A 72,089-nucleotide genomic window follows, 5' to 3' on the forward strand; every position below is an offset into this window, starting at 1 on the left:
CAAATGGCCGACGGGAAAGAAAGAAAGAGGCTGGACGACCCGGAAGTAAAAAGACTGAACTGTAATATGAGTTTAGGAATACGTTTTGCGCCGTCTGCTGTTGTTTATAGTTATTACATCCTTTAGTTTAAAGTTTAGACTGTACATTCTTAAATAAATACTAACAACAAATACAATAAAATATAAATAAATTAATAATAAAGAAACAAATAGCAGGTCAGGCCATTAAGATTTCCTTCTCAGATTGAGTTTTTTTAAGGGCTAAATGGACCCAAACCATGCCAGGAAATGCCCACACAGCTATAGACCCATGGGCTAGACCCTTAGGCTAGACCGGACCCCCTCACTGAAGAGGTCAAACATTCGGACCTGTACAGCTCTCGTCCTGTAGACAGTCTACATCTACATTTAACCTGTAGCCTACCTCTTTCTGATGAATTGGATATGAAGGACCCCAATGGAAACAATTAAGTCATAGGATTTCTTGAGTTGAGTAAATCCTCCTAGCAGACCTTGTATTGAACTGTACTGTATTGAGCTCCTGTTAATAAAGTATACAGCAATCAATCAAACCTATGCCACACATGCCACTACTAGACCAAACTCTGTAGACCAGTGCCTATACTAAAAAACATCTACAGTATGTGTTTGAGGGTTTATACACTGCAACTCTAGTACTCTACTAAACACTAAACAGTAGGAGAATGCACAGCACATGCAGCTGGTATTTATGGATAGTGTGCTAAAGAACATTAATTAACGGTTTCAAATATAATAATCAATGTGTTTTGATTCTTTTATTTATTTGTGACAATACTAAAACGACTGCTGCACAGCAAAACAAGAAGAACAAGAAAGCATACAGCATATATGCTTTTGAGACAGAGAGAAAGAGAGAGAGAGAGAGAGAGAGAGAGAGAGAGAGAGAGAGAGAGAGAGAGAGAGAGAGAGAGAGAGAGAGAGAGAGAGAGAGAGAAAGAGGAAGATTTGCAGGAAGGAAGGAAGGAAGTAACTTCAGAAAGACTCTGAGACTTGATCTTATCTGTACACAGACGATCAAATATAGGCTACAATATGAATATTAGCCATGCTATGTTTCTTGGCCTTTTTGTTGGTGGTGAGTCTGTGTCTATCTCTAAATGCATAGAAGTGTCTATAATTCTATATCTGTCTACATATTCATCTCTCAGTGTTTTTAGTCAAAACCTTTCCTGTGTACAATTCTGTGGTATTTTGCAGTGCATTAAGTATTTATAATAACTACTAATTAGTTCACCATTGCTTTCCAACAGCACTGTGTGATATCACCATTGGTTTGTGGAATAATCCCAAAGAACACAAAGGAGTGGTGGGAGGACACATCAAAGTTGGATGCTTATATTCGTGGGCCGGTACCAACAAGAAGTTCTTCTGCAGGGGGGAAAAATGCCAACTTCTTATTGAAACGACCGAGGACATTCATATGACAGAAGATAGATACAAAATTGAAGATACAAGGAATGGCGTATTCTATGTGACCATTACTGGACTGGAGAAGTCTGACTCAGACACGTACTGGTGTGGTGTGGAAAGATCTGTGAAGAATACACATCAGAAAGTCATCATCGTTGTTGAGGAAGGTAAGGATGTCTTCGGAGTCCTAAATATATGTTTGCTGGTGCAAGATAGAGCTAATACACACACACACATGCGGAAATGTGTGAATACTTATGCAACCCTGTACAGTTCCCTGTGTGTGAATGTGAGCGTGTACTGTAACTGTACAATCAGAACATGATGATCATGGCTCCATACCATCCAGTAGGCCTATGGTAAAATCATCAGTAGGGAAATCAGTGATTCAACTGAACTGATAAACGGAAAAAAGAAGAGATCTAATATAGATTGATAGAAGACACAGTGAGATAAAGAGAGAGGATCACAATAAACACAAATACTGATATGTAATTTTTGTAACTTACAGCGTCAACAACGACTGTCTCTTCTATGAAGGTGACCTCTTCTTCTGGACAAATAACGAATGACGGCAGGTCAACAGAACCAGTTCATGTTTCTGGAACATTCGTTTCCATCTCCACATCCCGTGCAAAGACATCATCTGAAGATACTTCATCACAATCATCAGGTATGAGTTACACATGTGTTCCTATATTGGGGTCACCCATAGATTGTCACCAAATACTGTAGCTATTATGTTAAAAATGTGTTTTGTTCAAAATACATATTTTAATAATCGAAAGCGTTTTTATTTCAAAAACCTATTAATGAAGTTAGGGTTTGGCCATCTAAAAATAATTATTTAGATATCCCCCAAATTAGAAAATACATAGTTTTGTATAGCTTTTAATGAAGGGAAAATGCAACACAGTAGGTATACTCTACTGATACTGTTGACGCTACTGACACTGTTTGCGAACATGACTTAATTATATTCATACACGTATGGAGTGGGATGTTTTATTCCTTTTGTCATCATCCAAGGCAAAAGGAAGGGATTTGGATAAGTAGTAGTTCTAAGTTCTAAATAACTTAGAAAGGAAGTAGGAAATATAAGTGACTTAAGTCATGTCAAATAAACAGGGTCAACATGTTACATGTGTTCAGTTTGGAGTCTGTATATGCCCTCCAACCTGCTTCCATTTAACCTCACTGCATAGTTCTAAAACTGCTGTTGCAGGTGCTGATTATATATAGTTAGTTCCTCAAAACATCATTTTGTTTCTCAACCTATAGGTACCATGCTGTTTGTGGGTGTGGGGTTGGTTGTCATGGTCACCTTATTGGGACTGGCAACGTTGATCTTTTGCAGGAAAAGGATTGGCACCCCACCAGGTAACACTTGAACACACGCATGTATTGTATATGTAATGCATTATATATACTTGTACACTGCACAAAGACACAGCACACATTCATGCACACATGTGCATATACAAACACAAATAAATACTCTAGGCACACACTGTTTGTTTTCCAGAACAGTCCAACAATCCTGTGGATACAGCTGCTGTTGTGAATGAGGTGAGTTGAAGTATTAAACTTGTGGAGGGTTTTATGTGTGTAGCAAGGTGATATTCTTTTAAACTAAGCAAATTTATGTAAAGCTAAACTTCTAGATAGACTATCACTATATTAGTTAATCAGTTAAACTAAATGTAAAAAAGGAAAGCCATAACAAATACGTTTTTTAGCTTCAACAATAGACATACTTGTTAAGTAAGGTGCGTGCTCTCAAAACAATTCATAGAACACAGCCTTTGAAACACAATAATGTTGCTAAACAGCAGTTTTGTGTGAAAGCAATGAAAATGTATTGAGTTCTGCTAAATATCAAGGTTCAGATGGCTACATGTGTGTTAATTGGTTTGAGAACATGGACCGTTGTTTAGAGAAATGTACTGTATCTGTATCATATAAATTAACGAAAATTATTATGTCAAATTGACGTAAACTAATTATTTCCTCTTCTCCCAGGCTGTGTATGAGGAGATCAGAGAAGAGAACAGACAGTCAAGCGTAACTCCTGTGAATGTCTGTACCGTCTACTCCTGTGTCTCATCCACCAGTCCAGCCATCATTCATGTAAGAAACTTTTCACAACCAGTTCATCTGTTGAGAAACATTTAGTTTGTTATGACACTGATTGAACCTTCTGTTTTACTGTTTTTCTCTTAGCCGGTAAATGAATCACGCAACATCAACTCTGAAGCATTTTCTTTGGGAGAGACAAATGCCCTCATAGACCCTCCTACTGTAGAGTTGATCAACACTGCTGCTGTCGCCTCTGCGGATGAAGATTTCTACTCTTTGGCCCAGCTTCCCTCTGGTACTGGAGGTGGTGCCAATGCAACCCAGTCCAAAGACACTTCAGTGCCTCTGTAACCAAGTAGTTGTGTCACACTCAATGTGGTCCGCTCTGGTCCACTCTGTAACCTTTATGTATGACTTATATTTTCCCCAATTCATAAATTGTAATTTATTTTCAACAGTGTCAGTGATGTTATTAAATGCATTTAACTATGGAATCGAACATTCCATAGTTAAATGCCCATCAGTGGGTTGGTCGGGCACCATATATGGTGCCCAGGTCTCGTGACATAATGTGACATCATCAGGGATGGAGATGTGGAGACCCTGATGTCATAGTAAATGCGACCCGCTGTCGCAGTTAAGCCCATATATACCTGTCCATTCAAATTTCTAACTCTAGACGGGCCTGCCCCAAAGTTATTAGTGCAGCTGTGCCCGGCAGCCGGCGAAAACTAGAGTTCTCAACAGGCCCGAAAGTTATAAGGCCCGGCCCTACCTTTGTGTGTGTGTGTGTGTGTGTGTGTGTGTGTGTGTGTGTGTGTGTGTGTGTGTGTGTGTGCGTGTGTGTGTGTGTGTGTGTGTGTGTGTGTGTGAGACGCTGTGTGTGCCATCCAGTGGTATTATTGATTCAGCTTTTCGTGCTCAGACGGACAGACACAGGGACACACGGACACACATACCTACCTACGCAATGGAGTGGCTGCACCACTCCAAAAATACTCACATGCTCTAATTGTGAGCATACTCAAATGCCCCATACCCAGCTACATCAGTATTCAGTGAAATCAATGATTTAGTAAATTCATTGATAAATAATGATAGAAACATAGACAGTGCGAAAGACAGGATAGCAATAGACAACCTCAGTAATAGTGATATGATTCAACTCTTGGAATTTACAGCCTCAACCTTGCAAAACAAAACTGTCCCTGCTGTGACGACACCATTATTGACCTCATCAGGAAAAATAACGACATCTCGTCAACAAAACCAGTTTCTGTTTCTGGTTTGAACATTATCTCACATCTCCACATCCTACAGTCTAGCCTAGTCTACACCAGGGATACTCAAATAGATTTACCTGTGGGCCACATTACAAAAATGGCAAGTGGCCAGGGGCCAGTAGATAAAATTACGACATTAATGATACTTGATAACTTCTCTCTTTCAATTGCTTTATTTTCGCAAAATGTATCAAAGTACAATGTGCATGCACACAATATGTAAATAAATAAATGTGTTACATTTTCTTGCATAAACACAAAGAGCTGTTTCCATAACTGCACAAATTATTGCACATAACATGAGTAGCTGTTATAATAACATAACATGAGTAGCTCTTTGCAGGCAGGCAGGCAGGCAGGCCTGCCTGCCTGCCTGTCTGTCTGTCCATGAGTAGTTATTTGTCTGTCTGTCAATGAGTAGCTGTCTTACTGTCTGCCTGTCTATGAGTAGCTGTCTGCCTGCCTGTCTATGAGTAGCTGTCTGTCTGCCTGCCTGTCCAATTGTCCATGAGTAGCTGTCTGTCTGCCTGTCTGAGTAGCTGTCTGCCTGCCTGCCTAATTGTCCATGAGTAGCTGTCTGTCTGCCTGTCTATGAGTAGCTGTCTGCCTGCCTGCCTAATTGTCCATGAGTAGCTGTCTGTCTGCCTGTCTATGAGTAGCTGTCTGCCTTCCTGCCTGTCCAATTGTCCATGAGTAGCTGTCTGTCTGTCTATGAGTAGCTGTCTGCCTTCCTGCCTGTCCAATTGTCCATGAGTAGCTGTCTGCCTGCCTGTCCAATTCTCCATGAGTATAGCTGTCTGTCTGCCTGTCTATGAGTAGCTGTCTGACTGCCTGCCTGTCCAATTCTCCATGAGTAGCTGTCTGTCTGTCTGCCTGTCTATGAGTAGCTGTCTGGTTAACTTGGTTAAGTTGGTAAAATAAAATACAATAAACACAATTTGCCTGAAAATAGATTACCCAGCTATGACCTTTTTCATGAAAAAAAATGAGTAGTGATATGGCTGACTGAGTAAAATAAAACAATCTACCTGAAAATAGATAGCTATAAGTGAAGAGCAATTTCCGCTATTTCCATTTCCGCAATTTCCATTTCCGCAATTTCCTCAATTTCCATTTCCGCAATTTCCATTTCCACCATTTCCGCAATTACCATTTCCGCAATTTCCATTTCCGCATTTCCGCAATTTCCGCAATTTCCATCATTTCCGCAATTTCCATTTCCGCAATTTCCGCCATTTCCATTTCCATTTCCAACTATTAATGGCAGCTGGGTTTCATCATTCAAATAAAATAGAATTCTGTCCGTTTAGCTATAAAATGATGTCAGGGAATAGGGATACACAGTATATGTCTTTAATTTGCATTGCATCTCCCCCCCCCCCCCCCCCAAGCTTTTATTTTCGTTCGAGTAATAGTACAACTCTAATAGTAGGCTATTACTTATAATAATGTAATTAAAGATAACTTCATTCAGATTTATTTATTTTTATTTCATTTTCCAGATTTTTTTTTCTTCTTTTTTTTAGATTTTCATTGGTGGGCCAGTCATAATGGTCCCGCGGGCCTGATGTGGCCCGCGGGCCTGAGGTTGAGTATCACTGGTCTACACCATCTGAAGGTTCTACTGCTTTTCCATCAGGTAGCCTATGAGTAACAAATATCACCAAATGATGAAGGTTTCCAATGATATTATCAAACTTTATGTTCAAGTGTTCTTTGATATCTGTGTTTGTCAGAATGTTTTGTCTATATAAAAGTTAAAAGGAAAAATAAGATAGGGTCAAAGTGATTGTATCATCATCTGCGATACAAAAAAGGTATAAAAAACATCAACTTCATGTTGATGATCAAATATATATATATTTTATGATGAAACTGTCATGATCGAAAATAGGCATGAAACTTGCAGTCATTCACCTCCTAAAAATCTGACTTTGAATCACTTGTTTCTCAATCTGCCATTGTCATTTTATTAGGAATGTTAATATTGATCTTTTTCAGGAAAAGGTTTACCAATTCCCTAGGTAACACGCTCGCACGCACGCACATGTTCACATAAGCCTGAGTAGATGATAAAATTAGTGTTTTAGTGTTTGTGTTTTGAAAACATGAACATTGGCAGGGAGAGTTTTGTTGGACCTTGGAGAAATGTAGGCTACTAAACTAAATACTATACTGAAGTCAAATTAAGCTAAGCTCACCATTTCCTCTTCTCCAAGGCTGTGTATGAAGAGGTCAGAGAAGAGAACAGGCATTCAAATGTTCCACCTGTGAATGTACACACCGTGACCATTAACTCCTGTGCCTCAACCATCAACATGGTTAACAGCTGTCCTGGAAAGATGAAGACGTAAGCCACTTTATCTGGGTGAGAAACATTTGTACTGTTATGACATTGATTGACTCTTATTTTCCCGCACTCCTAGTCGGAAAATGAATCACACAACATCAACTCTGAAATGGGTTTTCTGAGAGAGAAATGTCTTTAACAGATCCTACTACTGAGTCAATCAGCATGCTGGTGAAGATTTCTACTCTTTGTCACAGCTGCCATCTGGTACTGGAGGTGGCTTTAAGACAAGCCAGTACACTTCAGTCCCTCTGTAACCAGAGTTGTCAGCTGAATTTGCTGTACTTTTCAACAGAAGGCTCATAAAACGAACATTTACACATTGGGCTGAGTTTGATGGAATTTGAATCCAGTTAACCAGTCAATGGAATCTAGTTCACACTTTTGGGCAGACTTCACATCCTCATATTTCACAGAAACACTGAGGAAATGTGCCCGTTTCCTTCTGCTCTGTTTGTCTTTGCATTCTATTTTTCGAGAAAGAGTAAACTTCTGCGATAGGCAAACACTTTCCCAGATACTTTGCACACTCTGATTCACTTAGTAGTTAGTATCAAAGTAGACTACCGGTATTTCATACATGTGTGCGTTCATTATTGTGTTTACCCAGATATATACCCCACCCCCACCCAGATATTATGCATACCCCACCCAGATATATACCCCATTAAAACACTGTTTAGTGTTTTAATGTTATTTTTGCACCTGGAGGAACATGTGTGAGATGAGGAAAGGCCAAACTAGAGCCACACATATTATTCAAGCTTTTTATTTCCTGCCAATTTCTTGGATTTACGCACAAGAGAAGCTTTTCACAGCACAAGGTATACTGAAAGAGGTAAGAAGAAAAATAATAACTCAAAACAAGGGTGACCAAGGAAAGAAAAGATAAGAAAAATGTTTGGTTCGTGTTTTTTCCTCACAGTGGAAAAACAAACTAAATCAATCTAAAATTCCTGATTAACACAGAATTACAATATAGAAACACTACACCACCTCTTCTTGTATTCATATTTTGTACAGTATATACGATTATCCCCACTACTTCCTCCCACTAGCCTACACCCTATAGAAATCGTCCCAAAGCAGAGGTTAATGGTACGAACACAGTTGAACAAATATCAAATACTGTACACAGGCACTATCAAGTTGCGTCTTCATAGAAACCAGGCCACTCTTAGGCGAGAGCCAGCAAACCACAATTTTGAGAAGTGGGACCCGTAATCAAGATGGAGAACGGAAGAAGTCCCTCCATCTCAATTCTCCAACCTATATTTCATCATCGGCATGTGAACATATATTGTTTCAACAGTACATTATAGTTTAAAAAATATATACGTTTAAAAAAGTAATGTACATTTTGCTGTTCCATGCTGCCAACTTCCATCCTATTTCAATTACTCAGTTTGAGAAAGTGAAAATATCTTTGATCCAAATAAATATATAGTATGAGGTACAGTGACAGTGGTGTTGAAAATGTGTGTTTATTTCAGAACTGTCTAACACTGAAGGCTTGACACTGAAATGTTTGTTTTGTTCCTCATGCTGAATAAAGTTATATTTTTTGTACTGGAAAGACAAATGGTCGTCTTTTAGCACCATGCAGTGCACACTCAAAACGTGTGTGTTCATGTGTGCATGTGTTCTTGGGGTATATCAATATCCAACAGGATTAAATATAGGCCACAACATCGTTGTGAAGAGAAACTACTTTCAAAGGTTTTCTCTCTGTGCCCTGAAAGTGCACATTCGTTGATTCAAGTCAACTTTATTCCTGTCAACAGGAGGGCAAGTTGTATAGGTTATTTATGATGGAGGGTGGATGTACTGTAGATGCAAACCAAACCTCAAATTACGATGCCATAGCACCCCTTTGTGGTCTATTTAAAGCAACCATTCTGCGACCCTCTCAAGTGTCATAATGTCAGTGTTTGATAAGCAGTCTGTGGCAACTGATTGTTGTTGGCCGAGATCTCTTGTGTGAAGTTAAAGTGATACGAAAGTGCCAGGCTCCTCGGCATCAAGGGCAACACAACAGGTAGAGATAAAGCCTGCATAATTAATCCTCTCTTTATCTAATCCCATCATGTACAGTACGTTTTGATCTGAATCGTCTGAATGGTTGTTTTAAAAAGGTGTATTATAAACGTTACCAGCTGTTGGGAGTACAGGTACTAGGTAGGCTTTACTTGCAGTGGCCATTAAGGTTGCAAAAACTGTGCAATAGTAAACAAACCATACATTTCTTTCTCTCCAAACACAGCAGTAAAAATCATTCAACAGGAGCGTGAAATATGCTCAAATGTTCGAGGAATGTTGGTTCCCTGTTTCCCTGCCAATCAATTCGCATGTCGAGAACAGATGTTGATTAAAGAAAGTACTGAGACATTGAGAGAAGTGGCAGCCATCCCTCAAACTCCTGTTTTTGTGTTTTTGACCAAAACTGATTTAGAAACTAGCAATTTCGGTATTTTCAACATTAGAGAATGCTTTGCATTAAACTTTGAAAATGCCCAAAGTAAAAAAAAAAAGTTAAATAAAATAACGACAATAAAAACGACAACCTCTTCAGGGGTTGGTCACCTGGATTTAGCTAGCAAATCCGTTGGTGGTGAACTAGTCTCGCCGCCCAGACAACTCTCCCATAATCTCCGAATGCTATTTAGAGTCTGGAAATACACCTCCAGAAATCCGAGCGAAGGAAGCTGCCATTTCCGTTCACGAAAATATATTATAAAATATCTTTACATAATCTTTTTAATATTTCCATTTCTGCTAAGCAGCAAGCTATATACTGTATGCTTAGATGATTTATATTTATATTAGGATAAATTTGAGCGACTGTAAAGACGAAATGGAAGTGGGGAGGAGGCTGCACTTCTGAGCTTCTGTGCTCCACTCACTGTATGACGGAAGCATTTGAACATTGCGAGAGGCAACAGTCTGGCCACACGAGACTAGTGCTCAACCAACAAAAATCTGTACAAAAGCCATTTTTTGTTTTGTTTTTTACAAAACTTCATTTAAGTAGGTTGTAAGAAAATCATGATGGAAATATTCAAGAGAATGTCTTAAACAACAAAACAAACAACATTTTCCTGCTTCCTTGAGGCGGAACATAGTTTGGTCAGTAAAATACTGTATGTAATTCTTTGGAAAGATACACAAAAAACTGTATTGATTGTTTTTGAGGACATGACATTTTAGCTATATGAGATTTTTGTAAGCACATTACAAAAATCTAAAGCGAGAGATTTGACATTTTCTAGAGGTCATTCTAGGTAAAACGTTTACTGGCTACGGATATAAGCCAACTCAGTCTATTCGCAAGTGTTCTTTTGACTATACCAAGAAGACAAGCGCACATACAATATAAAAAAATATATTATGTATAAATCATAGGTTTCTTATGTTCCTATTAATGGACCTTAAGAAGTGGCAACAGTGGCACATTCTCCGTATCTTGGTGATATATTAATTCATCAAGTTGTCGTGGTGGTAAGAGTTAAGAGTCCATTGACACACATTAATTTACAATGGCTTGGCATTCTGCACAAATAAATATCCTGTTACTGGTACAATATCTTTCAGTGTTGATTTGCTGTACGTACTGTATGAACTCAGCTTTACTTTATTACAGTACATAGGGTATGGATTGGTGTACTAAAGATACAAGTACATGTCTTCTATAAGCACTGATATGACTCACAAAGCTCAATTAGCAATGTGTATGTGCTTTTTGTGGAGCTGGTGTAGAGGCCAGTTTATTGCGTTATTGCATTTGGTTACCGTATTTTATTGTTCAAGCACTATTGCTAGTGCTATTTCCCTTTATTTTTTCTCATGTTCCCTGTGTGGCTCCAGCACCTCTCTTAAGTTTTTTCAGCGGATGAACGGTGGTTCTTTTCTATTTAAAAGAAAGTGCTATACAAATGACGTTGTATTATTATTAGTATAATAACAAAAAGGACTGGACCAATGGACTGGACCATGGGAAATGTCATGTGCTTTTGCGAATGTATATGCATTATTACAACACATACTGTATACTGTTAATGTGGCTACAAATACGTTTGCAAAAAACTGATTGACAAAGCAGTTGTTAACAGTCAGGACCATTTTAGGCCAGAAAAACAAATCAAAATCGCATTTTCACCTTTGTCTTCTGTTGGAGTTTCTGAACAAGATAAAAAAAACAAACATGATGGTACGTTGTGCAGCTGATGGGAGACAGAGGAGAAGAGGTTGATTTCAGTTGTGTTTCTCTCTGTGCTGGCCAGGTTGTGACTTCAGTGTGGACTTCAGTAAGACAAGTCTCATGTCAGCTGCTCTAGATAGTCTGTAAGGAAAATAACAAACAGTCAATGATACAATACAACTGTTATGTGGTGATTTGAGAGCATTTTTGTGCTAATGCAGAACCTTTTGAGGGTTTCTGGATATTTCTTTGTGATTGTTTAGGGTTAACTTATTTCCAATTTATAAATAAACATACATCTCCATAAAGCAAATATACATCTGCATAAAGCAAAGATATTTGTCTACTCCTATGTTGATAAGAGTATTATACACAAAAATATGCCTTTAAAAAGGTACATTTGAACATATACAAATTTGATTTTGATTAATGGTGATGAACTATATAAAATCGTACCTCTGCACTGAGCCGCTGCATCTTGTAGACAGAGCAGAACGTGGCATCTTCTCCCCCGTGTCCCGACTCACGCGCCCGCTTCCCCGTTATGCTGCCTCCGGTGTGCAGGAGGCGTCCTGCATGTCAGAATAAAGGAGCTGAATTAAAACCATGATTTCTTTAAGGCTTATTATAGCGCCACCAGGAGGCCACAACCTGACCTAGCCCTGGTGGAGACCTGTGGCCCGAGGGGCACTTTATTGTTGCTGCTATAACATACTCTCTCCACATGCCTTCGGCCTGGTGGACAGTATGTTTTGCACTCCGTCTGTGTGTGTGTCCGTGTGTCATGTACCTGGAAGTTGAGGCACAGCAAACTCATGGTAGAGTGTGGTGCTGGTGGCAGCCTGGTTTGGCACCGATGGGTACCCTGCAAAACACACGTGCACACACACACACACACACACACACACACACACACACACACACACACACACACACACACACACACACACACACAGTTAACATCCTCTGCACAGCTTGGATAATTGTAACATATTTAAATTCCCTTTAAGAGCATTTCCCCCTCCCCCCAAAAGAAAAACCCCAAACATGTCTGCTGCCAACCTACCGTGAGGCTGTTGTTGTAACTGTTGGTGAGCAACACGGCATGACGCTGGCTGATTCTCACTGTCGAGGTTCAGCAGGACCCTGCCGTTGCCCCCCAAAACTCCAGGCACTGATGAGAACAGGGATTACAATGAGTATCGTTTACAACCACTGTTACTGTTATTTTCTTACAGTGACAATGTATGGTTCCAAGGAGTGTTATTTTTCACTCAACAGTGAGTGTAATTGTTGTGGATTTATCGCAAATAGGCTTTAATTCCAGGGACTGAGCTACATTGTCAAATGAGTTGTTGCTCTTACAGTACTTACAGTGAACGTTGTTGTTATTGGTCCCCGACTGCTTCTCCCCGGGAGAATACGGCATCATCCCTCCATTCCCATTGCTATTGGTGGATGGCACTGATGCCAGCAGGCCTGAAACAAACACGAATGGACGATAGGGCTGTTTTAGTCTAAAATGTTGTTATTTGTGCAACTGTATCAATTACCAATATTTAGCTGGTTTCTACCTTACTAGCATGGTAAGTATTGGCTTAGTTATAAGATCTGCTTTTGCTTACACAACTACTCGTCTATACTCCAGTGCTTTGTATCGTCTGCCAATATATCAATATCAATACAGTACAATACTTCTACTGTATTGCTCAAATACTACAGTCTAATCTATGTCTCTCCCTGTATCATCCTATTGTATTCTAGTACATACACGCTATAGCAAACCCTTACCTAGTCCGCGGTATCGGCTGAGTTGCTGGTAGATCTGTTTCATCCTCTCTATGTTGACACGACTGGCCTCTGCATGGTTCACCATGGGTTTGGGGTAATGGATGCCAATCACACACTTGGCGGCTTTCTGTACGGACTCCGGTGCATTCCACGGGTCATAGATGTACTTAGCGGGGAAACCTCGGAGGACAGGCAAGTATCGCCTGGAAGCACAGTGGCAGAAATGAGAAAACCGCTGGCTTCAGTCAGCCAAATGTGGTCGCTTCCACAATGCACACGCAATGATGGGGGAGCACATATTACATTGCATACAATACGGCACATACAGTACTAGTACTGTATTACAATATTAGAAGCACTAAGCAGAGAAAATGACAAAGCAAATGCATTTAATTTTCTTTCTTCTTTTACAATATTTTAATAATATATTGGAAATATTCATTTCAAAACTGTTCAAATCTTAATAATAGATTAGATGAATCTCAACAACATCTCAACATACATATAATTTAACCCAAGGACGCTTTACAAAATGTACCAACAACAATCAACAACTATATGCCATAAGCCTGAGAGAATAAGTGTCTTTTCAAGGCAGCCTTAAAAGAAAGAAATGTCAAGCGAACTCAATGCAGGCAGAGTGCTGGATTCTGAATAATGTCAGTATTTTTGTGCTGCTACTTTGTGGGAATCAACCCTAATAGTTTATTTTAGCATGGAAGGAAAGTCTCTTTATGTGTGTGTGTGTGTGTGTGTGTGTGTGTACCAATGTGTGAACTAACCTGATGAAATCCCCATTGGGATCGGTTCTTCGTCCGAAGTTCACGGGGCAGTAGCAGTGGAAGAACTGCTGGAAGAAGGAACTGCAGGAGAGCCACATCCAGCTTCCTGCGTTCACGCTCCAGTCTGCGTCCAACAGCATCTCCTCAAAAACCTGATGAAGAGAGGAATGTTTCGGTTATTGGCGTTTCCAGAGATGGTGTGTTTGGTCTTCTCCTGGATTAACACAATCTGCCTCACCGACAACCTTCATTGTCTCTCCAACCCTCCTGCCAACCCTCCCCCCCCCCCCCTCCCCCATGTCCATCCTTTCTTTCCCTTCATCCTTCATTCATTCTCTCTGGCTCTCGCCTCCCCCTCACCTTCATTCCTTCCTCCCAGCTGATCCAGAGGTCTCCTCTGGTGAGGAAGCAGGCCACGGCGTGCCGTGCCAGGTGGTGGATCCAGCCCTCCTGCCTGAGCTGGGTCATGATGGCGTCGATCCAGGGGAAGCCCGTCTTGGCCTCGGCCCACTTGGCCAGGGCCTCGGCGTTGCGGTCCCAGGGGATGCGGACGCAGATGGGGTTGCCCTCCATCTTGTCGAAACGCGGGTTGTTGGTCGCGGCGGTGTAGAAGAACTCCCGCCACAGGAGCTGACCGTACAGCGAGAGAGGCGGAGAGCTGTTCTTCTTCACCTGGATTGGAAAACAGAACTAGTTAAATAAACTCTTTGGAAGGCAGGTCTCCACCAGACCAGGGTTGCATCTCTAAACTGTGGTTCTACATACAGCAACCACACACACACACACACACACACACACACACACACACACACACACACACACACACACACACACACACACACACACACACACACACACACACACACACACACACACACACACACACACACACACACACACACACACACTCTCTCTCTCTCTAGACTGACCTTGCGGTAGAGGTCAGTGAGTTTGAAGTAAAAGCGACGGCATGAGAGACATCCGAAGCGCAGGTAGGGGCTCAGACCTGTGGGGCTGGCCAGCAGGGAGTTAGCGTTCATCCTGGGGCGCTCAAAGTTAGCTACCCAAGCCTGGCAAGAGGGAGAGATAGAGAGACAGAGAGTGATAAGAGAGAGAGAGAGAGAGAATATATTTAATAATTTACTACTCCTCAACAACTTCAGCAACAACACCACTACTATCACAACTAGAACTGCCACTAATTATTAACACTGACCTTTCTCTCCAAGTGGCGTTCTATCCTGGTCAGTGCCTCAGTCTCCCCTCCTGGCCACACAGCTGTAGGCAGACCTTCAGTGTCAAAGCCTGGCCACACACACACACACACACACGCACGCAAGTTAGTTGGTCACATGATTTTTATTTAATTGTTTTATTCATGTTATAAACAGTAGACAGACAGACAGACAGACAGACAGACAGAGACAGACAGACAGACATACAGACAAGACAGCTTGCTGTAGACGGCATGACCAAAGGCCAAGCAGTAAAAACACTAGTTCAGAATACTAGATTGACATCTAGATTGACAGTGTACTACTACTACTACTACTATACTATACTACTACTATGCTGATATGACTGCCTGTTTGTATTTTAAAGGCATCCAATGTAGTTTGTTGAACCACTAGTTGAGGAAGTGGAGCTGTCGATCACCGTAGGCCGTTACGCGTCCTTGCAATGTTTGTATTTCGTGTTCTTCCAGAACGCACATGAGAACGTATAAGCGTGACACATTTTTGTTTAAGCGACGGTGAGCATCTTGTCACATCTTTTTGGTTATTGGACCAAATGTCTACCCAGGCCAACATTAACACACTCACCGCCATTGATATGAATTTACACCAAGTCTAATCCAACGGTTAAAGACTCAGTTTGTTTGTGGCCCAATGCTATATTGAGTAAATTCCTTTTCTGAGCATCAGCTTAGATCAAACAATAATGTTGGCTACAATGTAGAGATATTCAGACTATATGTATAATATGCTTTCACCGCAAGCCAAATTTAAACAAGAAAGCTTTCGAAACATTCCTGAAGAACACTTCCTCAAGAAAGAATCATTATGTTTAGTATGCCTCAAGCATAGAAAATATTAACGCAATCAAAAACTGGCATTGGATACCTTTAAATACCTATTTTGAAGGAATGTTCAATTCCTTATCCTCACTTATCCTGTCTTACCTCACGTTTTCTCATCTTATTTACTTATGTTTGCATTGAATGCTACTGGTGGGTGTGCCACGTGTTATCACCTAGCTCTTCCAGTGAGGGGACGCTGTACTTGTCCCCGTGGTCTTCGGAGATTGGCGTGACGCAGCGCCCCATCAGAGCTTCGGACAGCGTCTCCACCGGCAGCTCTGGGGGGTCCAGACGAGATATCAACGTCTGGAAACGCTTGTACGTCAGAGGAGGCTGGCCGGCATTCAGCTCTATGATCCTGAGGGAGAGCGAAGGAGGGGTTATTAGAAGCATTGGTGGGTCACCATTCAGCTGTACTGTATGATCCCGCTGAGATAGGGAGAGGAGAAAAGACTGAAGCCTTCAAGCAAGCTTGTTAGCTCGCTTGTTTCGTCCTCATTTTTGTGAGTCTGCGTGTGCGTGCGTTCCTTACTTGTCCAGGTCATACAGCGTGTGGGAGATCTTGACGTTGACTTCCACTCCGGCCTCCATGGCCAGTTTCTTGATGGCTGCGTCTCTCTCCTTGCCAAATGGCTCAGAGTCATATTCAAAAGTCAACCGTGAGATCTTCCACTCCTGGCAGGACAGAGAGAGAAAGAGAGTAGAGAGAATCATTAAAATTACAGCACAAATTGCACTTACTTAATTTTTTACTTTTCTGTACCTGACTTTACCATACATTTATGTACAGTACAGATGTCATGGTTAGGTAATGTCTAGTCATTAATGCATACGTAATTAATGTCAGATAATTCAAGGAGATACCGCGTAAGTAATGCACCCACCTTGAAGAGGCGAGGGAACACGTTGGCTGGCTGACCTCTGACGACAAAGAGGCGCGAGTTCAGCTTCCGGAGGTTAGCGTCCAGATCCTCCAAACATTGCAGGAGAAACCTGAGGAGGTGGAGGGCAGTGAGGGAGTGGGAAGAAGGGAAGAAGGAGGAGGAAGAAAGTTGATTGATTGATTGATTAATATATTTTATTTGGTGAGAATAAAAAAAGAGCACAGCGCACTTTCCGACATACAAGTCCACATAACAGAGGATGTTATAAAGGCAGTGTATGCATTGTTTTATGTATCTTCATAGTAAAATGTAGTTGCAGAAGGTCAGAAAGAGTGTCCAATCTTCAGCTATTGATATAGTAGTAGAGTGTGTGTGTGTGTGTGTGTGTGTGTGTGTGTGTGTGTGTGTGTGTGTGTGTGGTGTTCAGTGGCCAAGCCCGCAAAGATTTAGCCTGGACCCAGCACACTCTCTGAGTGGACTGCGTCAGAGTCTGATAATCAGGCTAACACAGATTTGCTGCTTCTTGTGGGCATTCTCACTTTAAATTGTACTTGACTTTGGTGGAACACTCACTGTGACCCCGTTTAGTTTCTGACAGAATGTAAAGGACAAACTGATAGACGGATAGAAAAACAATACATGACCTACTCTGCGGAAATTGGTTGGACACCGCTGACGTACATTTGGAATGGGATTTTGAGTCCAAAGGGAAAAGGTCAAATAATTTCCCACACACACTTATCACCTCTGCAGTGATTTATAAAATAAAAAAAACTTTTCTCAAGACATCTCATTCATAAAGTGACGTAGTGTTCTCATTTAAGAATCAAGAAAAATAAACGTTTCAATTACAAAAAAAGTAGTCAAAATCTACCCCATGGGGTCTAATATCCTATCCTCACATTCAATCATGTACAAAACCTCAAGACATCTCATTCATAAAGTGACGTAGTGATTCCTTACAGTCCATAATCGACAGCTGTACGCACAGTTGGTCATTCAAGATTCCCTCAACACACAATATTGTTAGTGTTACACATTCAACTTGGTTTTTCAGGTTAGTAGTCCAGGTCTACCACATGGGGTTCTGACCTATATACTCATATTCAATCATGTACAAAACACATTTTCAGGAGGCCACCCCCAGAAATGGAACACAACACTTTTTCTCCGTTCAACATCCTTCAACCCAACCATCCTTCCCATCAGCCCAACATCTGGACTGAATGGATATACAGTCTTTCAGTAAGATATTCAGTCAACCAGTCATTCAGTAATCTATTCAGTCAGTCAGCTATTCAGTCAGTCAGCTAGTCATTCAGTAAACTATTCAGTCAACAAGCTATTCAGAATTTCAGTCTACCAGTGTGACCTCTTATCTCTGATTATTAGCAGCAGCAGGGTAGTTGACATACTGTACAAACAACAAAGCTGTCCAAATCCCATCACACAGTACACACACACACACACACACACACACACACACACACACACACACACACACACACACACACACACACACACACACACACACACACACACACACACACACACACACACACACACACACACACACACACACACACACACACACACATACAAACGACGGGCACCTTGTGCCTGTCATACTTTTGTTTTATGCCAGGCTTGTGTCTATATCACTGTGCTGTGTGTTTTAAACAATATTTAACAAAGTGCTACATAAATAAAAATGTATTATACAAATAAAAAATAGGAGAGTGGGCTGTCCTTTGAACAAAAAACAGAGTGAACCATCAGGTCATTCTGGTGCACATGACATCCACAAGTGTGTGTGTTTAAGATTTCACACATGCATGGGCATGAACAGTTGAACACCCATGTGCAACATTGTGCATCCATGATTGCATGAGTGTTTTGTGCTTAGTGTACATGGATTTGTGTAGATTGATGTGCGCCCTTGAGAACACATGTATGCCTGTAATTGTGACTCTGCTGAGTCTGCTGAATGCCAAAATTGTAAATTGTTGTGTGTGATTGTGTGTGTGGTTTGGTACACAGCAGTCCTTCCCAATATGTTATATAACTGCCCTGGCCTACATCTGGTGAACACGCACGCACGCACTTTCTCTCTCTCTTTGAGCCTACTAACCTCATTATCACACAGAGAGAGAGAGAGAGAGAGAGAGAGAGAGAGCAAGACTGGGTCAAATCAAAGTTGTACAAGCTACAGTTCAATAAAACAATTTTTTATTTTGTGGCCAAGATGTGAATCGGTTTGCAGAGAGAAACTTGGCTGAGGCACAGACATGGCAATCATGTCAATATAATGCCGATCAGCTGAGCTGAGCAACATCCTTAATGATTACTGATGTACTGCAGCTGGTACTCTGGCCATTTAACTGTAGGTCAAGAGAACTTTGTACTCGACCTGGCCAGGGAGACTCTGCGGAAATTGGTTGGACGCCGCTGACGCACATTTGGAATGGGATTTTGAGTCCAATGGGTCTGGGAAAAGGTCAAATCATTTCCCCACACACACTTATCACCTCTGCAGTGATTTATTAAAAGACATCTCATTCATAAAGTGACATACAGCGTTCTCATTCAAGAATCAAGAAACATTTCAATTACAAAAAAGTAGTCCAAATCTACCCCATGGGGTCTTATATCCTATCCTCATATGCACAAAACCTCAAGACATCTCATTCATAAAGTGATGTACAGCGTTCTCATTCAAGAATCAAGAAAAAGAAACATTTCAATTACAAGTCTTATATCCTATCCTCATATTCAAGTACCAGTAGACGTAAGGACAACTGACCTTGGTAAACAAGCGTGTGTACATTCAGGCCGCACAGGAAAGCCTTAGTATAAGTAGGTCAGTGTCAGTGTTACATAACAGGCAGGCAAACACTTCATATGCTGCCACACTATACAACACACATCTCTGACGTTTTCTCACTTTCCACATATATATAGCTTCACCTCCCTCTCATCACCTGCCTCATTTCACAGATGCAGAGTTTCCGATATCATTTAAAGTGGGCTTCCTTTTCTGTACTTACGATACACTGATCTAAACGAAATGCACTTAATAATATTCTTTGTTGTTGCTGTCTCATCCCATGATGGGATCATTCATTGTTCTTCTCTTACAAAGGCTTGTGTTTGGAGAGCCTGCCGTGGCATAGTGCACTAACAATATGCTCCACCTGAGTCCCACTCGCAAAGACCTGCCTTTGAATCTTACCCTCGTCATGTCTCACATGTCTCCTCTCCATACTGTCTAATCGAGTAAATAAAGCATAAAATGCCCAAAACAAATACATTTTAGATCGGTCTTTCATCAGTGCCTTCGCAGAGAATTCTGGGTACTGAAGGATCAGACAACAAAGCTCAAAAGTTACTTCATTTTTGGGGACATTTTTAAATTACATTAAAACAAAACTGCTTTACAGTTTTGCCATTGAGGCTTCATCAGAGCTTGATGCTAAATCACGGATGGACTGAAAACTGACATTAGAAATGAGACTTTAAACTAGTGACTGGAAGCAAAAAGTATTCATGACCATGTTTATTAAGGTAATACAGTCTAGGTGAAGTTGGGCCCAAATACATGGACTTCTAAGGGGCTATGGTTTTTTTTGAGCCCAATGACAGCGCCACAACAGGCCATTATATGAACTTTCATTTCCTTAGTGGCTTCACAAAATATCTGTCTGACTGCCCCCCTGGTTCTACAGACAGACAAATAGTGAATACAGGAGTGATTGCCAGGCCTTTTGTGGAGGTGCTCAGCTAAAAGTTTTTCAAATTGATTTGAAAATCTTCTGACAATATATTTGTGACATCGGCAATCGGTGGTCTAGTAGATTAAATAGGACACACGGTCATTATTAAAAATCAATGCATATTGCAATACATATCGTATCGCGTGAATTGATACGTATTGATCGTGAGGTTGTTGGCCTTACAATGAATGAAGAGGTCCGGTAAAGTCTGATTTCTACTTCCAGTGTCCTGTACCAAAAATAGCTAATAGATTTTAGGTGGGCTACTTTTGGTACGGGAGAAAGTGTAAATCAGGCGTGAGACGTCAGTAAGGAGACTCAATGCGGATTAAGCTCGGACAAATTTGTGCCACAAGACTGATATTCTACGATATGAGTCAGCCTGCCATTTTGGAGTCACTGAAACTATTATTATTTGGACACAGCAGCCAAGTGTGTACCCCCCCCTGCCTGTGTTTGTATAATTAAGTACCGGTATAGGTTCTTCCTCAGCGGGAGAACAGTGGGTCAGTGCCTTTTTTATCGACTACCCCGGTGAGAGGGACCACAAATAGGACCTGGACTGAAAACGGGCCAGTGAGCAATAAGCAAGATGTAACCGAGTCACATGTATTCACTCACATGCACACATGGACAAAAACATTGGAAAATGAGACATCACACTTACAAAGACACATATCACAAACTTGGACTAATTCTACTCCCCCTGTCCCCGAAGTATCCACACCAATAATTTCTCTGCCTAAAACCCCCCAGCACATGGCTGGCCACTCGTGCACACATTCACAAGCACACAAACGTCCACGATAAAACATTGACAGTAAGCACTGTTGTTTTTGGCAGCAAATTTCTATTTTTGTTATAGTCTCTTGAATAGTTTTCATTTAGTTTCAGTCACGTTTTGTCACCTGGAATGCTTTAGTATTAATCTAGTTTTAGTCGACTAAATATCATAAGAGTTTAGTCGACTACATCTACAGTTGATTTAGTCGACTAAAATGTATTTTGGTGGGCCTTGATGCCATCCTAATGACTGCTTTTACACTTGCTGAAAACAAATGTCATAATAGGTAAAAATGTTAAAAAGAATATTCAATCAAAGGTATATTCAGTGATTTCACTTAATTCAAATATCACTTATTTTTTTGTTTTGTTGTGATAATCCTCTCGAAACCTAAGGTTTTTTGAGTGAAATCACTGAATATACCTTTAAAACTAATTTTTTTTTTTTTTTTAAGTAGATTATATTGATCTACAATCATTGTGAGCTTGTAGATCTGCTTTTCCCCCAGGGACTTAAATGGTCACTTCACCCCCTTTGCAACCAGATCTTTTCTTTTTTGTTGTTTTTATGTTTTTTTGTGGCTTTCACCTTTATTTTACAGTAGGCTGACAGGAAATGAGGAGAGAGATGGGAAGATAACATAAGGTAAAGGCCGTTGGGAACGGGAGTTGATCTTATTTCAATCTTTCGATCTTATTTTAATCATGTTTGGGAGACAAGAAACACTGTCAAAAGTATTTAAAGTGCCCTTTAAATGGTTGAAAATGGTAGAAATTGTGATGAGAAATACTGACATCATGTTGTATACTGAGGCACTGCAGGCCTGTGGCTCCCATGTTTGTTTGTCTTTCATTATCGCTCTCTCTCTCTCACACACGCGTGTATCTCACGTTTCTCAAAACGACTCAGTCTGTCATTCAAACGAGTGGCTGCCTTACCTCCACCGGTTGACACCGAGGTTGGACGAGCCGGCGAACCATGGGTCCAGGAAGTAAACGCAGCGCACAGTGGCTGCCCCCCGGACCGCCTCCTGTAGCGATGGGTTGTCATGGAGACGCAGACCCTTCCGGAACCAGTGTATGGAATTTGGGGCCATCTTATTCTGAGGAGGAGTGATGCAGAATGCAGATGCACAAAAGATCAAACTAATGTACATATAGAAAACTAGTCGGCTAAAAGATTTTCAAGGATGTACTGAGTTCCAGAGTTCTGAACAAGCTTTACCGTTTCAATGGACTTTTTAGTAAGACCTGTACAAAGTGCATTGAATGCAGTAGTCCAAGTTAGTTGGATTGAATGCAGTAGTCCAAGTTAGATTGGCTTGTGGCTACAATTTTGAAGTCTAAGCTTAACTTCCGCTCACTCGAGCCATTGAGTTATAATTGTACTCATTGATCCCTGCCGTTCACAAGGTTGCCTGCAGAGGTCATCAGCATTTGAAACAATTTAATCTCTGTTGGTTTTATTTATACATTGTTACATTATCAATAAAGATGTCAAAGTCAAAGACTGGTGGAAGTACAGATTAGTACAGGTGCTAACTGATAACTAGCTAGTATTAGCAGCTGCCACAAAAGAGTAAATAGAAACATCACTGGAAACCAGTTCTGCAGGTGGCAGTACCACCAACCCTCAGACTGTCTGTCTGTCTGTCTGTCTGCCTGTCTAGTACAGTGGTTCTCTAAATAACATTTTCATCCACAGCATCCCTGAATCATGGCATTCTATCTTTATAGCACGTTACATTTATTTCATATTACGGCAAGTGAATATGCAAATATTTCCCCGGCCCCTACTATACAGCATGTCACGAGAATACTTAAGAGAACATGGCTAAAGCAATGAAGGCTATCATAACACTTATTTTAACATGCAAAAATCACTTCAGGTCACTTCACACAATCAGGTTTTTAAGTCATTCAAATATATAACTATAAATAAATATGTAACCTAAAAAACAGCGATAGCTTTTTAGATTTGTAGACAAAACTGAGTAAGAATTGAATTTTTGATTATGCTTATTATCAGTATTATGAGTAGGAGACCATGCATATAACCCACTCTTCTCTACCATAAAGTCCCTTCTGTCCACACTTGCATACTGCACCTTGCAATGTGCATTCTTACACCGATTTGTATTAAATATTATAGTCGATGACGTGTCTGTAACGGTGTAACCCTGCACACACCATTATTGCCTATACTACACAATCCGTAAATGTTGAGTGGCTTTATTTGACATCTGATAGGCTATATTTGCCATGCAGGTCTTCTATACATGCACCATTATTATTGCAAATTACAAATTACATTATACATATTTACAATATACTATCGAATAAATAAATCACGAATAATGATTAAAAATAATTAAGTTCAGCTTCAATAGATTTTGTGTGAGTGCTATAATCCAGAGTAAAATATTATAATATATTAATAAAACAAAAAATATGATGCATGTCAACGCGCAGCTTCCCCGACTTGGATTGGAACACCTTGAAATTAGGTCAGTGAGTCTATTTGGGAAATTGGGATGCTCTCTATTCTTTACGACTATACAATAAATAACACATAATTTCCTCACAGATATTTCAAATTACATTTCGCGAGTGAAGACCTAACAAGTTGCCAAAAATATATTGCCACATACGCTCGCAAATCTAACAAATAACAATTGTTAGAAACTTTGTCGAAAGACAGAAATCACCCATAACAAACGAAACGGGTCAGCAGTGCTATCCTTATGCAAAGCGGGGGGCGCTGTATTAAATGCCCATGTATACAGAGAAAACATTACAGTTAAAAATGTAACAAAATGTGCATCACCTGGCACAGGCTGGCAGAGGTGGGATTTTATTGCAGACCCAAAGAACGTCTCATTTCTTCCCTCGGTCTTGAGGATAGGAGGAAGGTTGACAGATTGACAGTTGTAGCTAGTTTCACACTTACAGTCCTTCTGTGTGTACTATTTCATAACAAGTATAGGCTCATTGCGCATGCTCCACTTCGCCCTGCTCCAGTTGGTCGATGCCAATCACGTGTCTGCTTCCGAGTCACGTTTCAGAAGCATGCATGAAAATAAATCAGCCTGGGAAAATCACAACTATTGGATTCCAGGTATTGGGTACTGTAGTGACCAGGGTTGACAACTACCTGGAATTCTGTTAAATAAGGACACGTGGACTCACCCCGAACCCGACCAGGCCTCCCTTCACCTTCACCCATGTCTCCACAATGAGATTCATATAATCATTGCTCAAGTTTGTTTTCTAAGAATCCATTCCATGCTTTCACAATGAGATTAATTCCTTGACCTTGAATTTAGTAGGCAGCTTGCTGCTTAATAAGGTATTAACATGTATGATATATACTTAGGCTATTCATTGTATTGTTTTGTAGGCTAACTTATGTTGTGTTACTTTAATTTCTTCATCCATTCAATTACTCCACATCTATATTTCACATATCCATATTAATCATTCCCTGTGTTGTCCTGTTTGAGTCTGGACCACTATTTCAAACAATCCTCTCAAGAACTACCCCACCCCACTTCTACATAATAATTAATAACCACATAGTATATAGTAGGCCTATATTATTTAATATAATTTATTTGTAGTATGCAACAGTAGGCCTATCGGTTAGTTATTCACACCTCACATTTATAAGACTTAATTTGATTTCTTCTTTCCTACTGTTACAATGCTGGTTGATTGATTGATTGATTGATTGATTGGTTGATTGGTTGATTGATTGGATTGATGACGCCAATAGTACTTAGTTGCCAGTACTATTATATCTGTATCCACCCGGCAAATTTGTTTTCCCTACTTTCCATCACTAAAAATAAACTACTTCCTCCTCCTGTTGTCACATTCACCCATTTCTCACTGTTGGCTGCTATCTCACCGTCTGTCTCATTCTTCTCTGCCAGTGTTACCAGATTTGGAAAGCAAGCTGGTTTATGGAAACAAGCCGAAAAGAAGCAATCATAGGCCAGTCAATCTAAGCTTTTTAGCTTAGATTGACTGGCCTATGATTGCTTCTTTTCGGGGCAAAAATAAAATAAATTGCAAAATAAATCGTTCAAGGTATTTTGTGATCCTTATAGGGTCATCCAAATAACATATTCAAAATAGAATATTATATAAATTGTGGATTAAATTCAGGGGTTGAAAGTTGGAGTACCATTAAAAACCTATAAGGCAAATTTGTCTATTTGTATACATTTTAATTATGCTTTAAAAAGCATGTAATGTGTCAAACTAGGAATTTTTCATGATTCTGAATCCATTCCAAGCATTATAGTTTTGCACGAAAAACACTCATTGGGCATAGCCACTTGCCCAAATGTGTTTTTTTGTGCAAAACTAATGCTTGGAATGGATTCAGAATCATGAAAACCCCATAGTGTGACACATTACGCTTAACACTAGCATGTCTGAAGTAAAATCAGACACAAGTAGCATGTGCTTAAATTCACATTTAGAATTCTTTTTAGAAAAAAAAATATATCTGAGATGATAGAATGGTGATGGATGATGATGGTCATGGACATAATTAAAATTAGATTTGTTTTGCCTTATCGGTTTTTAATGGTACTCCAACTTTCAACACCTTGTCTTCCTTGTCTTACATCCCTTCTTTATCCATTCCACCTTAATTCAATGTTGGTCTCTCTCAGCAGATGGCCAGAGAATCTGGGTTAGAGAATGCTGTTGTGGACTTTCTGTTAACATCACTTCCCACTTACACTCTCAAGTGGCACAGAACCTGGTCATCATGCACATGCTTTGATGTCCCCCAAACACAATGTTCTCTTCCGATATTTCCATAAAAGGACAACATGGGCGTGTGTGTGTGCACGCACGCACGCGCGCGTGCGTGTGCACACACACACACACACACACACACACACACACACACACACACACACACACACACACACACACACGTTGTCCTTTTATGGAAATATCGGAAGAGAACATTGTGTTTGGGGGACATCAAAACATGTGCATGATGACTAGGTTCTGTGCCACTCACCCATCCATCCATCCATCCATCCATCTTCAACCATCCATCCAACTTCATCAGTTAAAGTTAACCAGGTTCTGTGTCATCCTTTCACCCATCCACCCAACCATCCATCCATCCATCCATCCATCCATCTTATGGAGTTGGAATAACTCACCAAGCAGAAGACAACCAAACACAACTCACCAGCCACTATCGACTCCACCCTGTGCCACCCGTGCCAACCACTCACCTACCTTCAACCAGATTGACCACTCCTACCACACCAATCACTGGGGGTATTTAAACGCAAGTTCCAATATCCCTGGAACTCCCTGAACAGCAAATGTAGTGAGTTTGCATACTTATTTTTTAAATTATCACAAGATTCAATACATCAGACATGATACTGTTAATGCCATACAAAAAAGCATAATCACTGCAGACTTCCAGAAGAAACTTGGTAGATATTGGCCTTGTTTATTTAATTTCACAGATTGTTTCTACGTCATGTCTCGTGCGTATTCAGTAGGCTAATTTCAGACTGTTGCTCAGACAAGAACAGATTGGCTGCTCTGTCACCTCCCTTCTCTGAAATCACTGCAGAACTTGTACCGTAATATATTTGGTCCTTTTAGATAATTATAGATAATTTTTTCTCAAAGTGGGGTCCTTGGAGGGGTACCAGGTGGTCCCCAGCAAAATGATGGAATGAAAATAGCCTGTTTTATTATGTAATGTATATCTATAAAAAAATAGCAGATTTACAAGCTCACTGGCACGAAAAGGTTTGAGAACAGGCTCACAATGGATCTGCTATTCTCAAATAGCCGACATATACCGGTTTACAATGCTCATGTGACCTATAGTCACTTCTTTTGGGCTTGTTTTCATGGACCTGGTTGCTGATATCTCTCACAAAATCTGCCAACGCTCGTTACGAGTCCAACCAAAGAGTCCTTCATCCCGTCAGTAACGTCGAGTTCCAACAAAGTATCAACAAGGCACTGACAGCGCTGTTCATGACTTGAAGGTGTTTAACACTGTGATCCCACTCATTGAAGCAGTGGCAACCATGGTTGTTGTGGGGTTGTATCCTATTCCTTATAGATGACTAGGTGAATTATTTTTTGACAAAAAATATGGTGTCGCTCATTGTGATTGTACGGTGTTCATTCAGCAGCTGCAACCTGTGCCACTGAGCTGAGAGTCCAACTGAAAACCAACGCCTGATGGTGGCACCGGGCTCAGGGCCGACTGAACAGACAGAATCTCCTCCACCAAGCGTCTATAAAACACAAATGTTTCAAAACAGGTTAGTGCCGAGTCTACCGACAGAGACAATATATTTAATATTTTATATAAAATTTAAAATAATAATTAAACAATGAAAGATTTGGTTGGACAGTGGGAAAGTACACTGTTGATCTGTTGTCAACAAATATAGTGTGATGTGTTTCCTCTAAGACTTCACTTACCTCATGGCCTCACTGACATTCCTGTTGTCTTTAACTGAAGTCTCCATACAGAATGTGAAGCCACAGGCCTGACTGAACTTCTGTATACTATCCACCGACACAACCCTCTCTTTAAGGTCACACTGGAGAGATGAGAGAGAGAGAGAGAGAGAGAGTTAGATTTGATTATTTATTTGTGGTCCTTGTTTGTATGAGACAAACAACATTGCAACAAAATGCATACAGGCAGCAGTACAGCAATAAAACAATAGTGAGGGGCGATCATATCATGATGATGTATACTATACATCATCATACATCATCTCATTCCGGCCAATCAGAATTTGGGTCCTCACTTTCGTCTTCAATGTTTGTGTTACTCAATGTTATTGTGTTTGCATGAACACTCAACATTATTGTCCATTCATTGTCAATGGGATTTAATGTTTGTGTAGGACAACTTTTGTGTACATACACCAAAAGCTGGACATGCCCCTCAAAATTCACACACCCGTGTGAAGCGAGGGGCGCTCTTATCATCATACATCATCTCATTCTGGCCAATCACAATTTACGTCCTCACTTTTGTCTTTGTTTACACAAACCCGGAAAGCTGGAGCCTATCCTGCAACATTTTCTAAAAGCCATGCATGCTTTGACCCTTATCTAAAAAAGAAATGACACCCGTATGAAGTGATAGGGGTGCTCTTATCACATTCGAATGAGGACTTTTCTGTCTTCACTTCTCATCCTCAAGTCCAATATTAGCTCTTGAGCCCCCAAGGGCTAATCATCACTTGTGGCGTCCTCAGTTTTCTGTCTTCATTTTTTATCGTCAATACGTATTTGTTCTGTTGGTGTACTTCAGTCACCTTATTGGCCAGCAGGATGCAGGGGAGAGGCTGTCCGTTAGACTGCATGCTCTTGTTGTCCAGGTCCTGTTTCCACTGGCGACAGCTGAGGAAGCTGGCTGCGCTACCGACGTCAAACATCACCACGCAACCTGAAGCTCCTTTATAATAGATCCGTGTCATAGAGATAAAACGCTCCTGACCTGAGGATTAGACAACAAACACACACACACACACACACACACACACACACACACACACACACACACACACACACACACACACACACACACAGAGCTATACTGTGCAGATACACTCACACCTGACACTTATATTTTAAGTGTCAAGGTGAGTAGCCAATTATTTCTTGACACCTTTTTTCCACCCAATTTAGTGGTTAGACAATTACTTTTACCACCTTTTTTCTCCCCAATTTAGAGGCTCCCCACACGCGGGGTTGAGGCGTATTGGAGGGTAATCCCTCCTGAACACGAGCCAATTGTGTTCGCATAGATGCCTGACAAAGCCGGATCATGGCACCATGGTGGATCCGAACCCACAAACTTTACCATTGCGCCATCCAAGCGCCTCACTGAGACACTTTTGACAGAATTGCAGAATCCAACCCAGTTATCAATCGATCGATTGTGGTCAATCAATCAATCAATCAATCAATCAATCAATCAATCAATCAATCAATCAAAACAATCAAGCAATCACTTAATGTATCTACAGTATGTATGTTATCTATGTGTTGTATACCTGCAATGTCCCACAGCTGCAGTCTGACTTTCTCTGTGTCTGTCCAGGGCAACAACTTCATATTAAAGTCCACTAGAGAGGGAGAGAGTTACTTAAAACACACATCAACTGACTTGACCGACAATCAAGCTCACATCAAGCATCACAGACGCTTCACAGCAGCAAAGTCATTCTTTACTAGGCATGTATGATATATTGTAAATCGATTAAAATCAATTCAAACTTGTGCCAATGTAAATCACGATTAAAATTGCATTTTGAATCGGAATGCAAACAGCAGAGGGTGCATAAAAAAGATACAGGATCTCTGTAAGGTAATTGATAAAATTACATTTGCATGCAATTGTATTGAAAAGAGGGTAAGAGAAGAAAATTAAAAGAGAAAGAAAATACTGGATTTGTGTGAGAGAAATACTAATAAAACAATATTTTTTGGTTATTTGTCAAATCATTTTGTGTTTAAACAATCGTGAAAAAACCACCTTCATATCATGAACCTGGTATCGTGATGGGAATCGTATCGTGAGTTGAGTGAATCGTTACATGCATATTATTAATGATACAAAGCCTCTCAAAACAATACAATGCGTTACCTCCCACTGTCATCTTGTAATTCTTGTTGAACTGTCCATTCACATACCGGTGCACAAAGGAGGATTTCCCAACACCTCCATCTCCTACGATCAGTATTTTTAACAGGTGCTCCGTCATAACCTCTCCCTCTCCACAACACAACAACACTGAGACAAGTTGCTCAAAGTAAGTCAACGCCGCAGGTGCAAGGTTCAAAAGTTCAAAACTCACATTTAGCAGTCTAAACATACAAGGAAGATTTGATTGGAACGTTAGACAACATTAAACCCATGTAATTTGTTGTGTTGTTATACCCTGTTTCAACTCAAACCTAAAAGCATAGAATAAAGTCTTTACATTCAGATAATCGTGTTCGCTGCTTGTCTTAAATGCTGCCCTGCTACTACCAGCTTTTGCTTTCAGGAAGCAAATGTGGCTACATGCCTTAAATAACTCTCATAAACCACACCTTTGTTTATAACACAGAAGGGTGCAGTGACCTGTAGCGTTGCTTCTTTAGTATTAGAAACTGCATGGTGCTTGCTTGTTTCCAGACATTGTTACTTCCACTTTCACTAATGTACAAATAGTATGTATATACTTTCTGTAAAACTGATACTATTCAGCCCTTTTTGCACTTTTAGTTTGTTTACTATTCCTAAGATGCATATGTACAGTTTGTATTCTTGTTGTATCTAATCATTTGAATGTTTCTTTCAGTTTTTCTTTCTGTTTGTAAAGCACTTGTGAGTTCTCTCTGTGAAAAGGGCTACAAATTAACTGACTTATTACTTCTCCCTTTCCTATGCTTTTTAAATAATACATTTTTTCTTGTACTTTACAATAGTATTATCTCTATAATTATCTTGTGTTATTGCTGTTAATAGCACATAATTGTGCAAAACACATATACTGAAAATGTGCGGCTTATACAGTACGTATACCTGTATGCGTTGAGTGACAAATAAACCCTGTTGATAATTGATCCACTTACACAGTAGGTCTCCAGATGTAAGAAAATGTCCTCAAAGTAACCCAGCCAAAGAAAAATGGTTCATGTGGTAAAAGTCCAGTCTGTGTCAGCGAATGAGAGAAACAGTTATATTACCGGTACTAGAATCTCAACCTGAAACTGGTGGACAACAGTGGAAACTGAAAACATCCCTGTTTCAACGTAACCCATGACTTATCTTTGCCTAATGAATGCCGTCAAAATAAGGCAAGCAGTGTTCTCTGTGTGAGCCCATTACTAACTCTTTCAGTTCCACCGAAAGAGTCAGGAAACTGAAGAGCCATAAATCACAATCACATTGTCACTTTTCACAATACACACTATAGCATACAGGGGAGCAAAACACTGTTCTCCACAACTCATGGTGCTTCATATTTAAAAACAACAGACAAATTATAAAAGAGGCAAGGCCGTTTACACAGCATTAAACAGCACAGAGAGCAGACAACAACATTGGTAAAAGAAAGTGCTGATGCATTCAAAGTGCAATATAGAACAGTGCTATCCATCTCTCAAGATGTAGGTTTGGGGGGCATGCAGTATATTGGTGAGCATTCAGGGTTCTGATGGTTTGGGGGAAGTCGTCCAGCTGGTGCTCCCCTCTAAGCTCTTGAACCTCCTACCACAGTGGTTTTCAACCCGTTTCATTTCAAGGCAATTATTTATGCGGCTTTTGAGCCACGGACCACCATTTGATGACATTTAGCCTCTCAGACACAAAACTAAAGAATATGTTGTTGATTTTGTCTACAATTCCTGCATGCTTTTGGCAAACGTTGATCAAAATAACATATTTTCTACATTCTCTAATTGTGTAGACTGAATTGTGTAAATTAAGTAAACCGTATGGGTCCATTTGGTTTCATTTTACGCTCTCAACAGATAAAAATCTATAAGGGTTCATTTGGTTACCAACTCTCCATCATTTAGCTGGCGGCCACCTGGAACCGCCTCAAGGACCACTAGTGGTCCCCGGACCACGGGTTGAAAACCACTGTCCTACCAGATGGCAGGAGTTCAAATAGATGGTGGGAAGGGTGGGAGGAGTTAGTCATTATGCTCATGGTCTCTTCCTGTGTTATATACTGCATGTCAGATATGGTTGGGCAGAGGGACACCTGTGATCTTCTCTGCTGCTCTCACATACTATAGTCTGTTTCTGTGCCGGATGGTCTGTGTTTGTGTGACATCATGTGGTCCTGTAGTGTAATTGCAGAGGAGTGTAAAGGCATGATTCCACATTTCCACTGTTGTCCAGTCTCCTTTAAATCCACCTTAAAAATCCACCTTTTCTCCATTGCCTTTTGATTTGATTATCTTTATTTTGAAACCTTCAGGTAAGACAGACAAATAAGAAAAAAGAAAAAACAATATATATAACCACAATGCATGTATATTTCTTTTTTGAATGAAATAAGAAAAAATATAATGACAACAATGTGATCATAGGTCTTGCACCTGAAGTTCAAAAAGGAGTAGGAAGAAGTAAAAACTTATTTACTCCTACCCCCATCAGTAATTGCAATAAACATATAATCCAAATGTAACAGCATCCATACATACATACCCACGTACATGTGTCCATGTGTATGTAAGAACAATAAATGAGAAATCAAGTATAATAATTAAGAAATCAAGTATAATAATTAAGAAAACAAGTATAATAATTAAGAAATCAAGTATAATAATTAAGAAATCAAGTATAGCCCGAGATAATCAGCATGCCTCATCCTCCACTCTGTAATAGTTAAGTAATTAATTCTTGTACATCCTCTTAAATTGTACAATGTTGGTGCTTTGTTTGAGCTCAACAGCCAGACCATTCCACAAATTGACCCCACAGATTGTTATACATTGACTTTTCATGGTAGTGTGGACAAGAAGTTTCTTCAAATTTAGCTCCCCTCTTAAATTATAACCCCCCTCTCTGTCAAAAAACATGTTCTGTATGTTCACTGGTAATAATCTATTTCTTGCTTTAAACATGACTTGTGCTGTTTTGAACTTGACCATATCAATGAATTTCAATGCCTTTAACTGTAAAAAAAGAGCGTTTGTGTGTTCCTGATATGAGACATTATTGACAATCCTTATTGCTCTCTTTTGAATTATGACCAATGGATTTAAGTTGCTTATATAGGTATTACCCCAGATCTCCACACAATAATTAAGATAAGGTAAAACCAGTGAACAATACAGAATGTACAGAGCTTGTACAGCCTTCAGCTGCAGTCTGAGGGCAATTTAAACTTATGGCTATCTCTAGTCATTTTTAACCTTTTACTGTAAATTGTACTCCTCTTATGTTCCTTTTGATGTTGTATTGTATTTGCTTGTATTTTCTTTTTACTCTGTTGTATTTTATGCAGGTCTTTATGATGTCATTTCTAAATAGAAAGCACTTTGGGACAACTTATGTTGTTTTTAAATGCTAAGTGCCATATAAATAAAGGTGACTCGACTTGAAGGTGTTCTGCCCCACAACACTTATTTCACTGTCTGGCTGAATGGGTGAGTTGTTAAATGAAATGAGCTGGAGTAATTATGGTTGGTGTCTGTCTGGTGTTTAGAGTAGAACCTTTGACCCTGCTGTTTTTTTTTGTTGTCAAATATGTTTTTATTGAACAGATTATAAATTATTACAAACATTATGATCTGAAATACATGCACGCATACCCGTATTCTGACGATATTTAATGGAAACCAAGTCAAGTTACCTGTATTACCTAAAAAGTCCATAGACATTCCTGTCACTGTAAGAATAAAGTCAAGCATTACCGGTCAGGGTACTTAAGTATATTTCGTTTCATGCACGAGGCACTTACCCGTATACGTGTGCCATTAGATGGCAGTGTTCATTCAAATAACCTTGCTTTACTGCCTGGGAATCAAGCTAGAAGTGATGACAGAAGTGTGGTGTCACGTCACCATGTTGGTAAATTAACCCCATTGGTCAATATGTGATTGGTTCTCAATGTTAACCCATGATGGAAGCAAATTTAATGGCTAACTTTTATGGAGTTCACAAAAGAGGGTATAGAGAGAGAGAGAGAGAGAGAGAGAGAGAGAGAGAGAGAGAGAGAGAGAGAGAGAGAGAGAGAGAGAGAGAGACTCACGCACGCACGCATGCACAGAGACAGACGGATAGACAGACACACTTAATGGACCATGAGGACTCAACAAATCCATATTTTATTAGGGCTAGCATATGCCACTAAGAACAGATCTGAGACAGATCAGCATTGCATGGCAAATTATTGTGAGTAAGCATCAATTTTGTTCATGTTTGATAGTTAAAATTGTTTACTTTCTGTGTCATGATCTAAGACAGATCTGCATTGCATGGCAAATTATTGTGAGTAAGCATCAATTTTGTTCATGTTTGATAGTTAAAATTGTTTACTTTCTGTGTCATGATAATAAGGGTTATTAAATATGGACAAGAAAGAGAGGGAGCGTATGTTGTTAAGAGGGGCAGCAACAGGCAGGGAAGTCATTGGGGAAATAACAATAATGTGGTTATGTGATTATACGATTACAGTAATTCCTCCATTTCCTCATGTAAGCTGTTCAACTGAGGAGCCAGCAGCCCAAAGGGTCCGTCCCAGAGCACTGAGAGCAGGGTGAACAGGTGGTTCCACAGACTAGTATCAGAGAACAAGGCAAAGAGGGGAAGATTGAGGATGATCAAGTGCAGAACAGCTGGGAGGGCCCACCTTAGAGTATAAGGGGCCCACCTATTCCACTAGGACAACTGAGAGGAGAGAGAGTGGGCCATACTTCTCCTTCTCCCATTCTCCCATTTGCCATCTGTCACTGTGTAACACAGCACCATAAATAGGGTTTTATCACCATGGTGGCTGCATCTGCAGGAAGAGGATTCCATGGCCTTAAATAACCTGGCATGGTAGACTGATATTACAGGCTAATCTTTGTTTTGCACTGGCAGATCTGTCTGGTTTTCCAGGCTGTGCCTTAACCACTTCACTGCATGTCTCTGGACACAGAAGGACCACTTTTCAATGCTCCAAATAATAAGTCTATACACAACAGACATGCTCTATAGAACACAACGCACGCACGCACGCATGCATGCACGCACGCCATCATCCAGACAATACCATAAAAAAAACAAAAAAGAACAAACAAAAACAGCCAGTCCTCCAGTCAAAAGGGAGACATCGAAGAGGAAGGATGGATGGGGAAGGATCAACATATGGAATGTCAGAACAGGATAGCTCCATATAAGGAGATCTAAGGGTTTGAGGTCAATATAGAGTTGCTGGCCAATATTATAATTTTTCCTATAATTTTTATCCTACGATTTTGCAACCTTTCTTTTCACCCTGCAGTGTTAATTATCTAATACTGGGCGCTACATTTATAGAATTGAGAACTATCATTGATAGGTGGTGTGTAATAAGAGCGTTTGGAAATGTATCCATCTATTTTGAAAGTGTCCATGTTATTGCGACTGCAGGTCACATTTACAATGAAAACGTCCATTTCCCGTAGTTAGTTAGTTACATTTCCAAACGCTCTTATTACACACCAACTATCAATGATAGTTCTCAAATCTATAAATGTTGTCTTTGGGATAGGCCTATACCTGTATGTAAATCCAAGTTTGGGCATAAACATGTTGCATACGTGTAGAAAATTCCCTATAGCTACATTTATTTTCCTTATTTTTGTGCAGGCCTTTTCTTTAGGACCCTACTTTAGTTCAGGCTTCTGTTTGGGCACTCACTCAGTTGTTCAGCACCGCACCCCAGTTGTAAGTTGTGTCTAGTACAGTGCAGTTCACATGCAGCTACAGACAAACAGGAGGACCAGAATGTGTTCTTGAGGAATATTCCAGATACCATTCATTCATTCATTCATAAACCAACCCTGTCTGTTTGTACAACTATCAACATCCTATAAAATCCATAAATGCCACAGTCGCTGTAATCTTTTAGTCCAAGCTCCCTGACCAGAGCCCTGTGGTGGGCACATATAGATATAGCATCATAACCTCCTAAGAATACACAAGCCTGCAGCCTCCATTAAGGCTACTATTTTTATTTTATTTTATTATTTTTAATACGCTTTAAACATTCACACCCATAGTACAATAATCTTAGGCTATCAGCAGTCTGCAATAAAATAACTCAATCCTTTAACAAGTCACATACACATGCAAATCAGACGACTCAGTCTGTGTTGTTCCATATTGGATCTCATTTAGTATTTAATCAATGAGAGTTTAGAAAACAAATGCTCCCCAAACACATTGCGGTCGACTCATGGGCAAGGTTAAACAGATTCGTTTAGGCAATGTCAACGTTCAGAATAATTTAGGGTCCCTTTGCAAATAGTTTTAGCTAATTTGTAATGAATTCTATCGAAGAAAACACTAACCGGCAATTTCCTGATATATGCTTAATATATTCTAATGTTTAGCATATTATCAACAATTACAGTTTATCAACAATGTTTGCACATTCATGGAAAAACATTTTTTTCCGGACATGTGTTGACCACCATGCAGGCTGCTTGTCATGCTCTGACTGTCATGTCCCCGCCCACACCCAGACATACACTGACACGCACGCATGCACGCCACGCACGCGTGCGTACACACACAGTTGCGCACACACGCACACACACACACACACACACACACACACACACACACACACACACACACACACACACACACACACACACACACACACACACACACACACACACACACACACACACACACACACACACACACACACACACACACACACACACACACACACACACACACACACACACACACACACACACACACACACACACACACACACACACACACACACACACACACACACACACGTGATTGATTGGCACTTGCAGGCCGCAGGGCCCCCTGGAGCTCTGATCTGGGCCTACTCACAGTGCCCCAAGCCTTCCCCCTGCTCACATCGTTCTCACATCTACACTGGCGCATGTCATCTCTTTGCTTTCCTCAATGTCGCAACCCACTATCTCCTGCAAAGTGTATATCTAGCAATCAGGAGACATGGTAGATTGCCCCACCAGTGGAATTTCTAAATAATGGAATGCGTATACACTACGCAGAGTGCTATGTCCAGAGCCATGTAGAGTAAGACAGAGTTACGATATTGAGGGGGCAGAAAACAGCCCGGTCACGTGGTTAATGTACTCGCGCGAGCCCATAGACTCCAATGCATTCCGTAAATTCCGGTTGTCCCCTTTTGAAGGGACAACCTGGGACAAACCAATAGAAGTCTATGTAGAAGAGACTGGCCCCATGAAGTGAACGGAGTTGTCGTAACTCTGTCTCACTCTATGGCTATGTTTATTGTCTACATAAAATGCTATTTAAGTTACATAAGTTGAGCCTATGCATACACCTATACGTATAGGCGTATATGCCTACGCTTACACCTACACCTAGGCCTGTAGGTCGTCGAGGGCCGGCTAGGGCAAGTGCTACGGCAAGTGCTATGGGCAAAGATGGAGTCTGAAGAGATGGGTTTTCAGTCTACCTCTGAAGATTTGGAGTGAGTCTGCATTTCTGATTGAAATGGAATAATTATGGAAGTGCATTCCATAGTTTTGGAGCCAGAAGGAGAAGAGTTTGGGACGCGTGGAGCGTTGTCCCGGCGTTATTAGCGAAGGTACTTTCAGCCTCCCAGCATCGGCTGATCCGGGAGGGTTTGTAGGGTCCGATCAGACTTGCAAGATATGGGGGTGCCGTACCTTTGGTTGCATCAGAGTTTTGTGCTCTGTGTGGCCGGGAGCCAATGGATGGAGTGGAGAAGGGGGGGAGACGTGAACATTTTGGCTGGTTGAAGACCAGGCGAGCTGACCAGGCAAGGCAAGGTCATCAGCGTCAGCTGCTATAATGTTGTAACTTGTATCTCCATGATTCTTTTCTGAGCAAAAAGGAACCAAAACAGTGTAAAACTGCAATATTTCATACATGTGAGGGTGGCTGTGTTTTCAAAAGTATATATATATATATATATATATATATATCCATATAGTCTAGCATGGAATTAACCAAAATCCATCCAGTCTAGCAGCAATAATACAAACAAACAGCAATAATAGCCTACTAATAACAACACAGCAAGAAACAAACACCACTGACCAAACCAATTCCACAATTCCAATAACGTAAGTAAACATTATTCAAACATAGCCTATATTCCGCAATAAAACCAAAGACAAGGATAAACAAACACAGAGCTACAAATTAAAGTGTGGATGAAGCAGAGTGAGATTTCCAACCTTGCACATGCTGAACTACCGGTAGTTGTACCCTGTTGTCTAAAGCCAAGAACTAAGATGGCAGGAGATTGTTTGAATAATTGTAATGGCATGGGAAAGCAAACATACCACTCCAAGTGGGAATCCTCCTTGGCAAAGGGAAATATTTGGCTTCCCGCTATAGGCAAGGCTGCTGTGTGCAGACCAATCTTATACTTGCCAACGTATTACATGCAATTAGTATGCATAAACCAAATTGGTTGGTAAACATACAGTAAATACAGAGTTGGTTGCCTACTCATTTCTAATGAGAAAATAATGAGCCTCAAAGCTTTATGGTCCATCTCCACTTTTCCTTTTCCAAACTGAATTTGTTTAATTATTGAACCAGGCAGGCGGAAGCTGTGCAGGAAAGACTCCAATGCAATCATTGTGCCTTTCTCACCATCTGCACAGTGTGTATACATCTCAGATGAGTTTCTCAGAGATGTGCACTCCCAGGAATTTCATTTCCTTCCTTCACTCGTCCCACTGATTTTCTATCATGCCGTTCACTCTCTCTCAGTCATCGTCATGTCTCTTTCTTTGTCTACACCGCTAAACCTGTTTGCAGACAGTCCTCTGCAATCTGGATTTATAGTAGACGAGATGGATCAGCTTGTCATGCTGGGTTCTGAAAAACGGATTTGATTTGTCATGACCCAGAAGAGCCTGCTTCTGAAGGACTATAGTGACCCACTATAGTATATTTTTAAAGATATTTTGGGGGCCTTTTGGGCTTTATTGACAGTAGAGCGAGACAGTAAACAGGGCGAGAGAGAGTGGGTGTTTGTTTATGTGTATGTGTGTGTGTGTGTGCATGTCTGGAAAAGAGGGAGATACAGAGAAAATACAGACTGCCAAACTGATAAGAGGTCCTGCATTACTCAAGTCTGAATCGAATGCACGCTTCATCATATTTTATAATTAAAAAAGTAGTGACACAACTGTGATTTCTTAAATACATTTAAATAGGTCTGTAATCCAATAGCACTCAAAGGAGTGTTTTAATTTGCTCCAGTTAATATTTAAAATGATACAATGTAGCTTCAATTTCATAGTGTCCTAGTCCCAATTTTGTTTATTTATTGTTGATTTGTATTTTTTCCCCCATCACTTCTGTTATAATTCATAAGTTGTCCATGCAGTACAAGTCTGTGTAGTTGAACTTGAGATACAGTGTACTTGGTAATTGGTATTGTGTACTGCCTGTACTTTAGCATACTTTATAGATAGGCTACGAGAGACATCTCAGTGTAAGGTCAGCCTTGCTATTTGTTTCAATATATGTCTCATATCTTGTTGTCACGTCATTATGATCCAGCACTATATATGTTCCTGTTTTTGTAATACTCTTTGTGAACCTTTAGCGTACGTGATACTGTCTCGTGTCGCGTTATTGTTCTCCCGGGCCCGCCGCCGCAGTCGCCATACCAAAGGAATACTTATCACACACCACCCAGCCTGCACACACTACCAGGGGGGTCCAGTTTAGAAAATACAACAACTTCCAATTTCACTTGTCTGTCCTGAATCCTTTATGAGTTCTGTCTCCTGGCTGGATAAAATTGGTATAAAATCAGAAAGATCATTTAATGTTCTTTGTAGTGTTGACACCATCCTGTGGAGTGACACCATCCTGTGACTGGCTCTAATTACCAAGCAGGTACATCTGAGCAGTTTGAGAAAAGGGCAATTGCCGTCTGTGTGTCTGTGTGTGTGTGTGTGTGTGTGTGTGTGTGTGAGAGAGATGACAGCACATTCAATTTGTTTCACTGACTTAAATTGCTCAATCATGCTCATGCCCTGGCCCAGTAGTAGATTGTGCATGCATGGGCATGAGTGAGTGTGTATAGCCTACAGTATATAATCAGAATTTGTTATCAGAAATAGTTAAAAGTAGATTTAGGGGTCACACAGAGCACTCTGAAAGTAGACGTGATGGATTGCAGGCAGAAAGGAGCCGTGCACCCTCCCGCCCCCACGTTCACACAGCCAGCCATATCGTCTGCCCTTCTTCACACACAAAAGGGCAATCATTCTCACCTTCACACAGCTTCACACAGCTTCACACAGCTTCACACAAGCTAGAAAGGATTAATTATATTTCCTGAGTGCTATGATCTGTGCTATTGTCACAAAGATCGGCCAGGTGCACGCTTCAAAGTCCCTTGTGACAATTTTGCTTTTAGAATGAGACCATTAAAGATATGTACGACAACAAATTAGTATAGTACATAGTAACATATTCTTTGTTGTCTCCACCAGGCCGAAGGCATGGTGAGAGAGTATGTTTTGCACTCCATGTGTGTGAGTCCGTCCGTGTGTGAGTGTGTGTGTGTGTGCGCGCGTCCGACCATCTGTTACCTGTAGCGAACCAGGCTGGACAAAGAGGTTGAAGGCCAACTGATGATGTGAAGATTCTTTAATGGATCAACGTGAAAACTAAAAGCAAGACACAAACATATAATCAATACAGGAAGACATATTCAATAATGTGAGGCATTCATATAAACAAGTAAGTTTACAAATAACCAATAAAAGTTTCATATCAAAACATAATACCATATAAACAAACCAATAAAACAAGATCCCACAACAATATGACACAAACCAATATAACCATAAAAATGACATTCACCTTGTTCCCTCTCCAGCTAGGTGCTAACTTGTTGATGGGTGTCCCAATACCATGATGTTATTCAACCATGTAGTTCTCCAGGGAGGTCACTAAAACCAATAAATCATATAATTAAAATCCGGCAGTTCCATTTCCATTTAATTTGTTCTTTTGTTGGTCTGCACTCACTTGATCTGTTTGGTGTTCCATCTCATCCTGTTGGTTTAGGCTTTCAAAGATCATGGTGGAGCACATGAGGAACAAACATTTTCCTCTCTCACTGATGCATGCTGGGCTTTCTTTATCAGACTGAAAGACTCTGGTTAGTGAGCAAGCTTCCTGTTCCTTTCTAAATAAGAGCCTTTCCTCCATTCCCTTCCGGGGTCCATTACATTACCAGCTAATCTCCGGCACCGTTAACCCGGTCGATGCCAAATTTTGTACACACACTCCCTGGATGCCAACGATGAACCTCTGCCCCAAAAGCCCAAATCTTTCAGAACGGCCTGTTATAGCACCACCAGGAGGCCGACTTTTGTAAAACAATTTTTTTTGTTATTACTCCTCCAGATTCTGTCCAAAAATCCAGCAAATCGTTACACAGTATCACTATAGAGCGTCGAAGTCCTGCCCCCTACCAGGGCCCAGGAAATGATTCTCCGTTCATTTTCCTCATAGACTTTTCAAAACGTATTTATTTAAAGACCTTTTAAGCCTCGTACAAAGCCAACTCTTGTCGTGACAAATCATGACAACAAACAACATTTTTCGGGCAGAACAAATAATTAGAAAGAAGAAGAAAACGGCAGGTTACAACACATTTTGTTGTTGTTTTTCTTTCTTGTAATTATTTGTTTGGTCCAAAATATTGTGTTTGTTTATCAGGTCTTTAAATAAATACGTTTTGAAATGTCTATGGGAAAAATGCAAGCCCATCCTAAACAGTTTCACAGGGGTATAGTAGAATCTATGTATACTTTTGTAATGTATACATTTTCTTTTAATATCCCTAGTGGCCCACCCAACAATATTTGACCATTTCTCTTCACTTATTTCACATCCTAAATCCCTTTGCCATATTAATCTAAGATTTTCAGTCTTTGCACTTTGTAATTCCATTATATTTTTGTAAATTATTGAAGCCCTATGCATTGTTGGTAGCCAGTCAAAAATAGTTTTCAACATATTAGATTCCTCTATACCCCTGTTAAGGTTGAACACACTTCCACTACTTCTTAGTTGAAGATATTTCCAAAATGCACCCCTACCCATCAGATTAAATTGATTCCCCAACTCCTGGTATGACTCAAAAGTTGCATCCATATATAAATCATCAATTGCACCTAGGCCACATTTTTGGTGTGTGTGCGTATGTGCGTGCGTGCACTCGCGCAAGTGCATGCATGCGAGAGTGAGAGTGTGATTGTGTGTGTGAGAGAGATAGAGAGAGAGAGAAAGAGAGAGAGAGAGAGAGAGAGAGAGAGAGAGAGAATTAGTAAGTCATGGAGTTCATTAAAATAATATGTGATTGAAGGAATTGAAGCAGGTCTCTTAACAGATTCACCCCGAGGCTCTCCAGTGTAATGAACCTCGGAGAAGCAGAGATTGCAAGAAAGACAGCCTGGAACGACACTGTATAGAAACAGAGATACAGAGAAGAGACAGAGAGAAAGTTAGAGAACTAGCCCCAGGGATGCAAGCACTCAGGTGTAAGTATAGCCTTCAAAACAAAGCACCAAACCAAATATTGGTGCCCAGGCACGTGCAGAGAGTGTTAGAGAGGCAGGGGCTAAAATCCCGTAAGAGGGCACTTTTGGATAAAAATGCCGAATATAGAATGCAGATCTACAAGCTCTCAACACGTCGCGCTGCGACGCATTGAGAGCTTGTAGATCAGCTATTTTCAGGGCTCAACCCGAACCCAGCACTCTTTAGCTACTGGAGATGCAGTGTATACGACATGGATTTAGAAACAAATTCGTTCAACGCAAAATGCTGCGCTCAAATTCAGGAGACTTCGGGAAAAAAAGCAATTCTCCTGAATGCTGCCGACACTTCAGGCTATGCAATCCCTGCCTTATATTGTGACCAGGCTTTTCTCTTCGCAAATGAGTAAGGCTGGGACCAAGGCTAATGGTTATGTATGATGGATGGGGCAGTGGCCTGACCAACCATTAGCCAATTTGAATATAGGATTAGCAAAATAGCACGTGGTTAATATGACAATGCTTGGGCATTAGGGTATATGTTAACCTATATAAACCCTCAGTGTGTTCTCAGAGAACTAAATAAAGGTTGAAATTAAATTTCCTAATTTGAGTGACATGCCAGTAAAGAAGTGTTGGAGACTGTTGTAATACTCTAAGTACGGGACCCTCGTCTGGTTTGACAGACAGGTGTGTGTGCCGGCCCGGGTGGTTTGTGACAATCCGGTTGAAGTATTCCTTGGTCCGGCAGCGGACGGACGGACGGGCCCGGGAGAACAATAACGCGACACGAGACAGTATCACGCTAAGAGGTTCACAAGATGTATTATACACAACAGGACATATATAGCTGGATCCTAATGACGTAACTAACAACACTTGAGAGACATAACAAACTCACTGCAGCACGCTGACCTTGCTGTCTGAGATGAGATGGTGTCAGTAGCTATAGTATGCTACAGTTCATTCAGTACACAATACATTATTACACTGTGCTTTCAAGTACAGTGCACATACACAGCCAGTGGGCAATCAGATCATATCACAACAGAGACTAATGAGTTATACCCCCCTCTCTCGTTTTCTCTCTCTGTACTTTATCCTCTATTTCTCTATCCTACCTTAATCCCCCCATACACCACACCATACTGACGTTGTTAAAACAGAGAGAGAGAGAGAGAGAGAGAGAGGGGGGGGGGAGAGGGAGAGAGTGCAAGTACAGTTCATGGAGTTCAATAAAAGAATATGTGATTGAAGCAGGTCTCTGAACATATTCATCGCAAGGCTCTCCAGTGTAATAAACCTCTTTGAACCAGAGAGATAGACCTGTAGATAGAAACAGAGCTAATAGTCATTACAGACAGTGAGACAGACAGACGGCACAGGGCCTGACCCCCTGCCAACAGATTACCCGCATGACACCTGCATCTGCTGGTGGTGCAGGCAGAACTTAATGGCAGTCTTGATTGATGCATATCAGTCCTGTCTGCCACATGCTGCCTGCTCTCGATCCAAGAAAGTGAGGAGGAGGAGGAGGAGGAGGATGATGATGCACAGAGGAGGAGGAGGAGGAGGATGTACAGAGGAGGAGGAGGAGGAGGAGGAGGAGGAGGATGATGATGCACAGAGGAGGAGGAGGAGGAGGAGGAGGAGGATGATGATGCACAGAGGAGGAGGAGGAGGAGGATGATGATGATGCACAGAGGAGGAGGAGGAGGAGGAGGATGTACAGAGGAGGAGGAGGAGGAGGAGGATGATGATGCACAGAGGAGGAGGAGGAGGAGGAGGATGTACAGAGGAGGAGGAGGAGGAGGAGGAGGATGTACAGAGGAGGAGGAGGAGGAGGAGGAGGATGTACAGAGGAGGAGGAGGAGGAGGAGGAGGAGGAGGATGATGATGCACAGAGGAGGAGGAGGAGGAGGAGGAGGATGATGCACAGAGGAGGAGGAGGAGGAGGAGGATGATGATGCACAGAGGAGGAGGAGGAGGAGGAGGAGGAGGAGGAGGAGGATGATGATGCACAGAGGAGGAGGAGGAGGAGGAGGAGGATGTACAGAGGAGGAGGAGGAGGAGGATGATGCACAGAGGAGGAGGAGGAGGAGGATGATGCACAGAGGAGGAGGAGGAGGAGGATGAACAGAGGAGGAGGAGGAGGAGGAGGATGAACAGAGGAGGAGGAGGAGGAGGAGGATGTACAGAGGAGGAGGAGGAGGAGGAGGAGGATGATGCACAGAGGAGGAGGAGGAGGAGGATGATGCACAGAGGAGGAGGAGGAGGAGGATGAACAGAGGAGGAGGAGGAGGAGGAGGATGTACAGAGGAGGAGGAGGATGTACAGAGGAGGAGGAGGAGGAGGATGATGCACAGAGGAGGAGGAGGAGGAGGATGATGATGCACAGAGGAGGAGGAGGAGGATGATGTACAGAGGAGGAGGAGGAGGAGGAGGAGGCACAGAGGAGGATGCACAGAGGAGGAGGATGATGCACAGAGGAGGAGGAGGAGGAGGAGGAGGAGGAGGATGATGCACAGAGGAGGAGGAGGAGGAGGATGATGATGCACAGAGGAGGAGGAGGAGGAGGATGATGTACAGAGGAGGAGGAGGAGGAGGAGGAGGATGTACAGAGGAGGAGGAGGAGGATGTACAGAGGAGGAGGAGGAGGAGGATGTACAGAGGAGGAGGAGGAGGAGGAGGAGGATGATGCACAGAGGAGGAGGAGGAGGAGGATGATGTACAGAGGAGGAGGAGGAGGAGGATGTACAGAGGAGGAGGAGGAGGATGTACAGAGGAGGAGGAGGAGGATGTACAGAGGAGGAGGAGGAGGAGGAGGATGTACAGAGGAGGAGGAGGAGGAGGATGTACAGAGGAGGAGGAGGAGGATGATGATGCACAGAGGAGGAGGAGGAGGAGGATGATGATGCACAGAGGAGGAGGAGGAGGAGGAGGAGGAGGAGGATGATGATGCACAGAGGAGGAGGAGGAGGAGGAGGAGGAGGAGGAGGATGATGATGCACAGAGGAGGAGGAGGAGGAGGAGGAGGAGGAGGAGGAGGAGGATGATGATGCACAGAGGAGGAGGAGGAGGAGGATGATGATGCACAGAGGAGGAGGAGGAGGAGGAGGAGGATGTACAGAGGAGGAGGAGGAGGATGTACAGAGGAGGAGGAGGAGGAGGAGGAGGAGGAGGTGTCAGATTTGGAATCCTCATGGTTGACTTGTATGGAAAAGTGATACAGGATTCTAGGTCATCTAGATAAAAAGTTCATTTTTGGCTATGGCGCCATTTAAAAAATCCTTTATAAAGGGTCCAACTCCTCATTCTGTATTCATGAGATGTCTGTCAGGTCACATCCCAACTAAACATTTACACATAATTGCACCACAGGCAGTCATCTGAAGGAAAATGTGTGTGTGCACTCTTCCGTGCGTGCATGTGAGCACACAATATACACACATAATAACATGACATAACAATCCAGACAACAGTCTTGTCAAAACTCGACTATTGTAACTCCCTCCTTACTGGCCTACCAGCATGTGCACTTAAGCCTCTCCAGCTGATCCAAAATGCCGCAGCTCGCTTGGTCTTCAACCAGCCAAAATTCTCACATGTCTCCCCCCTGCTCCGCTCCCTCCACTGGCTCCCGGTCGCTGCCCGCACAGAATACAAAACTCTGATGCTGGCATTCAAAGCAACCAAAGGTATGGCTCCCCCATATCTTGCAAGTGTGATCGAACCCTACAAACCCTCCCGCTCACTCAGATCAGCCAACGCAGGGAAGCTGGAAGTACCCTCACTAAAAACGCCGGGACAACGCTCCACACGTCCCAAACTCTTCTCCCTTCTGGCTCCAAAACTGTGGAATGCACTTCCCATTGCAGTCAGAACTGCAGCATCACTCCCAATCTTCCGCCGTAGTTTGAAAACCCACCTTTTCAGACTCCATCATGGCCCATAGCACTTACCCCACCCCCTTAGATAGCAATTCTGTAGACTTAGATATTTTGATACATTTGATACATACTTATAGCATGTTATGTAAACAGCATAAGTGCATTGTATGTAGTCATAGCACGTCATAGTACATAATGTATATCATAGTAGTATAGATGTATAGCTTATTTCATTATAGATATTCCACTGTTACTTTCTTAGCTTACGCATGTTTCATGATAATGTTTTTATGTGATGTATTCCCCATGCTTTTTGTTCTTGCTTAATGTAAGTCGCTCTGGATTAAGAGCGTCTGCTAAATGCCTAAATTGTAAATTGTAAATTGTAAATTGTATGACATCATATACCGAACAGCCATAACACCATATCTCCAACAGACCACTTGGTGCATTTATAGATAGATAGACTATAGCGGTGCCCGTGGCCGTGGGGCATATATTTAAAAAAAAGAATTTGCCACCTTGAGTGTCCCCAGTTATTGTATGCATAAATGGACAATTATTGAATCAAATCCTCAAGACAAGCTTGTCCTGACAGACAAAAATAATAAGAGTTTGAGAGTCACATTGCAATGTACAAGGCAAGGACAGCACAACACACCTCACTAGTCTACATGGATCGATTAATGAATGGTTCAGTACCACCACTAATGGACAGTAGTGGTGCATTCAATGAATCGATACGGCAATAACCGGCATGAATTATCTGGGTGACGCAGTGTTGACAAACGTACCTCTGTTTAACGTTGTCAAAGCCCCCCTTGCAGGTTGCAAAGCACTCCCTTCTCAGACCCATTGTTAGGATGTTTAGACATTTATTTTCGCTGTGGGCCTGAAAGTGCTTTATTGCATTTTGTGCAACATGGTCAATATTTTGAATAAATTTAAGTTTAAGTTTAATCGAGATATATCGATATATGGGCTATCATATTGTGGCCTCTGTATCGTGATACATATCTATCGTGAGATTGCAAGCAATACCCACCACTAACGGACAGCGCCAGACAATGCATGCTTTGAGCCCTGCCTTTACCCAAGAGAGCAAAGCAGCATGAGTCTGCTTGTCTGTATGCAAGGAATACAAATTCATAAAGTACTTGTATGTGATAATGCATGGGTAGCCCGAAAAGGGATCACAAACCTGTTTGCAGTTGCCATGATTTGATATCTGTCACTCCAAATAATAGCTCTGAAAAGAGAGCCCAGCTCATGTGCATATAGGATTATGTGCCCATTGCCCAATGGAGAGACTCAGACAAGGACTCACACACTGACACTTTGTGCTGGGAACTGCAGAGTACATGTTTATGGTGGTGCTGTTTGTCAATGTTAGTTTAACATGCAACTGCATACAAATAAATGTAATGTTACGATATCTGTAGGCCTAAATGTTCAGTTATCAACCTCACCACAATAAGTTTCACCTGCCATCATGCTATTGTGCTGCATGAGGGAACATTCAGAGGGTCATTTCAGAGCGATCACTCAGTATCTATCTCCTGTGCTCTCATGTATCCTCTGAATTATTGATCCCATAATCCCTACTAGGGGTCAGATATCAGATCAATATTGCAGTGATACATGCCCTAAGGGTGTACACAACCACTTTAATGGCTGTACAAATTAGTTTGAGTTTGAGTTGAAAACCTTTCAGGACCTGCTGTGGAGTTTCACACGGATTGGCGGATTGGCTTTTCCACTTTTTGGTTTCTTCAAAACGCCCAGCCAACGCATTGGGAGTCCAGACCAGTCTGCAGAAGGCACATGATAATGTGAATTCTCACAAACATGATGGTTTACCAGGCTAATATATTATTCAGGAGGAGGAATTGTTTATTTGTGTAAATCCCTCATTACAACAAGCATGGCAAGATGACATTGTGCATGTTAAATTTAATTAACTGGACAAACTAATAGTACTGGGGGCAGTAGGGAGGCTGACACTTAGTTGTGATTATGTGTGTGTCTGTTACAGATATCGATCGTTGTGTGACGCACGCACACACGCACACACACACACACACACACACACACACACACACACACACACACACACACACACACACACACACACACACACACACACACACACACACACACACACACACACACACACACTAATCATTTGTTTATGTTCACATAAGTACAAGGACACAAATATTTACAAGGTGCTGTACAGAGTGCAATCAGCAAATCCCGGACAAATACCCACACACCCTTCAGGGGTACAAGACAGTAACAGCGTCTTCGCCATATTTGGCGGCTACCGATAGTGGAAGACTATCCTAACCTCAAGCTAAGGTCACCCGTCCTCTTCTCCGGAAACCAGTCGATCCTGAACCCTCCAAATTGCCCTCGACCTACCTTCCATACCAGAAGTCCCAGAGTTATCCTCCCTCAGATCCCCCCTTCACTTCCGAGTCCGACCGTGCTGCTTCCAGAAGTGGTTCAACCAACTGTCACAATCAGAGTCAGAGGTGTAGGACCCAAGCGCAGGACAAAGGCAGAGGATGAGGCAGACACAAGGCAGGTCGAGTGCACAGTGGTTTATTAACCAAAAACCAGGGGAGCAGGAACAAACACAGGAACAGGAAAATAAACTAGGAACACTAGGAGCAAGGACATAACACTAGGACTAGGAAAATACAAGGAATCACAAGGAGCTGAATAACACTGACAACAATTTACGAACCAACAAAAAACTGAAAACACAAGGGCATACTTATAGACATGGGATAACTAGACACAGGTGAACAAAACTCAAAATCAAGACAGGGATTGGCTGGGGGACTAAGAGGACACAGGTGGAAAACAAAGACTTATCACAATACAGGTTAGACAAGGCAGGTACAGAACTACAGGGGAAGACAGGATGGCACAAAACAATACTACAAAATAAAAGGTACACAAGAAAACATAACATGTCACGGACCGTGACACCAACAACTCTGCAACGTACTTGCTCTCTCCGGTATCTCTCCGACACACTACTCGGGCCATTCTTTCAGGATCGGCGCAGCCACCCTGCATATCGTAACAGCATCCCCGACCACTGATCCAAACCATGGGCCACTGGTCCTTCCAGGCATATCTCCGCTACATCAGACCAGATCTGCAAGATCCGAAGGCCGCCCCATCTCGTCTCCTTTATTGAAGCTTTTGGGGGTCTGACGTGCCTCGGGAGCATGCCGGATCCCCGAAGCTTCTAGCCTGGATCCAGCCCAAAGACCCCGCCCACTCTCTGAGTGGACTGCATCTCTTGGTCTGGTGTTGCACTGTGAACCTATAATTTCTTCGGTACAAAAATGTATTATCCAATAAGAATCGGTGGTGGGGGTGGGTCTAACGAACAACCAATCAGTGCCGAGGCCTGTTTTCAGCGTCATCACACAGCGCAACACACATGAGGAAGGAGGGAAAAACCACAACAATGGCTATTGGTTGAGGGAAATTCTAATCCCCTCCCCCTTAAAATCGCTCAGACAGGAGACAATGTCAGACTGAAGCTTCAAGAAAGCTACAGTCTGATAATCAGGCTCCCAAGCTTCCCCACCTCGGCTTAAATCCCAGACGCCGCCGATGGCCCGCGCGTCGTGGGCCATCACCCCGCTGTTGTGTTCATAATCATGTCCTTCCTGTTTTCAATAAACCTGTTAAATATTTCCATTGGTGGTGGTCCTTGATAGTGAATGGCTGTACAAATTAGTTTGAGTTTGAGTTGAAAACCTTTCAGGACCTATACTGTGGAGTTTCACATAATATAGTTTGCGAGGGACAAGAGGAACCAAAACTGGAAACAGCAGACAGGGATTGGCCTTTCCACTTTTTGGTTTCTTCAAAACGCCCAGCCAACGCATTGGGACCAGACCAGTCTGCAGAAGGCACATAATAATGTGAATTCTCACAAACAGGATGGTTTATCAGGCTAATATATTATTCAGGAGGAGGAATTGTTTATTTGTGTAAATCCCTCATTACAACAAGCATGGCAAGATGACATTGTGCATGTTAAATTTAATTAACTGGACAAACTAATAGTACTGGGGGCAGTAGGGAGGCTGACACTTAGTTGTGATTATGTGTGTGTCTGTTACAGATATCGATCGTTGTGTGACGCACGCACGCACGCACGCACGCATGCACACACGCACGCACGCACGCACGCACGCACGCACACACACACACACACACACACACACACACACACACACACACACACACACATTAATCATTTGTTTATGTTCACATAAGTACAAGGACACAAATATTTACAAGGTGCTGTACAGAGTGCAATCAGCAAATCCCGGACAAATACCCACACACCCTTCAGGGGTACAAGTAACAGCGTCTTCGCCATATTTGGCGGCTACCGATAGTGGAAGAGATTGCACAGAATTTCGCAAGCCGTTTAGCTGCTTTTTTGGCAAGTATTCAGACGACACAGATAATCTGAGTTTAACAAGAGGAAAGCACCGTGTGGGTCTCATTATCTCTCATATCCCAATTCACCAAACAATACACATTATTCTAATCTACAGCAATAGTGTGTATATGTCTACATGTCTACAGATGACTTCCTTTTATTTTTTATATGTGTACCAACAAAGGAGCGGCAGTGGCTCAGGGGTAGAGTGACCGGATGGCACCCGCAAGGTTCCCAGTTAAAAACCGGGCTCCCCCAGAGTTAGTGTCGAAGTGTCCTTGAGCAAGACACTGAACCCCTACTTGCTCCCGATGTGCAGGTTGGTGCCTTGCATGGTTTCCACTGCCATCAGTGTGTGAATGGATGAATCATGTAATGCACAATCTCTGTAAAGCGCCTTGGATAAAGGTGCAATAAATGCGCTATATATTCTGTTTGTTCTGTATATTGTTTTAAAAATATAAGGTTTTCATCTTCTGAAAAATGTATATATTTCATTTCCTGAGAAATGAACATCATGGAGTTAGGTGGTTTCTTCCCGACAGCAGAGACATACAGTATATCTGTGTGGAGTGTTGCCATGGTGATGTACAGTATACGGCTAAGTATACATCGCCTCCTACATACTGCATAATGCCATAAACGTACCAGATTCATCAGATTCATATAACAGACAGAAAGTCCCAGTGAGAATAAATGTCAACATTAAGTCTCTGTGAGGGAAGATTTAGTTACTAAGGCTAGGAGAGAGAGAGAGAGAGAGAGAGAGAGAGAGAATTGAAAAAATATGACACATTGACATTGTAGAATGTCAATCATGAGACACAGAGCTATAGCCTGTTGTTGAAATGGTCATCTAGCGTTTTAGGAGGTGGAACTAAAAGTCTGTCTGCATGTCTGACTGACAGATCACCCCAAATGTACCCCATGTGGAGATATATATACCAGCTAGCTTTATATGTTTTGGCCAAAACTCTTGAATAGGTTGTACAATTACAGCGTAGTTCCCCCTGGATTACTGTACTTATGTCGCAACAGCCGATATAGACTATAGAATCACTTCTGCCTATATAACTGGCTTTCAAAGTTCATGCAAAAACAAATGCATGAATAGGGACAGGGATTTGATTTAAGGGATGTGGTGTATTTTACCACCTTTACATTAACTACTAGAGACAAAAAGGCTGAAAGAGTTTCTCTAAACTAATTAGCAAACTGTAGGCCCTGTAGTGAAAAACCTTGTCAAAACATCAGACGATCGGATGAAGAAAACCAGGCAGAGAGGTGAACTAAAGTGTTGAGTCGACCATTTATTCAATCAGAGACAAGAAACAGCAGAGCTTCCCCGTGGCCATGCTGTGTGCCACGGGAGCACACGGACAGACTAATCACCTTGATGGTCAGCCTGCTATCAGACCTCCTATTTCATTTACAATTGAACATTTGAACATTTGAACATAGCCTATATCATGAAATTTGGATACCACAGGGACTCATAGAGTATGTTTTTCAGTCACACTCAAAAACCCCTTTTGGTGTTTTAAACATTATGTTATAATTTAGCTATTGAAAAACAGCAGATCTACAAGCTCGTAGGTCTGCTATTTTTGAAAAATCTTTGAATATATATTCTTTCAAAGTGAATGTATTTAACTCAGGCCTAAATGGGTTAATTAAGATTTATCTTCTTCCTGCTCATTTTCTTTTCTGATATGGAATATGTAAAAAAAAAAGTAAAATGAATATAATCATGTAAAACCATAACTGAAATGAAATAAATAAATATGAAATGAAATGAATTACATTAAATTTGGCAATGTGTTGTTGTGTGTGGGATCAACACAGAGAGTTACGGTGAATGACATACTGTACATTGAGAAGTTGTACTCATTCCTTTAATGAATAGAGAATCTCAACCCAGGGCTGGACTGCGGTCATTTTCGTGCGAATTTGGCCCAGACCAACCCACCACAACCAGCACGCAGATAGCAGAAATATACCCCCCGCTCCGTCGAGGCACACACAAACAAACACGCCCTAATACCACCACTTTTACAGAACAAAATAAATGATACAAACCAACAGACAAACTACACATCCCTTTGTTGCTCTCACAAGAATGATGCTAAGGATTCAAGATAGAAGAGGGTTTATTTGTCACTCACAGGTACAGTGAGTGACAATGTATTTTTTAAATATTATGGTCACCGTCCTATATGGACAGTCCAGCCCTGTCTCAACCTGTGAACTACGTCTCTGCCTCCAGTTCCTGGGATCGTGAAAGAACAAACGTCAGTCTGCTTACTCTGTTACAGTAGGTTAGAGTTAGATTGGACCATTAGGATTGTGGCCATACAGTATGTGATTGGAGGGTATATGAACTAGCATGGGACCAGCTTGACCTCGATCCGTGCCTCCATGAACTATACCTCCATGCTCCATTAAGTGCCTCAGGTGAGTGTAACATGAGCACGGGACCTCTGCGGTCATGGATGTGGTGTTGTGGACATGCAGTTGATCTCCTCCTATCTGAGAAAAAGATAGAAACGTAGAGAACCAGATACATTGAAGCTAAACAGACAAACAGTATTCATCTTTAAAATAATATCCTACTATAAATGCGCCACGTCTCTGCGTGTCTGTCTGTCTGTCTGTCTGCGTGCGTGCGTGCATGTGTGTACGGTTGTAATGCACGTAACTCGACAACCGTTTGCCTCACATTCGACACACATGCGGTCCACACTTCCGCAGGGAGTGCAGTGCCCGGTATCGAGTCGGGCGGACCCACGGTTCCCCAGAACCACCACAAAAGGCTCTTAAAGGCTCTGCCAGTGGGCCTAATGAGGTCAACTCCTTTCACCTGTGCAATTTACAGCCTCTGCCTCAGCCAATTGAGGCTCAACCAATCAGGCTCTGCCAGTGGGCCGAATTGATTGCCAAGTACACTTTTCAGTTTGCAGTCTTCACACAGGCACATACACAGATCTCCATTCTCCATGTGGGGCACCGGCTAACAGTTAAAACGGGTGCTATGACAACGGTGCTATGACAACGTACATCATTAGGTTCCCAAGTTGCATCGTTCCCAAGTAGGCCGTGGCCGACTGCGACGGGCACGTACAGGTCTAGTCAGAATAATGAGTCATCTTTCTTTCCCTTTTCTTTCCTTCATCTTTATGTACAACAATGAAACGACTCATCTTTTGTCACCTTTTGTTTTGTTTGTATTAATAAAAAGCAAGGCTTTTGCACACCTACAGGCGACAGGTGCACGGTGCCCAAAACTGAAAAAGGAACAAACGTTTTGTTTGTATTAAAATGTACAGCCAAGTGTGTTAGACAAAATGGGGGAAGAAAAGGGTGGGAGGATAAAAATCATGGATACAGAAATCTGATTAGTGTTCAGCAGTTTTTTAATGGAAAAAGAAACTTTTAACTTTCACCTCAATTATAATTTGTCTTTGCAGGCTGCCAATGTGTTTATCACAGATATTGATCCTTTTGGCTTCAAGGCAACAGTTTAGTAATTGTAACGTTTCCCCACTTTGTTTACAAGAGGAGATGTATAGCTAATTAGTTTGATGAGGTACACGTTCAATTTATAAAATTCTCCCACACATGGATCCATTCATCCACGCACGCACGCTCACTGACGCACGCACGCACACACTCACGCACGCACGTCGCACGCACGCAAAAATATTTGCACATTAAGCACGTACAAAAGGCACAAAGACGACCAGTAATGGAATTGAGGTCATTGTGTACAAATCCCAGATCCTCTGGAGAGCTAAAAGAGAGATATATCTGCTTGGATCCCTCAAGACTCGTCTCCACCCCAGGGCTTTGAGACAAATCAATCCATGGAAACAAGTCTATTAAAGCACAAATAAGCTAGAAACAGTAAATAACCCTGTTTGTTTCTTGTATTATGTATTCGGCTCTCAGTCACATTCCATGTACAGAATACATGCCTAAATGCCTTGCATCTCCACACTTCATGGCACATATCAACATTTTCTGATATTGCACATCTTGTCATGTTAGAGCAGTGACACCCAAAGAGTGTGTAGGGTTAATTGTCTTGATCGGATCGGGTGATCGGAAATTGGGGAAGATCACGTCATTTTCAAATGATCGGAATCGGATCGGGAGCCAAAAAACTTGATTGGGACCTACAGTAGTATCACTATTATATCCATATCATGATATTAGACTGGACATTGTCTGTGATTTGGGATATCGTACTATTGTGATGATATGGCATAAACGTGTTCTATAAAGTATATTTTTCACCGGATCGGGAACAATCGGTATCGGCAGATGCTCAAAATCAAATGATCGGAATCGGATCGGGAGCAAAGAAACGTCCTGAGACAAGTCCCTGGGACACATTGTAATACAAAAAGTAAAGAAGGATCTCTTCATTTTCTTTAGTCTTTATAGGCCTACACACTAATTTCCCAATTATATACTGATATTACTGTAGTTATCGTAGTTTACATGGCCTCATTACAGAGGGTGAATAAATTGGCAGGTCTGTGTTTGAAATCTTGAAAGGTACTGAACACAGGTGACACCATATATTCTGATTCTGTATTCCTAACTGCTCTTCAAACAATACTGAAATCTACATACAACCATCTGTAATTACCCTGCCCATAGGAATGCGTTTCAGGTTCAGTTTGTGGTTGATTCCTTTGCATGATAACATAAGAACGGATGGGCATATTTTCATGAAACTTAGAGGGAATGATGTTATTTTGTCAATGGGCAAGATCACAATCAAGTGATGTAAAACAAGGTGTGTGATTCCACCACTGTACCAACTGGCCCAGCCGACCCAATACATCTCTTTATTACAATTTATTTGACTGGAGATTTAATTATATACTATTATTAAGGTTATTGTAGCAGTCAATTTATATTGGGGGTCGGATGCCAAAGCATCTCCAGGGGTCCCCGGCCAAAAACGTTGAGAACCCCTGAGTTAGAGGAGGAGTTGATATGAAGACAACTGACATTAGCCCATTAAAACCGGGAAGGGAAAGCATCTGAGTCATGCCGCGCTGCAAGCTTGTAGGCTACATCTGCTATTTTTTGAGCATTTTTGAAAAGTCTTGAAGGTGTGAGAACTCCTGATGAATCGGCCTCAGGTGTTAATGGGTTAATACCTATTGTCAGACAGCACTAAATGAGCTGGTACAGAATACAGATACAAAATGGGAGGTGGGTGTGTGCGTGTACTTGTACAACATCATGATGATGGTCTGATCCATAACTTGAATACAGAACAAAAAGGTCACCTTCCCTCCTGTTGATAGCCTTGGCCACAATCGAACCAATTACAATGAAGGTCATTTCATTTGTAATGTGTTTGTTTTTGTTTTGTCTGGATAAGAGAGGAGCAACACGAGCAAGAATAGCTTAAAAAATACAAGAATTCCTGCCACTACCAAAATATAATTTCCCATAACACATTAAAACCGGAAAAGCATCTGTTCTCATTTAGCTTTTTAATTATTCTTCATTCAAGTTGCTTAGAGCTCTATTAATGTTAATAGATTAAAGGAAGGACTGCCAGAGTTGACAAATGTTATGGTTTGGACAGTCCAGATATTAACATTTAGTGCATTTATAAAAACATTAAAAAAAAAGCTTACTAGAGCTTTCGCAACTTTCCCAACTTGTTTTTTTTAAATCAGGAAGTTCAAGTGAGACACACGGACCTTAGGGTATAGCTAAACCTGTTTATGCTTGATCTAATTATGTTTTTTGTAGAAATATGACAAACAAAGACGATATTACGAACTACATTGTTATTAATACAAATGCTTAGTTTGTTATAATGCTTAAAAAAAGTTGTGAATTCTGAGGGTGTTTTCTGGCAGAATGCAAGATTATTGCAGATCTGTGTTCTTTTGTCCACTGCGATATTATTGATATATTTCACTAATAGAAAACACCAGTCAATGGTTCTGGTGACTCATACTAATACGAAGATCATTCTGCTGTCATTCACGTAAACTTCGTAAAGGGTCATTATTATTGATACAAAAATTAATCTGCTGTCATTGATTGCAAACACAAGATTGCAGACATCAGACAGGCTCGTTATCAACACCCACACCCCTCTTTCCTTCATCAAGCCGTCATTCCAAAAGACATTTCTTCTCTTATCAGCTGCATGACAGATCCAGTGAACAGAATACTGTCTAGATCTCCTAAAATAAAGATCATAGGCTATTTCACTAGCACAGTTCTTTACATAACCATCTTTGCAGTTTTAATTCTAAAGCAATTTTACACCTACATGCAGTCAAGCTGGAACAAGGTTATTCATCATGACTAAACAGCCTCATTTGCTTGGTGGAAGTCATACTGCAGTCAGAACCTTAATTGCTCTGTCTGTGAGTGCCTATAGCCTTGGGGTTCAGATCTGACAGTCAGTTCTATTTGAAGACTCCACGGTCTAGCACAGTAAGGACAGGCGACCGTGCCTTTACCGAAGTTGTGGAACAAACTCCCTTTGAGGATCAAAGCTGTCCCCACCTTATAGGGACTTTGAAAAACATGTTTCAAGTCGCAGTAAAATGACATTTTCGGTAATTGTATTTTAAGTTTCCTAGAAAGGAAGACTCCATTAAGCTAAGGAATTTGAAAGTTCATTTATTTTTATTTGTAGTATGAGGAAATGAGGAAAGTAACGTATTATACAATTTCTAATGAATGCCTTTGCAAGAGTGTGCGTGTGTGTGCGTGTGTGTGTGTGTGTGTGTGTGTGTGTGTGTGTGTGTGTGTGTGTGTGTGTGTGTGCATGTGCATGTGCATGTGCATGTGCATGTGCATGTGCATGTGCATGTGCATGTGCATGTGCATGTGCATGTGCATGTGCATGTGCATGTAATAATACAGGTCTCCACCAGGGCAGGTCAGGTTGTGGCCTCCTGGTGGCGCTATGATAAGCCAATGTGATGGCAATTGGATGATTTGAGGCATTTTGTTCCAAAAATGTGTTTTGCAAATCTACCTGTTGGTGGCGCTATAACAGGCCAATGTGAAAAGGGTGGGATATATTCCTCAGCCTAGTCGGAATGTGAAAGATTTCACGTACATTGCACACTGCGTTCATGATTTGAGGCTTTTTGTTCAAAACAGGCCAATCCTGCAAACTTTGAAAGCCAATGTTAGCCAATCAGGATGGAATATAAAATATCGGACAGATCTGTCTTGAGTTTTTTTTGGACAAAATATGGAAGAGTATTATCAAAAAATGTGTTTTACAAAAATCGGCCTCCTGGTGACGCTATAACAGGCCGTTCTGGGGCAGAGAGGTTCATCGCTGGCATCTAAGGAGTGTGTGTGCAAAGTTTGGCATCGACCAGGTGCCGGAGATTAGCTGTACACAGACGGACACACACACACACACACACACACACACACACACACACACACACACACACACACACACACACACACACACACACACACACACACACACACACACACATACTCGGCCTGGTGGAGACAATTAATGCATTATGTAATCACCTATACAGCTAAAAGGTTAAAAAGCAAATGTGTGTGTGCATGCATTTGCGTGTGCATGCATGTGTGTGCATATACATATACATATACATGTTTGTGTGCGTGTGCGTGTGTGTGTGCACATGCTTGTGGCTGCACACATATTCAATGTACAGTATAAAGGACAAGATGTCAGTACTCAGTACTGCTGAAGTGTTGGAAAGTGAGATGACACACATTCGATGCAGTTGTTGCTGTCTGGCTTCTGAAGGCTGAGGGCTCTTCACTGTTACATCGATGTCTAGTATGTCTACAGATGCCTGGCTTCTGAAGGCTGAGGGCTATTCACTGTTACATCGATGTCTAGTATGTCTATAGATACAGTACATACGGGTATAATTTACTTTCGAGTGGCAGAGTTGTAATTTTGCAACAGCAGGAACAATACCTTGTATTCTACTCTTGGTGCTAAAAGCACAGGTGCTATACATAGCGGTGTCCTGTCCTGTCTGTGTGAAATAAGGACACTAATTACCTGTGAAACTGTGACGGCTGCTCCTGTTCTGGGGGGTTTATTGTATTCCATGGCTTAGCTTATTTTCGTCTCGCCCTCCCCTTCTCATCCTCACCACTACTCTTTGTTTGTTACCCTCCGTGGTAAACAGTAGAGTAGGCACAATTGTTTCAATTCAATGTGACAGGGATCTGCATGTAAATAGAGAACATGCAGTACAGTAGCCTACGCAGAATATTTCAAACTTTGATCCACCATGGATCAAAACAGGTCATCTAACTTGCATTTCTTCAGAAAGCGACTTAAGGGAACTATTCAAGTGATGTTATTGCAGACTTCTCTGCTTGAGAAACCAGGAAGGTTTACCAAATGCTATATTGCTGATCCAACATGTTGATTTACATATCCCATATAGACAAAAACCTTAATCCCCAAGGTTTACATAATTGTCTTAATCCTGCTCTGGTCAAACATACAGTATAAATGAAAATTGATTGAAAGTTACTGGGAAGAAGTAATGACAAAAGCCACACTGTGTATAGCCTCAACAAACAACTAGTTGGGTCGTTTACAGCTAGGGCTAAAAACAGCTATAGCCGTCATCACAAATGTGATGAGGTCAACACATTTCAGCACCACACGCAACACATGAGCGTCATTTCATTTCAGCTTCAAAGCAAACCTCCTGGAAGCTGACCTCCTGGTCCATTGCCAAAAGATGACTCAGTGTGTTCTTGTGTTGGGGGTCTGTACTTTTAATTGAATTTTTTTGACACATGGATTTGGATGTGAATGACAAACTACTGTATGCACACAGGTTTTCACTCTTACTTACAGCCACACTTTATAATTGCACAATGTCATCCGGGGCAGGATAATCTTCAGGTACATTGAGGGTTCAGTGACCTGATAGATCTGTGTATTTACATTCAAACTACTCAACCATTCAAAATGCTTAGTATGTTTATACATTTTGGTGGAATAATATTTAGTGGACCAGTATTGTTTAATGGGGTTAAAGTACTCTTGTTTGGTGCAAGATGCTCAAGATAGATGGCCTGAAAAGGTTAATATGCAACCACCTGAAAAGAAATATGCTACAGTTTCATTAATACAGATTGTAGAATGCAAATTTGATACATTTCACTTGATTATTGCGCATAAAATCTCAAAAGATATATTTTTATGGGATTTTGGGGTTTTTCGGGCATGAAGGCGTTAATATGCATGAATTAATAATGCTACATATGCATCTCCACATTCATAAACACTGTAGGAAAGCTAATTTGATGCATTTAGACCAAGTATCTTGCATGAAATACAATAAAACTCTATTTTGGGTGGATTTTTTGCGTTTCGGGCATTAAGGGGTTACTAACTAAAAATGCCCAAGGGATATCACTGGGCACCCTCTTGAAGTCTTAAGGTGATGACCCCAAGCTACAAGAATCAGTTGAAAAAAAACTGTATCTGACGAAACCACGTTCAGCCAAAAGTCTCTCTTCTCATCTTTCCTCCTGAGTCCTTTCATTTACAGTAAGCTCCTGAGTGGTAATTTAACTCTGACTCCCGGAGTTACATTTACTCAGGATTTTACTGTGTACCTTGCCCTCAGTTTCACTCATTTGCATCTTCTTGTCTCTCCTCTCAGGTCATGATCATGAATGATAATGTTGCAGGAGTGGGACAGCAGCTGCAGCAGAGCCACTAATCCCTTTTCTCATGGCAGTTCATTGACAGAAGCAGTCTGACACCAAATGGTATGCTTATACTATGAGATAGAAGGAAGGCACGCACGCACGCACGCACGCACGCACGCACGCACGCACGCACACACACACACACACACACACACACACACACACACACACACACACACACACAATAATTATGGTATTTCTTTAAGAAATATGCAGCACAGCACACCCACACATCTTTCAAGGCAATCACAGGCAAACGATACATAGCATTTGTCACAACACATCCATATGTCCCTGAAAACAAAACATGCAGAGCGTTCCATAACGAATTAGCGGATTTACCGTCCGTGCGGATCAACACTAGGGGCTGGATTTTGAAGGTGCGTTTTACCATGTGGTAATACATAAATTGGCCTCGCTCTGCGCACAATCGTATTATGAAAGCCTTATCGTCCCGTGTTGAACGCACACACATATGGAATACGACGTTGCTGAATATTTTAGCATTGTGGGAGTGTCCATATGTTAATTATTTTCGCTTTGCGCAATTTGCTATTAAGCCCCTTGACCTGCGCATAACGATTAGACGTGGGTCTAGGCACCTCATAAACGCAAAAAGAATTTAAAGCACTGTTTGATTTTACACTTGAGCGGCTCTGGGACGCTGCTGGAGTGTTGCCAAGTCTGTTTATTATAAGCGGCTTCTTTTTCTGTAAAGTTGCTTGTAAATATTGGTAGTTGTGGTTGCTTTTCTTGTTTCTAAAGGTTTCTCCTAATGTTGTTTAAACCAGTGATCCTCACACAGCACATTCCCATGTCAAGGATCCCCAGATTAATGCATTTGCCCAACTTAAGGACGGCTAATACAAAAATGTAATTAAAATGTTACTTTTGAAAATAGCAGATCTACCAGCTCACAATGAATCACATTCATTCATTAAAACTATGAACTCTGACTGCAGGCGGATATATAATGATCATTATAACAATGTGCAAGAAAATATTTAAATTTTCTTTATATTTGTGGACAATCAAAATATGTTTTTTATTTTAATGTGGTGTCATTAAAATTAATCTGGATATAGCAGACTCACTATCTAGAAAATAAAAACATGGCACTTCATTTAAAATAGGTTACAGACCCCTGTTATATGCGCTTATTTTGGGATTATTTTTATAGACCTATTTACTTGTTTCTATGAGACATGGCAACAGCCAGCAAAAGACGCATCCATTCTTTTTGAAAGGTTGAGATTAGAAACGACCATAATTATTTCATTTCTCAACCTTAAAAATAAATAAAAACATCTCCATAATCCTTGAGAGGTTTGCTTTCATACGCTGTATCACACTCGATCCAAGTCTTCTTCAATAAAATGCTACGAGCGAAGACCATACCATCACGGGCATACGCACCACGCATTCAACTCATTACTCATTTCAAATATAATATAATTATAATTTAAATTAAAATATAATTTTACTGGTGTTTCTCAATAGAAACAACTTATTTTGAGGCATAAAGGTGACAGCATGCAGTGCAATAGGAATAATTAACCCAAATGTGACAAAGTCATATGTCATGTCTTCTATGGTGCCAGCCTGAATAAATGTAATAATAACGATCCCCAAAGTGCGCATTCCGTATGTGACATCAGCTGACTGGTAAAGAAAATAGTACGGACATGTTGATTGGGTAACTCTCAAACACGCCTTAAACACTCCCATGACTAATTCAAGGCCGTTTTGCGCACTCCACGGGGTGTCGAAAGCGCTTCTTAACATGCTTAAAATTGCAATATGACATACCTCACGCCCCCAGCTCATATTACTGTAATAGGTAAAACGCACCTTCAAAATCTAGCCCTAGAACTCTTATTCAATCGTGCAATTGTTTTTTGTTCTAGATGATATGACAGCAACACTCCATGCAGTGTTGTTGCTGCAACTCTTCCTGTTCTATGTGAGCTGGCATTAGACCCCTCATACGCTTTTCTTAAAGGACCCAATATCTTTATTTATTTTTATATATATTTTTTTGGTCAATATACATATTATCAACATAATTGAACATAAACAAAAATTATAGAATAAAGGGTATGTATCAGTACAGTGTATGGATGAGTGGAGTGTGTGTGCGTGCATGCGTGCGTGCGTGCATGCGACTGAAAATAAAGGCAGGAGCCCTAACACACTGCTGCTCACTGGAGGAGAAGAGAGAATGACATGATAGTTTCCTCAGCCTTATATAGGGTTCTCCCAATTACCCCCAGGTGAGGCCCAGCGACTGACCACTTGCCCCACTCTGCCAATTAAGAACAGAACAGACATAAAACACTCTCAAACACAGGGTTTAAATAGTTACTAATCACACAGTGATAGTGATATTCAACTGGCGGCCCATAGGAAAAATCTGGCCCCAGCTGAGCTTTCGCCTTTCTTGTGGTACTGAAACACATTCCAACTAGACAACCTCGGAGAGGTCGCAATTTAAAAAAATTGCAGAGTGTGGTTGCCGCAGTGACTTACATATATATACCCCTCCCACTGATATTGCCAGCCTGTTACAGTTTCAAGTCACACCTTAGATCGTGTGTAAGTAATTCGGAGGGGATTTAACCCCCGAAATTCTGGTTTTCCGACAAACGGTTACATTTATCGCGTTTGCGGCGCCCCCTATGGATGAAAATGGAATTGCTTTTGGAACTCGGTTGAACGAACCACCCCGGACATGTGATTCAAATTTGGGATGGATTGGACATTCCGTTTGTGATTAAAGGCATTTTTCGTGATATAGGCCCCTCCTACTGACTTCGGAAGACGATTACGGCCGAACGATACGCACTACCGAAAATCTGCAAATCTGTTTTAATCGGATGGGTCCAGAGATCACGTGTACAGATTTTTGTGAGATTTGGACAAAATCTGTAGGAGGAAAAGCAAAAAGTGTGTTTTGGACAAAATTCAAAATGGCGGAAAATCCATCATGGCGGAAATGGGCGTGGCCTATATGGGGAGATGCGTCATGACCCAAGGAATCCAGGGAAAAAATAATTTTGATTTTACGACATACGGTTCAAGAGTTATGAGCCAAAAGGTAAAGTGGGCTGTTATAGCGCCACCATGAGGCCGACCTAAAAAAATATATTTTTAATTAATTTTAGTGATAATTAGGAAATATTCCTCCAAGTTTTGTAACTATAGTGCTTACAGTCTCAGAGGGAAAAATACTTGAATGTGATTTTTTGCATTTTTCCATTGAAGTCAATGGGATAATTTAATTCACTAATAAATTCATATCAATTAAACTATACAACATTTCTCTTAGCAAAGTACACGCCATCGATTCCCGATTTTTCCGGTCAATTTGACATATGGCTCAAGTGCGTACAGTCAAAACTGAGGGAGGGGTAGTGCGTCAAAATAAAGACTAGTGGAATAATAATAAGAAGTGGAACTAGAAAGGCAGTTCCTGTAGAAACTGCGTGGGCTCGCATAAATTGCAATGTATAAAGTTTTTGCCGTGTCAAGTTTGAAACTCGGGGACCGGAGTAATAGTGTTCCCATTGGTGGTCTAAATCCATAATCAAAATGTCGGGACTGTAGCATATTGTAAACAAAAGTAGAAAATGTATTAAAGCTGAAGTAAAAGTTAAAAAAAAGTATGAACATTTGGAAAAACTATAGTTTAAGCATAAATAACTGCATAAAGCGGAATAAAGTATGTGGAAGCTGTAAAAGTGTTTTTAAAAGTTTTTCTTTAAATGAAAAAAAAAAATCTTTATTAAAAAAATTCAAGTTTTTTCTTTTAAGTAAAAAAAAAAAAAGAGGTTAAAGTTTTTTTTTTTTTAAGTTTTCATTTTTTTCAAAAAATTACTTTTTTTTCAAAAAATTACTTTTTTTTCAAAATAATACTTTTTTTTCAAAATAATACTTTTTTTTCAAAATAATACTTTTTTTCAAAAAAATACTTTTTTTGGAAAAAATACTTTTTTTTGGAAAATACTTTTATTGGAAAAAATACTTTTTTTGGAAAAAATACTTTTTTTGGGAAAAATACTTTTTTTGGGAAAAAATACTTTTTTTTATTTTTTTGCGTGCGTGCGTGCGTGCGTGCGTGCGTGCGCTTGCGAGAGCTGTGTAAAGGCCAGCCAATAGGAAGACAGGGTGTGTGTGTGCGTGTGTGCGTGCTCTTGCGAGAGCTGTGTAAAGGCCAGCCAATTGCACAAATAGCAGACCTACAAGCTCACAAGGTATCGCAGAGCAACTCATTGAGATCTTGTAACTTTAATGTCAGCCCTGTAATTAAGCCCTTATATGTCTCAGCTGTGGACGTAAAAGACTTCCAAGTTCTATGCCAGTACTATGACTGGGAGATTATAATGGCCGTGAATGGGGGGAAACTATGCCCCGAACAAATTGCTCTATCGCAAAAAGTAAAAGTCGAATGCAAATATTTTTTTCGCTGTGAGTGGCCTGAGATATTGAGGTACACCATGTGCGATTGTGGTGTTGGTATGATTGAAAATGTGGTTATAAGAGCGAGTTAAGAATTGTCAGCGCGATAATTTCCTCGTAAGAATTATACAATGGAGGTCAATGAGCAGATTGACTGTTTTTGTGTCACTTAAAAGGCCGTAGTTCACATTCTGTATGTCTCTGTGCTTTGTTGGTCACATTGTGTGAAAGAGGACATGTGTGGCTACAAAATGACAAAAGAACATGCGTGTAAAATGAATACTTTGGCCGGGACGACAATTTGTTTGGTAAATTTTCAAGGAAAGAATTTCAGTTTCCACACTCTACTCGAAGAGGCCCCGCACTCTAAGATGGCACTAATTAGCCGAAACGGCCTGCGATTGAACTGCGATTTCGGAAAAACCGTTCAACGTATTCGAATACGGTTTGAACCGTCCAGAGTCCAGAGTCGTGTGAGCGTTCTAAAGTTTAAATCACGTTTCTACGACAAAGTATGCCAGAGTAATGAGGCTGCAAAAGTGAGGTTGATTTAGAGATAAATCCCATTCATTGTCTATGGGAGGCAAAAACTATAAATAAAGTTAAATATTTTAAAAAGTATAAACTTTTTCAAAACAACTTTTTCACCAATGAAAGTTCAAAGATAGATGAACATTATAAAGTTTGAATGAAGTTTCAAAGTGAAAGTATGACGGAGTAATAAGAGCTCAAAAAAGTTAACTGTGAAAAATGGGACCTTTCTTCCATCGACTCTCATTATAAAGGATGTTAAAAAAAGTTTAAAAGTTAAAAAGTATAAAAAGTATAAAACTTTGTAAAAATAAAAATACAAGCACCCATCACTGCAAAGAGCTGAACAGTTTGAAGTTTGAACTAAATTTCTAGCATAAAGTATGTGGAAGTAGTTAGGTGCCAAAAAAAGCGGCAGAATAAAGAAACATAACTAGAAAACAGTTCCCTACGGAAACTGCGTGGGCTCGCCAAAAGACGCAATGTATATAATGTACAGTAGAAAATGTATTAAAGCTGAAGGAAAAGTAAAAAAAAAAGAATGTATAAAAAATTGTAAAAAGAATAAGCATAAATAATAAGTAAAAAAAAAAAGTTAAAGTTTTTTCTTAATAAGTTAAAAAAAAAAAAAGTTAAAGTTTTTTCTTAATAAGTAAAAAAAAAAAAAGTTAAAGTTTTTTTTTAATAAGTAAAAAAAAAAAGTTCAAGTTTTTTCTTAATAAGTTAAAAAAAAAAAAAGTTAAAGTTTTTTCTTAATAAGTAAAAAAAGAAAAAAGTTAAAGTTTTTTGCTTTTTTTAAGTTTTCATTTTTTTCAAAAAATCACTTTTTTTTCAAAAAATTACTTTTTTTTCAAAATAATACTTTTTTTTCAAAAAAATACTTTTTTTGGAAAAAATACTTTTTTTGGAAAAAATACTTTTTTTGGGAAAAATACTTTTTTTGGAAAAAATACTTTTTTTGGAAAAAATACTTTTTTTGGAAAAAATACTTTTTTTGGAAAAAATACTTTTTTTGGGAAAAAATACTTTTTTCATTTTTTTGCGTGCGTGCGTGCGTGCGTGCGTGCGTGAGCTGTGTAAAGGCCAGCCAATAGGAAGACATGGTGTGTGTGTGTGCGTGTGTGCGTGCTCTTGCGAGAGCTGTGTAAAGGCCAGCCAATTGCACAAATAGCAGACCTACAAGCTCACAAGGTATCACAGAGCAACTCATTGAGATCTTGTAACTTTAATGTCAGCCCTGTAATTAAGCCCTTATATGTCTCAGCTGTGGAAGTAAAAGACTTCCAAGTTCTATGCCAGTACTATGACTGGGAGATTAGAATGGTTCTGAATGGGGGAAAACTATGCCCGAACAAATTGCTCTATCGCAAAAAGTAAAAGTCGAATGCAAATATTTTTTTCGCTGTGAGTGGCCTGAGATATTGACGTACACCATGTGCGATTGTGGTGTTGGTACGATTGAAAATGTGGTTATAAGAGCGAGTTAAGAATTGTCTGCGCGATAATATCCTCGTAAGAATTATACAATGGAGGTCAATGAGCAGATTTGCTGTTTTTGTGTCACTTAAAAGGCCGTAGTTCACATTCTGTATGTCTCTGTGCTTTGGTGGTCACATTGTGTGAAAGAGGACATGTGTGGCTACAAAATGACCAAAGAACATGCGTGTAAAATGAATACTTTGGCCGGGACGACAATTTGTTTGGTAAATTTTCAAGGAAAGAATTTCAGTTTCCACACTCTAGTCAAAGAAGAGCCGCACTCTAAAATGGCACTAATTACGCGAAACGGCCTGCGATTGAACTGCGATTTCGGAAAAACCGTTTAACGTATTCGAATACGGTTTGAACCACGAAAAAGTCCAGAGTCGTGTGAGCGTTCTAAAGTTTAAATCACGTTTCTACGACAAAGTATGCCAGAGTAATGAGGCTGCAAAAGTGAGGTTGATTTAGAGATAAATCCCATACAAAGTCAATGGCAGGAAAAAACTATAAATAAAGTTAAATATTTTAAAAAGTATAAACTTTTTCAAAACAACTTTTTCACCAATGAAAGTTCAAAGATAGATGAACATTATAAAGTTTGAATGAAGTTTCAAAGTGAAAGTATGACGGAGTAATAAGAGCTCAAAAACGTTAACTGTGAAAAATGGGACCTTTCTTCCATCGACTCTCATTATAAAGGATGTAAAAAAAAGTTAAAAAGTTAAAAAGTATAAAAAGTATAAAACTTTGTAAAAAGTTGTATGCAAGCAAGCATAACTGCAAAGAGCTGAACAGTTTGAAGTTTGAACTAAAATTCTAGCATAAAGTATGTGGAAGTAGTAGGTGACCGAAAAAAGTGGCGGAAATTGGAATAAATAAATAAATACTAGAAAGGCAGTTCCTGTAGAAACTGCGTGGGCTCGCATAAATTGCAATGTATAAAGTTTTTGCCGTGTCAAGTTTGAAACTCGGGGACCGGAGTAATAGTGTTCCCATTGGTGGTCTAAATCCATAATCAATATTTCGGGACTGTAGCATATTGTAAACAAAAGTAGAAAATGTATTAAAGCTGAAGTAAAAGTTAAAAAAAAGTATGAACATTTGGAAAAACTATAGTTTAAGCATAAATAACTGCATAAAGCGGAATAAAGTATGTGGAAGCTGTAGAAGTGTTTTTAAAAGTTTTTCTTTAAATGAAAAAAAAAAAATCTTTATTAAAAAAATTCAAGTTTTTTCTTTTAAGTAAAAAAAAAAAAAGAGGTTAAAGTTTTTTCTTTTTTAAGTTTTCATTTTTTTCAAAAAATTACTTTTTTTTCAAAAAATTACTTTTTTTTTCAAAATAATACTTTCTTTTCAAAATAATACTTTTTTTTCAAAATAATACTTTTTTTGGAAAAAATACTTTTTTTTGGAAAAAATACTTTTTTTGGAAAAAATACTTTTTTTGGAAAAAATACTTTTTTTGGAAAAAATACTTTTTTTGGAAAAAATACTTTTTTTGGAAAAAATACTTTTTTTCATTTTTTTGCGTGCGTGCGTGCGTGCGTGCGTGCGTGCGCTTGCGAGAGCTGTGTAAAGGCCAGCCAATAGGAAGACAGGGTGTGTGTGTGTGTGTGTGCGTGCTCTTGCGAGAGCTGTGTAAAGGCCAGCCAATTGCACAAATAGCAGACCTACAAGCTCACAAGGTATCGCAGAGCAACTCATTGAGATCTTGTAACTTTAATGTCAGCCCTGTAATTAAGCCCTTATATGTCTCAGCTGTGGACGTAAAAGACTTCCAAGTTCTATGCCAGTACTATGACTGGGAGATTATAATGGCCGTGAATGGGGGGAAACTATGCCCCGAACAAATTGCTCTATCGCAAAAAGTAAAAGTCGAATGCAAATATTTCTTTCGCTGTGAGTGGCCTGAGATATTGAGGTACACCATGTGCGATTGTGGTGTTGGTACGATTGAAAATGTGGTTATAAGAGCGAGTTAAGAATTGTCAGCGCGATAATTTCCTCGTAAGAATTATACAATGGAGGTCAATGAGCAGATTGACTGTTTTTGTGTCACTTAAAAGGCCGTAGTTCACATTCTGTATGTCTCTGTGCTTTGGTGGTCACATTGTGTGAAAGAGGACATGTGTGGCTACAAAATGACAAAAGAACATGCGTGTAAAATGAATACTTTGGCCGGGACGACAATTTGTTTGGTAAATTTTCAAGGAAAGAATTTCAGTTTCCACACTCTAGTCAAAGAGGCCCCGCACTCTAAGATGGCACTAATTAGCCGAAACGGCCTGCGATTGAACTGCGATTTCGGAAAAACCGTTCAACGTATTCGAATACGGTTTGAACCGTCCAGAGTCCAGAGTCGTGTGAGCGTTCTAAAGTTTAAATCACGTTTCTACGACAAAGTATGCCAGAGTAATGAGGCTGCAAAAGTGAGGTTGATTTAGAGATAAATCCCATTCATTGTCTATGGGAGGCAAAAACTATAAATAAAGTTAAATATTTTAAAAAGTATAAACTTTTTCAAAACAACTTTTTCACCAATGAAAGTTCAAAGATAGATGAACATTATAAAGTTTGAATGAAGTTTCAAAGTGAAAGTATGACGGAGTAATAAGAGCTCAAAAAAGTTAACTGTGAAAAATGGGACCTTTCTTCCATCGACTCTCATTATAAAGGATGTTAAAAAAAGTTAAAAAGTTAAAAAGTATAAAAAGTATAAAACTTTGTAAAAATAAAAATACAAGCACCCATCACTGCAAAGAGCTGAACAGTTTGAAGTTTGAACTAAATTTCTAGCATAAAGTATGTGGAAGTAGTTAGGTGCCAAAAAAAGCGGCAGAATAAAGAAACATAACTAGAAAGGCAGTTCCTGTAGAAACTGCGTGGGCTCGCATAAATTGCAATGTATAAAGTTTTTGCCGTGTCAAGTTTGAAACTCGGGGACCGGAGTAATAGTGTTCCCATTGGTGGTCTAAATCCATAATCAATATTTCGGGACTGTAGCATATTGTAAACAAAAGTAGAAAATGTATTAAAGCTGAAGTAAAAGTAAAAAAAAAGTATGAACATTTGGAAAAACTAGTTTAAGCATAAATAACTGCATAAAGCGGAATAAAGTATGTGGAAGCTGTAGAAGTGTTTTTAAAAGTTTTTCTTTAAATGTAAAAAAAATAATCTTTATTAAAAAAATTCAAGTTTTTTCTTTTTAAGTAAAAAAAAATATATATATTTTTTTTTCATAAGTAAAAAAAAAAAAGGTTAAAGTTTTTTTTTTTTAAGTTTGCATTTTTTTCAAAAAATTTCATTTTTTTCAAAAAATTACATTTTTTTAAAAAAAATACATTTTTTTCAAAAAAATACTTCTTTTTCAAAAAAATACTTCTTTTTCAAAAAAATACTTTCTTTTCAAAAAAATACTTTTTTTTCAAAAAAATACTTTTTTCAAAAAAATACTTTTTTCAAAAAAATACTTTATTTTTTATTTTTTTGCGTGCGTGCGTGCGTGCGTGCGTGCGTGCGTGCGCTTGCGAGAGCTGTGTAAAGGCCAGCCAATAGGAAGACAGGGTGTGTGTGTGCGTGTGTGCGTGCTCTTGCGAGAGCTGTGTAAAGGCCAGCCAATTGCACAAATAGCAGACCTACAAGCTCACAAGGTATCGCAGAGCAACTCATTGAGATCTTGTAACTTTAATGTCAGCCCTGTAATTAAGCCCTTATATATCTCAGCTGTGGACGTAAAAGACTTCCAAGTTCTATGCCAGTACTATGACTGGGAGATTATAATGGCCGTGAATGGGGGGAAACTATGCCCCGAACAAATTGCTCTATCGCAAAAAGTAAAAGTCGAATGCAAATATTTTTTTCGCTGTGAGTGGCCTGAGATATTGAGGTACACCATGTGCGATTGTGGTGTTGGTACGATAGAAAATGTGGTTATAAGAGCGAGTTAAGAATTGTCAGCGCGATAATTTCCTCGTAAGAATTATACAATGGAGGTCAATGAGCAGATTGACTGTTTTTGTGTCACTTAAAAGGCCGTAGTTCACATTCTGTATGTCTCTGTGCTTTGGTGGTCACATTGTGTGAAAGAGGACATGTGTGGCTACAAAATGACAAAAGAACATGCGTGTAAAATGAATACTTTGGCCGGGACGACAATTTGTTTGGTAAATTTTCAAGGAAAGAATTTCAGTCTCCACACTCTAGTCAAAGAAGGCCCGCACTCTAAAATGGCACTAATTACGCGAAACGGCCTGCGATTGAACTGCGATTTCGGAAAAACCGTTTAACGTATTCGAATACGGTTTGAACCACGAAAAAGTCCAGAGTCGTGTGAGCGTTCTAAAGTTTAAATCACGTTTCTACGACAAAGTATGCCAGAGTAATGAGGCTGCAAAAGTGAGCTTGATTTAGAGATAAATCCCATACATTGTCAATGGGAGGGAAAAACTATGAATAAAGTTAAATATTTTAAAAAGTATAAACTTTTTCAAAACAACTTTTTCACCAATGAAAGTTCAAAGATAGATGAACATTATAAAGTTTGAATGAAGTTTCAAAGTGAAAGTATGACGGAGTAATAAGAGCTCAAAAAAGTTAACTGTGAAAAATGGGACCTTTCTTCCATCGACTCTCATTATAAAGGATGTTAAAAAAAGTTAAAAAGTATAAAAAGTATAAAAAGTATAAAACTTTGTAAAAATAAAAATACAAGCCACAATCACTTCAAAGAGCTGAACAGTTTGA

The 72,089-nt window shown here is 40.5% G+C and overlaps 3 protein-coding genes across 5 annotated transcripts in view; all 3 read right to left on the reverse strand.

Moving 5' to 3' along the window:
• Positions 1-27, reverse strand: part of rps21 (ribosomal protein S21) — a gene marked incomplete at its 3' end in the record, with an annotated part of 3,536 nt that extends 3,509 nt beyond the window's left edge. For both annotated transcript variants that reach the window (XM_080764293.1, XM_080764294.1), the window contains exon 1: positions 1-27. This exon is cut by the window's left edge and continues 9 nt beyond it.
• A 7,917-nt stretch (positions 28-7,944) lies between these two features.
• LOC308315064 (cryptochrome-1-like) lies at positions 7,945-24,417 on the reverse strand. The gene is made up of 15 exons (XM_080762892.1): positions 24,283-24,417; positions 22,395-22,558; positions 16,900-17,008; positions 16,548-16,690; positions 16,189-16,373; positions 15,152-15,240; positions 14,865-15,005; positions 14,296-14,607; positions 13,936-14,087; positions 13,154-13,356; positions 12,737-12,841; positions 12,429-12,536; positions 12,153-12,227; positions 11,819-11,934; positions 7,945-11,503 (listed from the first exon to the last, which is right to left on the reverse strand). Exons 2-15 carry the CDS (start codon positions 22,550-22,552, stop codon positions 11,495-11,497), a joined length of 1,905 nt encoding a protein of 634 aa, XP_080619018.1. The 5' UTR covers positions 22,553-22,558; positions 24,283-24,417; the 3' UTR covers positions 7,945-11,494.
• A 2,673-nt stretch (positions 24,418-27,090) lies between these two features.
• LOC308315615 (ras-related protein Rab-7L1-like) lies at positions 27,091-31,185 on the reverse strand. 2 transcript variants are annotated; one of them, XM_080763687.1, is made up of 6 exons: positions 31,057-31,185; positions 30,133-30,279; positions 29,540-29,611; positions 28,799-28,980; positions 27,948-28,069; positions 27,091-27,757 (listed from the first exon to the last, which is right to left on the reverse strand). In XM_080763687.1, the coding sequence occupies exons 2-6, from the start codon at positions 30,248-30,250 to the stop codon at positions 27,646-27,648; spliced, it is 606 nt and encodes a 201-aa protein (XP_080619813.1). In that variant the 5' UTR covers positions 30,251-30,279; positions 31,057-31,185; the 3' UTR covers positions 27,091-27,645. The 2 variants fall into 2 exon arrangements, with proteins under 2 accessions (XP_080619813.1, XP_080619812.1); XM_080763686.1 differs by lacking the exon at positions 31,057-31,185 and having other exon boundaries at positions 30,133-30,510.
• Positions 31,186-72,089: the final 40,904 nt, after the last annotated feature.

This window comes from Protomyctophum bolini (genome assembly GCF_963924005.1).
Source record: "Protomyctophum bolini genome assembly, chromosome: 5".
NCBI classification, from domain to species: domain Eukaryota; kingdom Metazoa; phylum Chordata; class Actinopteri; order Myctophiformes; family Myctophidae; genus Protomyctophum; species Protomyctophum bolini.

Bases quoted from the DNA above. Each gene is read 5' to 3' on its own strand.
- LOC308315064 (XM_080762892.1), bottom strand. From the start codon at position 22,552: ATGGCCCCAAATTCCATACACTGGTTCCGGAAGGGTCTGCGTCTCCAT. The intron at 14,088-14,295 runs GTGAGGGGGAGG...TCTCTTCATCAG, and splicing joins GCTGGGAGGAAGGAATGAAG to GTTTTTGAGGAGATGCTGTT. The intron at 12,537-12,736 runs GTAAGTACTGTA...TGTTCTCATCAG, and splicing joins CAATAACAACAACGTTCACT to TGCCTGGAGTTTTGGGGGGC.
- LOC308315615 (XM_080763686.1), bottom strand. From the start codon at position 30,361: ATGTTTAGACTGCTAAATGTGAGTTTTGAACTTTTGAACCTTGCACCT. The intron at 28,981-29,539 runs GTATACAACACA...TCTAATCCTCAG, and splicing joins GCAGCTGTGGGACATTGCAG to GTCAGGAGCGTTTTATCTCT. The intron at 27,758-27,947 runs GTAAGTGAAGTC...TGTGTTTTATAG, and splicing joins AATGTCAGTGAGGCCATGAG to ACGCTTGGTGGAGGAGATTC.